The sequence below is a fragment of the Schistosoma haematobium genome, chromosome ZW (assembly GCF_000699445.3).
Source record: "Schistosoma haematobium chromosome ZW, whole genome shotgun sequence".
Classification (NCBI taxonomy): Eukaryota; Metazoa; Platyhelminthes; class Trematoda; order Strigeidida; family Schistosomatidae; genus Schistosoma; species Schistosoma haematobium.
In genome coordinates, this window is record NC_067195.1 from 55,393,329 (window position 1) to 55,465,417 (window position 72,089).

Here is a 72,089-nt window from a genome sequence, read left to right on the forward strand (position 1 = left end):
GTATGGTTTTTTTATTTTATCGAGTAACTCTGTAGTTGTGTGCTAAATACATTCGATTGTCCCCACCGATGTTCTGTTCATTACATGACGAACAGTTTTAAATAGGAGCCTCTTCTCAGTTATTTTCTTTCTTCTTCAAAAAGACTTAAATATATTGAAAAGAATATGTGAAACAAAGAAACAAAATAAACAAACAATTTGCGTAAATCACAACTCTTTATTTAAAATATTGAATCAATTACACAATAATGTTACAAAAAATCCATCCGTGTTTTTTTCAGCAATGACATTAATTGTGTCAATATTCTATCTCTAATGTTTTTCTTTTTCTTTTTTTTTTTTAAAAAAGTCAAAAAATGATTCATTTTTCAAATTATTCAATGATTACACATGACCTTGTTCAATTGTTTATTTTTTACTGATTTAAACAAAAAAAAATTTAATGAAATTATTCAATAAACTATAATTGTATATTGATTTATACAAATAACATTGAAATAATTAAAATGGATTAAATTTACCAGCTTCAGATAATATAACAATTGAACGAAATACTTGTAATAAAATTAATAAAGTATTTTTACAAGTGAAAAATACATTTGAATAACTTTTTACATTATAATATACTATTAAAGTTATTCTTAATATAAGAAATGGTAAATCTTGTAACATTAATGATATACCAATAGCCCATAATTCAGTTTCACAACATAAACATGGTCGTTCACGACATAATAAAAGACAACCACCAATTAATGGACAATTGACATTGTTAGAATTATCTATAAAATCATTTTGTGATACTGATTTTGGTATACCATCAATTTTTGATGATGATGGTGATGATGATAATGTTAAAGGTGGAACAAGTAATTGAGCTGACTGTTGTTGTTGTTGTCGCTGTACGTCTGATTCGGGGATTTTTAATGTGGAACCACATTCAACATTGGTAATAATGCAATTGTCATGATCTGGATTTTCTGGTTCTCGTTTTTGATTTTTACGCGTTAAATACCATTGTTTTAAATAAGCTAATGTATTCCTTCTTAGAGATTTATTTTTTAAATTTGATGCAACGTTATCACTATCATTACTATTGGTATTATTATTACTATTGTTAGCAGTAAATCGACTTTCACCATCACTTAATGATTTTTCATCCATTGAACTTTGAAATGAAGATAATTCATTTGATTTAGACAATAATAAATTTCTATTATTGTAATTCTTTTGTGTTTTAAGTGCTGTTTTATTGAAACAAAATTGTAATAAACTAGCTTGCCATAATGATAAAATTACAGTGCGTAGAAAATCATTTCTACGAACTTCTTGTTCATTAAATGCTTCAAATAATTCCAATATATCTGCTGCTGTACCAATGTTAATTAATAATAATTGAGATAGTTGATCACGTGTTAATCCTTCTCTAGGCATTAACCAACGTCCAACAATTACAGATAGTAATAATAATTGTTCCAAAATACGTATCCGTTCTTTTAATGAAAAATTATGTAATTGTAATGACTGTAAACATTTGAGAAAAGTAAATTGAAGAAAAACAAAAGGAGACGTGAATAAAGTTGTCAACATTTTACAGGGATATTTGTTTTAATTTATAATAACAAAATAATAGTACTATTCAAGTAAGTATAAAACTTAATATTTGATGTTTCACCTCGTTCGCCACTTCAAGAAGAAAAGAGTAATTTTATCCAAATAAACACAACCATATGACATTTAAGCCTAATCGTGTTGGTAAGAAGATTTTTGAAACATTAGGAATAACAACATTTGTAGCCATTTCAGGATTACTGTCGATCCCAAGCTCGGATAAAGAAGAATCGGGTATGGAGTCAGAGACCCCATCCGAAAAAAAACTTTTTAAAAAAAGCTAACTATAATAAACAATTTAAACCATTTAGACTCTGCCCTCCGAGTTGAAAGGTCTTCATTCAGAAGAATCACGACACCCCGTGATGAAAGCCGAGAATCTGTAGAAGTCACTCGTTCGATGCCTCTTCTAACAACCAGAGGAACAATTAACATAGGTACATGGAATGTACGGACAATGTGAGAGACCGGGAAGATTAATCAAATTGATGTGGAAATGAGGAGATACAAGTTGGCTGAACTCGGAATAAGTAAACTCAGTGAAAACGAGCTAGATAGATAAGATGGATGGTGACTAGCGATGAAACCCATGAGGCGCTTCTCGTCTCGTTAGGGACTCGTCAGTTAGATGCACTTGCATTGCAGAGTTGATGAGAAGATACAATCAAACAATAATAAATGAATTTAAATTCCACCCTGTTTTACAAGCTAGTGGCTATCAGCACTCGGTAGCTAAGTATATAACCTGATAGTATTTGAAGCGAGTGGCACCTGGTTCGGTTCCCGGAGTGAACACCAACACTGGGATGCAGGTTCATCCAACTGACGGGTCTCAGACAGGACGAAACGTGCATCCTCGATTCCAGTGCTAGCCACCATCCATCTTTGCTTATAGTGCTTGTAACTTAGGGCACTATCGAGGCAATCAGCACAAGATACACATGTGCCAATAAGAGACTGATCTATTGCAGTCGTCAACACCAGTGGGAACTTTCAAACAAACAATTAAAAGTGAATCCAGACTGAAAAGCTCAGATTTGAGAGAAATGCTATTGCATTCTGATCACGAAGAAGAAAATGCTTCGCACATACATGCAATTTCACTGATGCTGTCCAAACTAGCACTAAAAGCACTTACAAGATGGGAATCTAGTGGATCCAGAATAGTCAAAGCATCCTTCAAAACAAAGACGGAGAGATTACGATTAATTTTATCCAGTGCTATGCACCAACTTATGATAGAGATGAAGATGATAAAGTTCAGCTTCATGAAAGGCTGCAATCGATCTTAGCAAAGTGCTTGGGAAATGACCTGACCATCTTAATGGGAAACCCAAACGCCAAAGTCGGAATGGACAACACCGAATATGAAGATATCATGGAACGGCATGGACTGTGAGAAAGGAACGAGAATGGCGAGAGATTTGCAGATTTATGCGCGTTCAACAAAATGGTTGTAGGTCCTCCTATTTTTCATCGATAACCTAAGTAGGATTCAAGAAAGGAAGAACGAGAGGACAACAATCAACAACAATCGAACAAGAGCAGACAAAGCCAAGATATAGACAGAATACACAAAAGCAAGCAAGAAAGTGGAGAGGAACATTGGATCTGACAAGAGGAAATACGTCAAAGACCTAGCAGTAACGGCGGAAAAAGCTGCAAGAGAGGGAATTATGTGATACAACAACGAAACTAGCAGGGAAATATAGTAAGCTGGAGAAACCGGTCAAGTACAAAGAAGGCAATCTAATCACTGGAACTCAAGAACATAGGAGAAGATAGGTAGAACATTTTGAGAAACTCTGGAATAGGCCAGCTTTTTTGAATCCACTGGATATTAAATCAGGACCTACAGACTTTCCTATAGATGTCACTTCACCAACGATACGAGAAATCAGAATGGCCATCATATAAATCAAGAGTGGGAAAGCAGTAGAACTTGACAATATACCAGCTGGAAAGGATCTAACTGCGAGGACTGTCCACGTCCTATTCTGAAACGTTTGGGAGGAAGAACAAGTCCCGACGGACTGGAAAGAAGGACACCTCATCAAGATACGAAAGAAAGGAGATCTGAACAAATGTGAGAACTAAAGAGGGATTAAATTACTGTCAGTACAAGGAGAGGTTTTTAACAGAGTTTTGCTGAACTGGATGGAAGACTCAGTAGACGTCTTACTTCGAGACCAATAGTTTGGATTCCGTTAGGATCGGTCGTGAACAGATCAAATTGCGACGCTCTGTAATGAAATTCATTTCTATACATCAACTCCATTGACTATGAGAAAGCATTCGACAGTGTGGATAGGAGAATTTTATAGAAACTTCTTCGACACTATGGTTTACCCGAGAAGATCGTCAATATCATACGGAATTCATACGACGAACTACGCTACAAATGTGTGCATGGAGGACACCTCTCCTTCCTCTTTCTTCTTGTGGTTTATGAAGACCCTGACATCTGAGGGTAAACACGGGATACAATCAACAGCTTGGAATCAATAATAAGATTTGGACTTCGTAGATGACCTGACTCTTCTAACTAGTGTAGTAGCAGCCTATGCATCAGTAGGCTTCGACATACATATGGGAAAAAGCAAGATCCCCAAATGTTACACATAGAACATCTGCACAACCACGTTTGATGGACAAACTCTGGAAGAGGTGGAAACTTTCACGTATCAGGACAGCATCGTTGATGAACAAAATGGATCAGATGCAGACGTAAATAAAATGACTGGAAAAGCAAGGGCCGCATTCCTACAATTGTAGAACATATTGAACTCAAAACAACTGTCAACCAACACCAAAGTCAGAATCTTCAATACGAACATCAAGACAGTCCTACTGTACAGAAACGGAACTTAGAGAACTACCACAACCGTGATTGAAAAGTTACAAGCATTTATAAACAATTGTCTACACAAGATACTGAATATCCTTTGACCGGATACCATCAAAAATAGCCTACTGTGGGAGAGGGTAAACCAGTTTCCATGTGAGGAAAAAATTAGTAAAAGACGTTGTAAGTGAATAGGACAAACATTGAAGAAATCGTCAAACTACATCACGAGGCAAGCGGTAATTTAGAATCCTAAGAGGAAAAGAAAAGCGCAAGACCAGGGAACAAATTGCATTGAGAATTGGAAGCAGACATGAAAAGGATGAATAGCAACTAGAAAGAAATGGGAGGGATTGCCTAGGACGGAGTTCAGTGGAGAATGCTTTAATCTGTCACCACTTCTAAAGTAATCTGTTGTTAAATTATACAATTATATATAGTCTAGTGAATCTGTTACCTCAGTATTTATTTCAATTCAACAGGATGTAACTTTAGTTTTTTTCAAATGAATATCGTTAAGAAATATACCCTGAATTTGTGCTACCATTTAAATGGTGAAATTTTTAAAATTCCTACTTAAGTTGGATAATGTTGCCGACGCCGACTTTAAACAAAATAATTATATTATTGTCTTATGAATACAGAGCATATCTTTCCAAATGATTTATAAATAATTTCTGAACTAATAATTATTTTCTGAATGGGTTTTGTGGAGATTGTAGTAATTTCGATAGTTGATATCATGAATCCATTGAAGTTAGATCACCATAGAAAACCTGGAAGCATTGGACGGCTGTTTTTATTATTTTTTATTATTATTTTAATTATTTTTCAAAATAAACATCATACTGACTGAGAAGAGTACGACATCAAACAATCAAGAAGTGCATTTCACCTATCTATACATGAATATAAGTGTGTAGTTAGAAGATATACAGTGTTATCACTCATTCCATTTCATACAGAAAATCGTCAATATGACGTTGATTAGTGAAAATAAAGTCTAAATGAGGAAGGCTTAAAGAGTATTAATCCACAACATAGTATGATTACAACTACCTACTCTTAATAGTTAGACAATTTTGAAAATGTTTTGTCCGATTGTAAAATAAATTTAACCATTAGATATAACCATAGTATCTTGATACCATATTATTCTTCAAAATTTACTTCTTCTTTTTGTAGATTGATATTTGTAAACGTTTTGGATGTCTCGTATGAAATCAAAAATAGCTGATATCAGTTCATCATGAAAGTCAACTTTGAAATATACACATTTACCAATAGATGGTAAGAGATTATTTTGTTTTAATGGTGGTCTAAAAATAATTTCAAACTAAGAAGGAGTAAATCGTAGTCATTAATGTTAATACAAAAATATGAACCTCTTTTTTCATTTTTACTTACTTGTAATACATCCATTGAAACTTGTAAACCAATAGTTTCATTTGATAGGACCTATGAAAAAGAAATCCAAAAAATGCAAGTAGTACAAATTCAAAATTAATTTAGTTGTATATTTAATTCGAATAGCCAGCCTGTGGGAGAGAACGAACCAGTTTCCAGCTGACGAAGAAATTAGGAAAAGACGATGGAAATGGATAGGACATACATTATGCAAATCATCAAACTGCATCACAAGGCAAGACCTAACTTGTTATCCTGAAGGGAAGCGGAAAAGAGGAAGGCCAAAGAACGCATTATGTCGGGAAATAGAAACAGGTATGAAAATGATGAATAACAACTGGAAAGTGCTGGAAAGTATTGCCCAGGAGAGGGTTGGATGATGAGTGTTGGTGGACAGCCTGTGCTCCTCGACGAGGATTAACAGGCGTAAGTAGGTTAATTAAATTAGTAGAATTAGTGGCATGTGACCACAACGATGGTAATGTATTGGTATTGTGCTTGCAATAATATTGTATTTTTCCCAATATTTTTTTAGTAGTTTACATCTCGTTCTTCTTTACTTTTTACGATATTTACTGTGACTTTTGTTTTTAAATGTATCTTTCATCCATAGTTTGATTCTAAGACAATATTAGTGTTGCAAAGATTATTAAAAATTGATTAAAAACGTTTGAATAATAAATACTAAAGAAATTGGGAAGTAACAACAGACATGTGAAACCACAAGTTTCTCAGCTAAAAACAATGCACTGATCCTTACTGCTATAGAGGATTTGTGGAGATTGTTGAATTTCATTGTTTTCACCGCGGATTGATCCTGGTTAGGACTCACTAGTGATTAACCTAGATAGGTAGTGCTCAGAGTTCTAGTCAGAAGCTATTACCGGTTGAAGTCAACCATTTCGAGTATGAGTCAGGTTAAGGATTAAATGTCGAGTGGAGTCATGAACACATACTGCTGTGGAACCCCGAAGTAGGATGAACCAGCTATCTAGTTCTTTCTGATTTCCAATGATTGTCTAGATTAAGCCAAGTCATAAGTTAAGCTATGACATTTACATACTTTTCACAATAATAATTTTAGAAATAAAGAAGAAATTTAGGGTTTCTGAAAACTAGAAACAACTCACTATTCGGTTAAGGACCGAAACCAAGACCTTAAGGTTTCACAGTGACAATCTAATCACTGAACAACTATGTGGAATTTACTGACTCCTATTTTCAACTTCAGTTAATTCGTAACAATAACTAAATCAAAGTCTTTCAACATTTATTGTTTGAAAGAATATTTTATTGTTCAGTTATACAAAATGGTGTTTTTAAACTTGTTAAATATTGGCAGGTAGAATAAACGAATTCAGAATGTTACTTTATATCCAGTTACAGTGACGATTAATAAAATTTATATAATTTGAGAAATTGATGTTATGAAAGAGAAGAAGCTGATTCTAGAAATTGATTTAATTTCTTGTTTCTTTCTTGTCTGATTTTGGTTATCAAGACCTTCGTCTTTACAAAATATATTGATCATAATAATAGTTTTTCATGGTATTTAAGGATTATTAAAATGTCTTTTTTTCTGTACAAAAATGTTAAAGATCATGTTAGTGATAATATTATGTAAATATACATACGTAGAGACCATATGGCTTACTCTGACTGTTTTACCGGATAAAGCAGACAGAAATAGCACAACTCAGTTGATTAGATAACATAAAGCTATACATTGTAACTAAATATATTTGAAAGGGGTTTCTATCTAAATAAATACAAATTAAGATAAGTTAGTCTAACTTATTTTTTACACTGAACTTAATAGGCTTTATTTTATCGGTTTGCAGGATGGTGGTATGTAATTCTGATTTAGATATTTTACTTGGTGTGACCAAGATATTAGTAAGATGTTGGTTTAGATTAAATACATTTATGGGATATATCAAGGGTCGGTCATCAATAAATAAATTGGGATGATAATCTGTAGAGGTCTAGTGAGTAGCTATTACCAGTTGAGTCTAACCAAGTTGGGTGTAATCCAGTTACCCACAGGAGGGATTGGAAGATGGTCAGATAATATCACGAATTAATTAAACCTTCGTTCTTAAACCACAGGATGCTGAGACTGTGATATGAAAATTAGGCACTCGCTGTTAGGTGTGAAAGTCCAGTATTCTATCGCAGGTGGCCTTGCGGACGAGCACTGTTGAGAAGTCCAATAATGAAACAAGCTGGCCGTCCAGTTTCCTTGATTTTCAGTAGTTTTTCAACGAAGATTAGTTTGTGAATTAAACCATGAAAGTCTAGCAATCTCCACAAACATTTGGAACAACAGATATATTTAATCATTTAAATCATATTCTGGCAAAAATCAAGTATATAATAATATCATAGAAGGTATAGGCCACAGTAAAGGATGGTGAATGTTACCCATTTTTCTGTAGAAATCAAATGCTTTAAACCACTTCTGCAACAACTAACTAAGGTCGTACGAGGATACTGATAGCTGTTTGACAGCCGATTACTTAGTGAACAAGCTTTTCGTAACATTTGGAAGTTATACTTTACCCTTCAGCACAATATAATGAAACGAACGATTTTTTTATAAATATAAGAGATAACCAGAGGCTTATAATTACTCGACCAAATTCAATATCTAAATGTATTTTCAAAGTTCAGGATTTTCCTAGAATACACGCAAAATTAAACTACCAATCTATCTTAAGGCTGCTGAACAAATAGATTCTAGTTAATGTATAATCGTCAGTTCAGTTGTAAATATGTATTAATAAGTGACAATACAGAGTTAGAAAAAATAGAGCAACTAAGATAATTTAGTTAAATGTAGTATGTTATTAGTTGTACAACACTAACATCATAAGGGAATTGACCAAAATCACTTCTGTTTGTCATTCAGAATGAAAATTTCTCCATATATTAAAAAATAAGGACAATTGGTTAAAAAAATTGATTTATCACTGAGTAGCAACCAATATCGCTATTGATCAGGTTACAATGTGGTCAATATTGTAAGTGATTCAACTACTATATGCACCATGTTAAAGTGTGAGATAGTTAGAACTAACCTTCTCCGAGTAAGAATTGGCTTAATGTTAGTTTAAATTCACTGTGGAGCATCAACTCCATCAAGATTACAGGTATGCTTTGTGGATCAATTTCAAAATGATGAAACTTAGGTCTAGAGTTTTCTGTCGACTAACTTTAATTACCCAACATTTATAGGAGGGATGCTTACTTTTGTTATAAAAGACATCTGATAAGAGTAACTCATACTATTAAAGAAGTAATTAATATAAAACCTACAGTTAGTAACAATGAATTTTAACTATAAATTTCATGAATTCAGCCACATCAACTAATTAATCAACTAAAGAATTAACAAAAAATAAATGAATTCATTATATCTAATGGGTTTACGATAGAAATTAGATAAACACTTACTATTTATTAACATTTTAATTATTGTATTTTGACTAAATTTCAATTCCCATTATATTAAAACACAATTGCATGAACGGAGAATATTCTTTTCAATAATTTCTCATCAGGTTCTACAATTATCTCATATTCAAATTAATAATCCATAAAATTGGCCAAATTTAAGGCAGAGTACATCATTTGGAAATTGTAATATGTGAATCAAGAACTGTTGTTTGTTATATAAAATCAAATCAGATTGTTAATGTTGGGGCTAACTAATATCAAATGTTAACTTGAATCAGTTTATAAGTGAAACGAAATTTATTCAGTACCCCCCTTATCTACTATATCGGATCTAATTCATGTTATTCTACATATTACCTAATTTCTGATTTGTAATCACAATATTCTCTCTCTCTCTCTTACCCCATGTTGATCATATTTATTCTGATCATTTATCTCATTTATAAACTGATTCAAGTTAGCACTTGATGTTAGTCAGCCCCAACATTAACGATTCGATTATATGACAAGCAACAATTCTTGATTCACATATTACAATTTCCAACTGATGTACACTGCCTTAAATTTGGCCAATTTTTTATGGATTATTAATTTGGATATGAGATAATTCTAGAACCTAATGAGAAATTATTGAAAAGAATATTCTACGTTCATATAGCTGTTTTAAATTTCAACTCAATTTACATTGTGAATAACCAATATTACTAGATTAGAATATGCAATGTAATGACCTCTTAACTAACATCAGCCAATTACATTCGAAATATAACTTGAAATTTAAAAACTCATGGCGTTTTAATTATTCACATATGTTTTAGCTCATTCTATCAGTAACGGGCAGTGAGGTAAGGATAAGAAGAAACAATATAGTTTCATTTATTTTATCTTCGACGTTTCTTTTCTGTAATCATATTGATGTTTGAAACCATTTGTTTAGATGTATTTATTCCTTTTAATAATTAAGTGATATATTGATTTTGATGGAGTTTTGTTCTCTGAGCTCAGAGAACAAAACTCCATCAAAACCATCCATCTGAGCTACAAATCTTCTCCACCATCTCGATATGTTGGTTTAAATATGTTGGTATCATTAGTATTTTGTGTACTAAATAATCGGATCACATTGGTAAGGAGAAATAATTTGTCATGAGAGACAAAATTCATCAATATAATGATTTTAAACTTTCGATATAAACGAATTCATATTTTAAAAAAGATTCACAATAATTTATAAAATGTTGTTCGAGTAGCAATTGAGAGCAGAACAAGTGTGTGTGCTACGGATGTCTATTGATATAAGTAGTATATATCGCCAGTCAAAAGTGTTAAGAAGATCAAAGAAAAGAGAATGAGAACAGTGAATGATTGGTGTGAAAACGAAAGAACACTCAAGTTTGAGACAATTGACTGACATTTTACAACTGAAGTATTTACTGTATGATTCTTAGATTTTACAAAGATATTCTGTAATTTTGCGCTTAAATACATTCAATTGTTCTCGTTCACTGAACAACTAGTAAATAGTATTCTTATATTATTTAAAATAGCCGGAACAATACAAAAAGGATTTCATATTTTATTAACAATTTCTGTTCAGTTTTTGATGTATAATTCATATATATCAATGGGTTATTTTGAATAAATCACGATTGAATACATATGTAATCATAATCGATCTGTAATGTCGATTAGTTACTTAGAGTACCGTAATAAATGGTAAAGCTGATTTTAACGTATTCCTTTCATTTTGAGATAATTTAGCTAGATAGACGTCAGAAATCAAAGAGCACAAGAAGACTATTTAACCTTTGCTTAGAAATCCTAAGTATTCAGCAATCAAGATGACTCTCGAAATTGTTGATTTTGTGTCTTGAAATAAATCTAAGGTAAAATGAACCAATTTTTCAAAATGACCTCCTTACTTACTCAATGTTAAATAAGTGATTTACAAGATTCTACACAAATGATTCCTGTATTGTGCTCTTTTTCGAAATAGATCATATCAAATGAATTATATAACATAAGCAGAGATGGATGGTGTCTAGCAGTGAAATTTGGGGTGAATGTTACGTCTTACACTGGAGCCGTCAGCCAGAGATAGCTGGATTTCAGAGTTGATGTTTACTCTCGGACTAAAGCCCAGTAACGTTTGCTTCAAATATCATCAGTTTATCCGCTTAGCGATTGAGTTCAGGTAACTGCTGACTTGTGCATTATACAATTGTTCCATTATTAGGCGAAAAAATCTCTAATCAAGTTATCCCGTTTTCGAATTTTCAAAATTAAGAGACATATGGTGATATTATCGAAAATTAACGTTTGTATTCAATTATATGAGCATTGGAATAATCGATGTTAATGTAACTTTTAACTAATCTAGTTCGTTTTTCAAAAGTATTTATAGAATTGTATAACTAGAACTGTTTATCAATCTTCTATAGGCTTTATAGGTAATTGATTAAATTTAACATTCCATCACATTTTTTTTAGCAAAGTGTAAACTATCATCCATCTGTTGTGATGGGATAATTCATGAATAAATGATTCGTAAAAATTATTATCCATCTAGTAAAGTATAACGGTTGTTACAAAGAAATGTCGCTTCAAACAAACGGCTGAAAGGTAATCTACAAGAAAATATTGTATTGTATTCTTTGCATCCGTGTTAATTTTCATTTCATGACCCGTTTTATTCTTCTGAAGAGAGTACAGTGTTTATTTTCAAGTCCGATTACTTTTATATGTACTTCCAAAATTTTAACTGTTCCTAAAAATGTGGTAAGACAAAGAGAACCAGATGGTAGACTCAACAATAGTTTCATTAACATTATTCAACTTGTTAAGGTAAAGATGCAACTAATTCGCTTAAGAGGCTATACTAATCAAACGTGTACGATTAGGTTTCAACAATAAAACTAATTTATTCTTTCATTTTCATATTATAGCATATACTTGTTATTATGCTAAAACAATAATTATCTTCTCATTTCTGATCAATGTAAAAATACACTCTTCAATATACACCATCATTTTTTAAAATCACACTATTGTTAATGTCAATATGAAATTTAGTTTCAGATTTCTTCAATTACTCATGAGAATGATAATTTCATTCATGATTCATTTATACAAGATTGGTTTCGTACTTCATTCATAAATAAAAATTCCTAACAGACTAAGCATATCTTTGATTTTCTCATAAGTATTACCACTATTATCATCCATTAATTTATATATATTTAGTCTACTTATATTAATAGCAAAGGTTTGAATGATCTACATCAAGTATTTATACTCGTAATAATTCAGTTTGATAATCAGTAATTAAAAACTATGCATTCACTTTATCTGTATTTTCTAATGTAGTTGAAGTGTCAATTATGATTATTGTCAATGTTATTTGTGTTCTATGAATAGAATGGATTCAATGCTTGTCATAAAATGATGATTATTTCCCCCCACCGCCCCCTTCAAAAAAAACATTCACGTTATGGGCATTGCATTTACTAATACAAAAATATATGAGCATTCTATAAAAACATTATTTTTTTGGTATTTTTCATGTTATATACTAATGATATTAGAACCAATTTTCTAATGATTAATTTTTTTCATCATGACTTATTTACCCCAATAAGCTAAAATGTAGACAAGTTTTGATCAGTTTTTTTTTCTTTATACAGGAAGTAATCTATCAAATCATCCATTTTATGATAGAAAATATTTAATGTATTCAGACAGATTATTTGTAGATCTATTATTATCCATTATTAATGGTTATATAAATGAATAAGCAATAATTTGTGAAGTACTTATTACATACTATGCTAATAATATTATCAGGAGTTTAAATATTAATATCAGATGAGTTTTGTGGATATTATAGTAATTTCAATGGTTAAGATCATGAGTCAGTTGAAGCTAGACCACCATGGGACTCCTCAATAGTGCGCATCCACGACCTCGTCCCCTGCGAGATTCGAACCCAGGACCTACTGGTTTCGCGCGCGAGCACTTAACCACTAGACCACTGAACCGGCCGGCATCCAACGGTGTTAATGTTTAACTTCAACTAATCCACGAAATTGAGCGATACATTCACCATTGTCTTCAGTGAGTTACTAATTCACATCAGACCTGGTTGAACTCCACTGGTCACTACTTCTCACTAGAACTCCAAGATATACCTCTTGAAGCCAGTCACTAGTGAGCATATGTTGAATCATATCAGATGGGTTTTGTGGATATTATAGTAATTTCAATGGTTAAGATCATGAGTCAGTTGAAGCTATTGTTTGTAAATTCATAATATGAGTTTATATAAGCTAAATGTATCTTACACATTAGTTGAAGATAGTTTATTAATAAGCTATGTAAATTTATTAGAATTTGGAGATAAACATTTGATTTCCATTAACTAGTGTAATAAAGATTTCTATCAATTAACAGTTTAGCACTAATATTTAGCATTGCTAATCTTATTTTTATTTATTTATTTTAACACATAGATATTGGTACAAGGAGGCACCAAAAACATATGCGCCAAACAAATCTCATTTGATTTGTGTGAGGGCTGTGATACTGCATTGCTAATCGAATGAAGAAGATTAAAAAAAAAACACTGGAAAACATCTTTAAATGAGTCTTTTTGTATTAATCGTAGGTACTATATAAACTATCAGTGTCATATCATTTAGTTATTGAAATAAAATGTTTATTTCCTCATGTAAGACATTGTAGTTTTAGAAAAATGATAGATTCATAAAAGAAAGTCATATAACAAGTTGCGATGCTTGCAAATCCCTGAAGAATTTAAAAGATAGCTGAGTATTATGGTATAATTTGATGACATCTTGTACATGATCAGTGTTTTTGGAAGTTAACACAAGTAGGATAATAATACCCATTAGACTTCTGTGATTCATTTTATTTTTAGAAAATATACTAGTTAACTATAAAACATTAAGTGTTGATTAGAAGTGAACATGCAACAACAGTAGTTAAAGTCATTGACTACAGTTTTACCAAAATACCTACTTTTATCTTTTTTTCTTGTGATAATTCTCAAAAGACAATAATTAGTTACAAAAGTGATGGTTAAATCTAAAGCTTTACATTATCAGTGAATAACAAATACTTAATGCTTGAATACATACTGATAAATTGAGATCAAATATTTCAAGAGTAATTCACATTTATATAGTCTAACAATTAACTGAAGTTATCTATGATAAATATAGCTTTCCACTTTTCTAATTATAAGTAATTCCCTCCTTAATTGTACTACGAACTGAAATAAATATAACTGCGCAGCTCTTATTTTCTTTTTGGACAACAACATCAATGCTTACTTTACGTGAACCTCAGAGATTAAACTAGTAAACGCAGAGGATAGAACACTGTTATAAGTTACTATCTAAGCAACAAATCTTCTTCATTATTTCTATACTTTTATGGAGCTTATTCCAAATGAATAAAATGAATTGTATAATTAGAAAAAAGGAAGCTCAAAAAACTGAAATCTGCCGCCTTGAACTAAAAATGTACCTAAGCCTGAAATTTTTATATTGTTTTGTGAATGCCCGTAATTTTAACCGATAAGCGATAATTTTTTTTTCTAAATCACTACTATATTTTCGTTATAATAGTTAATTTGTGACTGAATATATCAGGCATTTTTTTGTCTGAAGAATAGTTTCATTCAAACAAAAGCTTTAAAAAAAAGTTATAGGCTGTACATTTAATTATTTACTGTATTTGGTTCGATGAAAAATAAAGAAAAAGACTAAATCCGTTTATTAGTCTCAATTCTTTACTATGTAGAAAAGAAGGGAAATGAAGTAACAATGCTTTTTAAGACAAACTATTCTTTAGGTCTAACTAATCCATATTTAAGCATAAAGTATTTTCATTGTCATTCGGATTTGACTTTTTCTGTTTCTATAGAATCATTTGAAAAGAAAGAGAATTAATATATATAGGAAATTATTATTAAAATGGGTTTTGTGGAGACTTTTAGAAACTTCACTTGTTGAAATCATAAGTCAATTGAAGCTAGACCACAATGGAAAACCTGGAAGCATTGGACGGCCGTTTCGTCCTAGTATGGGACTCCTCAGCAGTGCACATCCACGATCCTGCACCCCGCGAGATTCGAACCCAGGACCTACCAGGCGCTTACGGTGACGCAACTTCGTGGATTGGTTGAAGTTAGACATTAACACCGTTGGATGCCGGCTCAGTGGTGTTGTTGGTTAAGCGCCCGGTGCGAGACTGACAGGTCCTGAGTTCGAACCTCGCAGGGGGCGGATCGCGGATGCGCACTGCTGAGGAGTCCCATACCGGGACGAAACGGCTGTCCAATGCTTTCAGGTTTCCATGGTGGTCTAGCTTCAATCGACTCATGATTTCAACAAGTGAAATTTATGGGAAATGGTTGAAAGTAAAAAAGGCACTTCAATTTTATATTACTGAAATCCTATTAGTAAGTCATTATTTCTTTACTTTTGATTAGAAGAATACATTTTATGTATGAGAATATTTAACAGTTATTTCACATCAAGAATTTTTTTGTTTTCGGTTGTACTTATGAAAAGAGTATACTGTTTAGATTCTATGTCTTCAAAATTGATTGTCCTAATTGATGTGAAATGGCTAAATGGTGATTGTTCAATTAAACCAAATTATTGATATAAATTTCCTTTAGTGAACACATCTAAAGACATGATGACACACCAGCAAAAAGAACGGTATTTTCATCCAATAAATTAAAGCGAGGCATAAAGGAAAACTCAATTGCCCCAGCTTTCAAGTAACGAGCCTCAAAAATGACGACATGAGCATACTGGATTCTTAAGCTTGCCTTAATGCATTTATTCCATAAAATGTGTAAAAAATGTTCAACATTGAGGCATTGGTCATTGAGTACAAACACACTAATAAAGAGTGATTATACTTCAGTCCTGGATATCAACAGCAAAATATTTCAAACATTGACAAATGATTGAATAGTCCAGGCATGACATTTAAAGACTGTTATTGTTTAATCATTATGAGTTCAACCTTACCATTAATAAATTAATCGATTCAGAACAAACAAATGGAATAAAAATTTGTTCATTTGTTTCCTACAAAATATGCCATAAACTACTTACCTCATGAATAAATGTATTACGAGTCATTCTTTTTGTTCTCTGAGGCTCTTTTGTTGTCAAATAAGCTGAATTCATGAATTCTTCAATTTCTGTACCCATAATCATCATACTTTCCTAAGTTAAAAAACACACAGGAGAAATACAAACTTTACACATTTATAGTAATACTTACAATATAATGAGGTCCTTAATATTATCATTATTTACGTTAAATGACAAAACAATTGTGAATTTGAACTTATTTTAATCCAACACAAAATTGCAATGGTAAATTTCCATAACTTATGATTTATGGAGAAAATCAAGTTTATGATGTAACAGTTGTATAATAAATGTAATCAATTGTCTGATTTGAATTATCTTTTTTCTAGATCAGACTTGCATACATTATTTCCACTTTTCTTGTTGTACACTACTAAGGAGGTCGAATCTACATTGAATCCACTACAAATCTCTTCTAACCTCATCATTTGTTCATGAACTAATTTGGTCACTTAACTTATGCAGTCCAGATATGTCAGATATGTCTGTATGAATAGAATGTGACCCTGTCAATCATGTGACATCAAAATGATTGATGTTAGGTTTATCTGTTCATTGAGACGCTCACGGACCACCATTTTGAAGTATATATGTATATATACTTCATTTTATTATATAGTTTCCCTACTGTTTTCAAATTAATCTTCAGACAAAATTATATTAGTAATCATGCAAGTGTATGCATGCTAATTACACATAATAAAAAGCCCAGTTCATATATTCTTCATGTATTATGTATTCTGCTCTGACTTTTGGTTATTGCATTCATAAATTTATCATTAATTTTATAATATAACAATCAAATTTGTTCACAATCTATACAAATTACGTGTATTTTTATTCAATTCAGTAAATAACGTATGTTATTAGTAAATATTTTAATTATATTTAGATCATGTAATGGAATTCATTATTTGTTCAAAAATATAAAAGAAAAACTCTGAACAACTTTGTATTGTGATATGGGCTACTTATGCATACAGACATAAGTAGTATAGGAAAGGAATCAAAAGTGAAATGCTTACCGACAGAAGATTGAAATAAAGAGAATACAAATGAAAATGGAGAATGATTGGAATACTAACAGGATTTAAAGAATAATGTATTATATAGAGGAAAACTCAAAGATGTGCAAATGATATATCAATGTATGATTTTTATTTTTAACAAAATCACTGTTCGATTTTGTATAAGACAATAAGTTGACTTGCCGTATTTCAGTTTCCGTTCATCACATATCAAATCTCTTCTATAGTGATTAGCTTTCTCAAGTGAACGCTACTTTGTTATATCTGGTCGTCGCTGATTATTATGACGGAATCACTCATCACTTATATTCGAAAACGAGGAACCACTGTAACTCCCACAATTTGAGGTAAGAACACTAATACTGGAATATGTAAAGATTTCTTAATCCCAAAACACGATGACCCTTGTCGAACATACACATATATTGATTGTACACTCACTTTGATTATTAATGAGAATAAAATCGCATATATAAAAATGCCCAGAATTATAACAAACCATATGCTACTTATCATGCTGAGCATAGTTCAGGTTAATTGAATAGCGTGTTATACAGTATAAAATATCATACAGGAAAACATAACAAATACTACACTCAGTAATTATCACACCGAATCAAAACGTAAGTAATATTGAGCGAAAATCATAGTAAATCAATCTAATTCTGACTTTTCTTCTCTTCATATCACCTCCCCCTATTTTTTGAAAACTCGAAGTTTAGATCCAAACATTGGAATTTTCTGACTTTATCCACCCTCACGAAATAATGTTAGATCCTCATATTCTCAAGATACAATTAATGTGACTTTATTTAAAACATATTTCTTGAGGATGAACGACACTTGATTTGAGGTCATCATGGGTCTGATTCTTCTGAAATATTTTCATCAAATTTATTAGAAATATCATTAGAGGATAATGGATCACTTGGATAATCAGCATCCAACAAAATTGAATTAGATTTTTGATTATCATTTGATGCATCCGACATATTTTTCTCATTTTTGTGAGAAATTTAATCAAAAATATGTGAATCATTAGAAGAACTCGTATCTAGAAAAAACAACTAGAGAATCCCGACAAGTAGATTCATGGGAAACTTTTGTCGCAGATTGATGAATTCCATTTGGCACAACTGTATTCATTATGCTGCTCGATTTATTGACGACACCGACTAAATAATTATATTGGTTTCATCCAATTACTGGCTGACCTTGGTCCTTTTTTTTACACCGTCGCCAATGATTTGGCTTCTAGTTTAACGCTAATTGTTATGACTGGTTGTCGACTGTTCTAACTGCGTCACCACTGATATGCCTTCTTTTTGAACACCAGATTCGGCTCCTAAGCTCTGCTAGTAACTCCGAAACACGGCGACGACCATAGTCGAAAATACGCTCATTTATGTATACCCATTTTTATTAATAATTAGGATGAAATCACATACACGAAAAAAATACTTTCAGTTATAACAAATCACATGCTACATGTTATGCTCAGTATAGTTTATGTTAACTTATACACAAGAATATGGTATGTTATACAGAATAAAATATCATACGGGAAAACAAAACAAATACTATATTGTGCAATCACCACAATGAATTAAAACGGAAGTAATGTTGAACAAAAATCATAATGGGTAGAAAGAATCTAATTTTGACTTTTCTTCCCGTCATATCATATAGATGTTTGTTGTTTTATTACATCGATATCTAGAATGTTCCTCCAATGAAATACAAGTTGATAAACCTTTCTATTGGTATTGGTATATAGATATGTCACTAAGATATAATATTATGCAAATGTGGGTTCGAGCGTCGCGAGGCGGGATCGTAGATGCGCACTTCTGAGAAGTCTCACAGTGGAACGAAACGGCCATTCAGTGCTTCCAGGTTTTCCACGGTGGTCTAGCTTCAATTGATTCATGATCTCAACGATTAATATCCACAAAATTCCCTTCTGATATTAAGCATGGATATCACGTGTACGGAAAACTATGTGTTTTAAGCAACCTAACTTTACTATTCAACTGTGGTTATACAGTGTAATTCAATTGATATCAGTTGGTTAGTAAAAGCAAAACATTCACATAAAATATAGAATTGAGCTGTTGATAACCTCTTGTCATGTTAATGGTTCTTAGTACATGTGTATGATATGATGTTCAAATAAATGGGTCTGATTGTAAGGCGTCAAATATATTGATTCCTAAATTACCCATAAAATCTTAATACAGTAATAAATTAAATTACAAATGAATTTCAATCCAATTTATTCTCTATTAAATATGCTGTATTTAACCATGTCATTTTGTTGTACAAAACGAATCATTTTTTCGCTAACTAGGCATTTTATCTTCTGATTTCCACTAACTAAGGGTTTTGAGTCAGTTATTCGTATTTGTGTGTAACTATGATTAGACCATATGAATTATATAACATGAGATAATCTAGTTACACATACACTATATTATATACAGCAGCATTTATATATTGCCGTTTTTTAGCTCGTTATTAGTATATTTCTAATTGAATTAAAACATATTGATGTTGACGTGATCATTTCAACCAAATCCAGTTTTTTACATGATATTTATAGACTGTATTTTTCTAATTCAAACAAGCTGATTAGTGAAATTTCCTCATAATATATTTGGTCATCTCTGGTTTTTATTACAACTTCGCTAGTTAAATCTAGATTATGTGGTGGATACATAAAATTTCGGCACATGTTGAAATAAACTAAAAGATTCATCTTCTATCCTCAATGAAAAAATGACCCTCGAATGCTGACTCGCGAGACTGATAGGTCCTGATTTCGAATCTCTCAGGGGGCGGGATCATGGATACGCACTGCTGAGGAGTCTCATACTGGGACGAAACAGCCTTTCAGTGCTTCCAGGTTTTTTTATGATGGTCTAGCTCTAATTAACTCAGGATTTCAACTATTGAAATTTCTAAAAAAAAATCTCCACAAAACCCTTTCTGATAATATATTTATTCAATATAAGTAAATTATAAAACTCTTACAACTAACCATGAAATATCTGATTAATTCCTTGTCTATTAGTTACAGCTCTCTCTCTTATATATATATATATATATATATATATATATATATATATATATATATATATATATAAATAAATTAACTCTGACCTGATTTTCTTTGTTCTTTCAAATGTAATTATTCAACACTACCTTAATGTACTTTTAACCTTTACCATTAATACATGATAAATTGTTTTTCTATATTTATGCATGTCAACAAATGTATTTTTATTTATTTATTTATTTTTCATTTTCAAAATATCCTGCAGTTTATGATAAGTTCAACAAAATAATCTGTGATGAAATAATATCTATATTTAAATAGAAGTTAATTAGTTAACTTATTTCTTATAAACAGTAGTATGTTTAGTATAGTTTAATTTCAAAATAAATAATTGTTACTTATAGCAATCAATCTTTTTATTAAGATCTTTGTGTTGGGAAAAAAAGAAACATAAATCTGAATGAATTGCTTAAGGCAACTGTTTACAGTTTTTCCGCGTCTCCTAAATGAATTTATAACATAAGTTTTTTGCTTATTTTTGTCTCAATTCCCAATTCATAAACATGATTATTCGAAACACAGCGGTTAACTGAACTTGTTTATAAATTCATCAACGGAACAACTGATAAAATCAGGTTTCAATGAGAAATATATTAAAATTTAACTCCGTGTGAACTTATTTATATGGGCTATTGAAGTGTTTAAAGGCTTTCCGAAATAGTTGTTCAAAATAAACGTCGAATTGAACAATTTCTATAAATCACTATTCTAATATTATCATTTATATAAACACATGTATATCATGACTAAGTGAATTTCTGAGATGAAACATTAATGAAATACTACTATCTCAAATACTTACTTTCTGTTAAAGTAATATCAAGTGAAAGAGTTTGTTCGCATGATTAGGTTAACAAATAATCTAATATATCTAGATTGATCCTTGTTATTTTAATTGACTAAGAATTGATTTATTGTCTGAAACATTCATTATATGTTCTAACACTTACCATCTACCTCAGTTTAACAAGCCATTCAGTATCAGCACACGAAATGTGTTGTATAAAATTGTGTAAACTTATCTATGCTAATTTACTGAGTTTCATTGTCGATTTAAACAACTTATGATTCTTAAAAGATTTGTGTATATCTCATCACTATCAGTAAACAAAAATAAAAGAAGATTTAATATTGATACATACATTTTCACGTGATATTACTGATGGTGCTTTATTTATCCATGCTGGAACTGTAATAATTGGAGTATGATTTTTGGTTGTCATTAGCTCAAATAGAGCAGATGCATTATTCACTTGATCCATATGATGTAATTCAATAATCCATATAGGTGGACAAGCACAAATGAGATAAGTGAAATTACACAGGGAAAACCTAATATAGAGAAAAAAAATGGGAAGAATATGTTAGTTCACAGAAAGATTAATAGACAGATATATGTATGTATAATCCCAAACAATGTACTGAGTTTAACACGATAGTATTCAGTATCTCGTATATAATGAAAAATGATGGCTTGTTGATTTACGTACTTAACATGCGATCACTTGAAATTCAGTTTGAATTTCAATAACCTCGTTTAGTTTGGTCAGTAACAGAAGTCCCCAGAAAAAATTGTTAATCTAAGCAGAGCTACCTGATTCATACTTAACTAATAATGCAGTGATTTGTGAACATGTTACAAATAAAATAGTGAGCAATCGGCCGGACATCAGTTTATAACAAAATGGCTTGTTGAAAGCACTCTAAAATTGTTTATAAAGTGCAGAAGCACGATAAAAATTATGTTTTACGTTCTAATTGCTTCTATGTCCTCCAACCTTTAAACTAGAGATAAACAAGACACTTATTTAAATTTCTTCCTAGTGCACAATAATAGAGTTATCCTAGAGACCTTTATCCCTATCTATCAATATTATTTGTGACGGGGGCAAGGATCAATAAACACATATCAAGACAAGGTGAAAGATTATCAATTCTGTCAAAACGTGTAGGGTTTATGCAAATCCGTCTTAGAATTAAGAAAGGTCATACAACAGAGCAATTTATTTGACTAAATGTGACTTCTTTTATGCAACAGCCTTCTCTGGGAGAGAACATACCAGCTTCCAGCTGAAGAGGAAATTAGGAAAAGACGATGGAAATGGATAAGACATATATTATGGAAATCATCAAACTGCATCACGAGGCAAGCCTTAACTTGGAATCTTGAAGAGAAGTGGAAAAGCGGAAGGTCAAAGAAGACATTACTTCGGGAAATAGAGGCAGATATGAAAAAGAAGAATAACATCTGGAAAGGATCGCCCAGGACAGGGTTGGATGGAGAATGCTGGTGAGCGGCCTATGCTCCTTCACGAGGAGTAACAGGCGTAAGTAAGTAAGTAATTTTAATCAAAGAAAATAATAAACTCTAGTTAACACATATTTGGTTGCTCAAACGTCCTTAGTTCGCTACATGAGCTGAAAGTTTTACGCCCAAATTCATGTGTGATAAAACATGTAAACTGTTGATGAGCTCTAACTCATTGCGAAACTGTTGTTTTGTGAGATTTTCGATTTTCCATGATACTTTAACTAACTTCAGTTCGTGAAAAACATAAATCATAACAAAATCTTTAAAGAATTTCTTTGTTAAATTACAAATGGGTATTAGTCTTAATTATTGTGACTTTAACTTCTCTTTTGTATACTTACCTAACTTACTTATGCCTACCAATGAAATCAAGTTTGTAAACTGACGTTATTTATAAAAACAATTAAACAAAAGAAGATTATTATAATAAAATCTCTTGTTAAATACTAGACGAAACTAAATCCCTAAATTATTGGTTAGTTATTAACTCTGCGTAATAATGGTGCATTAGTATTCAAATTGTTAATTATAATATTGTTATGCTTCGTTTAGTAAACGCTGCAAGGAAAATTTCAATAAACTTCTTACTTGTATACACAAAATGCTCCTAACTATTAGTACTAATATTAGTTCTTTCTTGGTACCTTTATCTGTTATTGGGATAAATATTTCATACATCATTTAAAGATGATTTCGATTATAAAGTAACATCAGTTGAAAACTTAATAAAAACTTAAGGAAGTACTGATCAACAATTTTGTCAATCAATAAGTCTTCTGTGAAGGATCGTATTATTTACTTTCAGGTCAAATCAAAGGATCAATGGAATTTAAAACAGTAGGCAACAACGTTCAACTGTCGATACTTCTTCAGTTTCAATTGTAATGGTTTTTTAGTCATTGTCTGTGAGAGATGAACTGTATTTACTGAATAAACTAGCTTCTAAAAACCAACAAATAGAAGAATATTTTTTATATACTACTGAATATCAGAATGATTTTTTGAAGCACTATGACTTCTTTTATACTGACTCGTTAAATAACACACAATTTATACAAGCTAGTATATGTTTTAAGAGTAGAACTGACCCATTCAATCAAATACTAAATAAATACGAACAACTCTGAATAATAAAGATGTCATGCATATCAAAGTTGATAATACATAATCCACACTTGATATTACACTTATTTTATACCTAAGGATTATCAAAAAAAGTGATTCTCAAAATTAACATTTACATCCGTATCCAAACATTTGATAGTTTTTGCATGGAAACTATTAATAGGAAATTTACCATATTTTATGAACTGTATTTCAATTTTTACTCAGATAATTTACTTTGGTCATTTGAAAAAAAATCTATAATGTTTTTACCTCCATCGAAACTATTTAAAAAAACAACTTTAAGTGAATACAAATCTAGAAGAAAATAAAATAACGATATTACATAATTTAATTGTTTCCTAATAGATTTCTATGATTTAATTACATTCTATACATTGCATACAACTATTCCTATTTCATTTTAACCTTTAGTAACTGAATGTTATAACAAATCACTAGTTAAAATTGACAATTTAAACAAAAGAAACGATAAATCAACAGATTAGTTTCTATAATATAACTGAACCAAAAAAATACCGTTGAATTATCATTGGATATGTTAATTTTAGAAACTACAATTAGTATCCTATCCATATATATACATAGAGAGAGAAAGAGGGAGAGAGAGAGTTGGAATGTGTAAATGTCCAATTAAATAGACGAATCTATAGAAAACAGAACAACCAAAACAAAGATTATTATTTAGTATTTAGATAAAACATAAATAACTTGAAGAATTGACAGAATGTTGATTATAATCTTACAATATAAGTATAGATTATACCTAATCATAATACTTGTTTGTAGTTAAATGTTAACTAAAAATCATATAAAGTACTAAGTAAATAGAAATGCTTTTAGTGTTTAAAAACACACAATTAAAATGAACCTTTTAACGAATGGAAGATGTAATCTAAACTAAAGTTCAAGGTTAATATATATGGTTACATACAGTTTCTTTAAACATCATGTTATGTAGTAGCAAAAATGTATTTTCTTTTTCTCATGTAAGTAAAAGAAAATATTTAGTCTTTCTTAATGACAAATGTGAATGTAAATTATACTAAATGTATTAGATTTGATAAAATTTAGTTTTATAAATGTATAGTTATTCTTTAACACCGTTGGATGCCGGCCGGTTCAGTGGTCTAGTGGTTAAGTGCTGGCGCGCGAAACCAGTATGTCCTAGGTTCGAATCTCGCAGGGGGCGAGGTCGTGGATGCGCACTGCTGTGGAGCCCCACAATAGGATGAAACGGCCGTCCAGTGCTTCCAGGTTTTCCATGGTGGTCTAACTTCAACTGACTCATGATCTTAACGACTGAAATTACTATGATATCCACAAAACCCATCTGATATTCTTTATTCATCTATGTCATAGTGATATATATTTATGAAGAAAATATCTATAAAAATACTACTTATATAAACTATTTAAGTAATAAACTTTATCATTAAATATTATTGAAAGATTAGATCGAGTTGTTTATGTATATTCATATTCATAACAATGAGACATTTACATGATTATTCATTTGCATGGAGGTTTCAAATATTATTTAGCAAAAAGGTTGTTATGTAAATGTCCCAGAAGAAAAAAAGATTTATTATAATGGAAAATGAGAACTCAATTAAATTGAACATTAAGAGATAGTGATAACTGAATAATATTGATTGATACAATATTTATTTATAAGATAAAAATATTAGAAATCTTATTTTCTTTCCGACTTATTTAATCGAATCTTCTTTTTAATTATACACCATCTACTTTAGATAACTTGGTTGTTAACACATATCGCGATGATTCATTACCAACCAATTTACTTCGATAATCTTATTAATAATTGATCTTAGGTTCGAATTTTGCGAGGCGGGATCATAGATGCGTTTTGTTGAGGAGTTCAATAATAAAATGAAACGGATGTCAAATGCTACCAGGTTTTCCATGATGGTCTTTAAGTGTGGCGTCAAGTTGCGGTTAACTGTGATCACCACTACAAGAATGTTGCGTACCAGATATCAAAAGGCGATTGAAGGTTGTAGCTAGATATATTTGTTGGCGATCTCGTGGTATCGAAAGAATACCAAGATCGTGCCAAAGGAGTACAGTTGCGGTTACTGAGCGTAACCGAATCCGTGCAAGGTCACAATCAACGGAAGAATATATGTCTTTCGTAAAGTTAAATAAACAAATACAGTAAAACAATCACTGGTACAATTGGTTATAATAATAATAATTGTTTCCATTAAACCAATCGCGTTCTCTTGATAAAAGTAGATCACTACAGTCTCACTTTAGTTGATTCATGATGTCAACTATTAAAATATTTTGTAAAAATATTTCTTATATTAATGAAATAAGACTTGCCAAGAATAGATATAGTTTCATAGAGTATTATTAAAATATTTTTAAAAAAAATTGAAATTTATATGAATTTCGATTAGTTATTGAATATGAACCTTACTACTTAAAAGTATTATTGTGGTGTATGCTACTTATGTGAACAGATATAATCAGTATTGTGGTGTGTGCTACTGATATCGATAGATATAAGAGGTATGTTTCATCAATCGAAGGTGAAATACGTGGTGGTTAACGGTTGAGAAGATCAAAGAAAAGAGAACGGAAACAGAGAATGATTGGTGTGAAAACGAAGAAACAATGAAGTCTGAGAGGATTGACGGATATTTTGCAAATGAATTATTTACTGTATGGTTCTCAGATTTTACTAAGATATTCTTTAATTTTGTATTCAAATATATTTGATTGTTCCCATTTGTGTTCTCGTTCACTACAGTATGTAACACTATTCAGAAGTGGAAAACCTGGAACCTGACACCTGTGTTCTCGTTCAAACGATTATGATTATAGTTAAATATAATTGTCAAACTGGTTATCTTCTAGTTTCAAGATTTTCTAAACTGACAGTAAAGATTTGGAAACCAGTTGACATAATTTTTATTCTTTTTGTCACCCATCTATTAGTTTTTTTTGTATTGAATTTTCTATGAAATCGTCTAGTATTCTTTTTTCAAAGTTCGTTTCCATGTTTTTTAAATACAGTGATATTTTTATGACATATTCACACCAAACTAAATATGCATCACTAAAGTGTATTATCTATTTTCAATAATATTGTATGTTATTTTATAGAGTAATTTTGATTGTGTTGTCATGTAGAAGTAAAAGAAAATTTAAGGCTAAATTATCAACGGTTTCTTAAACAAACTTGATTGTAATTGAAGTTTAGAAATCACAAGTTAAGGAATACACTGAGAAAAACATCAAACCTAAATAGTCAATGATAATTTTGTGGTACAAACACCATCTGCCGAAATCAATTCTTAAAGTCATCACAGATTTTGCTGCCCTTCGAAGAAATACTTACAATTGATCTATGATCACAAGCATCCCTCATCACTCGTAATGTTTGTTTAGAATGACAATATTATCAAGATGTTCCTCCCATTTATGCATAATTGACTTTGAACATCAAACTGATGTAGAGATTGTCGATGTATTTGTGCAATTCCATTAAATTTCATGCTTCGACAGAAAGCAAAAATCACAAGAATTCACAGATTTATAATCCCGGGAACGTTTGTTTTTCTTTACTCTGGTTACCTAATAAATAAACAATCTTAAAATTACCTTTCTTTCATTAGCAATTCTGTCCTACATAATTCAACATGCATTTGCTATTTATTCTGTAAAGAATTTGTTTTCATTTATTTCCTAGATAAATCTGTAAACTTTATCACTATTCTACTCGTTATCTGATTTACTGAATAACTTCTCCATAATGTTTTTACAAGCTAAAAATATCTTTCACCCTGATAAATCTTAAATCTGGATATTCAATTCATTCTAAATGCAAGTATATTTTTACCGCTGTGTAAACATCATATGAAAAACAATTATCGCCATAGCGAATAGAAATAATAAAAAAGATCAACCTTCAAAGCAGCCAGCTTATACAAATATTTATTACTCTATACTTTCAAGATTTCAGACTTATTTTGAAGGTGAATTAAAAATACAACACAGATGGGAAGTTTAGAGATAAAGTCTATGATGTCATTAGATAACGGAGTTAAAAATGGGAGAGATTTTATGTTTGTAGATAAACGATGTAATCTATGTACTCTATGGTTTATTCATTGTCTACAATTAAATCATGTTTTGAAACTATCTGTCGGTTGTAGCATACCTTTCCTCATTATTTTAATAAAGCTTTGGAAATGTTATAAGTAAAGAATAATTTTTGTTATTTTAATAAGACTTAAATTATTGAGTCTAACTTAACCCAGAAAGTGACCATAAAAAGCTTTAAGCAGTCTTAAATGTTCTATATATGTTAACAAGGCGATATTCTACTACAAATGTTTGGTTTACGAACAATTATTAATAGAAAAGTCGTTTCATCATTAGTATGGAATATCACAGCAATCTAAACAGATAAACGTTTAAAGAATCAAACTCAGGATTATATGATCTCACGGCAAGCTCATTGTTCTGTGAGCAGTGAGTTGAAATCCATTGATTCACATTTTAAATCTTAGTCGAACAGAAATGTAGAATTATATTATTCAGTGTCTTTTGTAGGTGAGTAAGTTACCCTAGACATTGATGATAACTATTTCATGGTTACACAAAACAAATTTCTTTTTAAAAATGAAAATTTATTAATGTTGAAAGAAATATTTCATTACAAAGTTTAATGTATTCATGTCATGGAAATATACAAAAAAAGTTCTCTAATCAACCTAAATCTGAATAATCAGTATATGGGTTGTGGAGATTATTAAGTTTTTGATTGAGATCATGAACCTATTGATGTTAGACCACCATTGAAAACCTGGAAGCACTAACACCTGGAAGACACTAACACTATTGGCTGTCGGCTGAGTGGTCCAGTAGGTTAAGCGTTCACGCACGAGACTGAAGACCCTGGGTTCGAATTCCGCGAGCGGGATCGTGGATGTGCACTACTTAGGAGTCCTACAATAGGACGAAACGGCCGTCTGATGCCTCTAGGTTTCCAAAGGTGGTCTATCATCAATCGGTTCATGTTCTCAATCAAAGATAAATCCGAATAAGTCTGACAATACAAAAGATACAACTCATTGAAAATGATCATTTTCATGTAAAGAAAAATAAAGAAATCTAATTATAATAACAAAGTAAATCAAATATTCATGGTTTTGTAACTTACAGCACATGCAAATGTTTTATTTTACTGTATTTATTTCATTTTTTTCCTGTGTAAATAAACAAGTTAGCAAAAACGCTTATTTTCAGTCTACAATAAGTTTGAACTTTTTAATAATGGTAATGATAATAAATGATATTAATAAATATTAGAAAATAATCAGTTTGTGAGACCGATGTAACCTGTCCCACACATCGATGTTGCTAAAAGCCAAAGTTTACCTTTAACACATCCATGAATGATAGTCCAGCTTGAGAAAACAATACGGGGTTTAGATGAATAGGAGGTTTTATCCAGGGATTTTGAAATGTGTTTATTTAGAAGTTTAGCAGTATTATCTCCTTTAAATTCAATGTTCATAAAGTATTTTCTTTCAAACTGATGGTGCTTTTTCAGGATGTTTTCTTAGTGTTAAGTTCCTATAGAAGAATCTAGGTGGATGAGCATTTTTGATGAATATTTGTCAATGTTGAATTAGTTCGTAATCTATTGTGTCATTAGAACATACTTGTCTACTGAGTGGAAATTTGTATACTTATCATTCTAGGTCAGTTTCTTATACATAGACTTCTGCAAAGAGCTGTCTGATCTTATTTTCAACCAGACATCAAGAAAGTGCCATTCTTCGTTCACTTCTATTTCTACTCAGCTATGCTGTGTATTGTCTTTTCAATCCGGCTAACCATTCCCCGATGTGTTAATATTAAAAATGATTAATCCTACAAATTACAAATGATCTAAACAATTTTAAAATACTTAACTATGACTAAATACATTTTACAAACCATATTCAAAGTATATGAACAGTTTTTGCTAAAATATCTTTATCCAATTGTGAGAAAACTATTTATCATGCGTTTTTCTAAAGCACAACATACAAATAATTAAGCTACACATAATAATTTCTCTCTTTATACAGTTAAGCAACAATCACCGGTAAATCAAACAGTATAATTGATTCTATTTATCAAATGCAATAAAAACCGTCAAACTAATCAATTTTACAAAGTAAGTTTTTATATATTCCATAGAAATCAAAACATGATACGAAACGAAAAGAAACAGTCAAACAGTCAATTATCATCTAAACAAAAAATATGAGAATTAGTACAGGGGCTGTGGACCACTGAGCCAGTGGTCCAGTTGGTTAAGCGTTCGCAGTCTAGACCGAAGGCCCTGGGTTCGAATCCTGCGAGCGGGATCGTGGATGCGTACTACTGAGGAGTCCCACAATAGGACGAAACGGCCGTCCAGTGCTTCCAGGTTTTCAGTTGTGGTGGTCTAACATCAATCGGTTCATGATCTCAATCAAAAATATGGGAATGTTCTTCCAATAAACAATTTTGCGCTCACAAATATAGACAAAAGTAATTTTGGTCAACATACAACTTAGTTATAAAAACATATCTTAATGAAAACATATAGTGTAGTTAAAACAATTATTTAATACTCAAAAAGAAAACAAAAACCCGGTATCAATTCAGTTTAGTGACAAGAAAACAACCAACTAAATAAACAATTCTGTCAATTAATATATATGATTACTTGATTAAATTATGATTTAAAAAGTAGTCTTCTACAAGTCTATTAATTGGATAAATATGAAAATAGAGTGTATATGTTCAATGTATACAAATCATATGCTAAATATTGGCAAAAACAACAAAAAAATGAAATAAAACTCATGATGTTGTTGATATAATACGTAACATCAGTTGTGGCTTATAATTTCTAACCAGAATATGTTATAACTTGTGACCTCCGATTTGAGAGCAGTGAATTATCCACCGGACCAAGGATGAGCAAAACACGTGCGAGCAGCCTAGAGTTCTGATTAGTCCTGCTTCCCTGTCTAGCCCAGCCAATTAAGTCCAGAACACCAGTCTCACCCTCTGTAATATGAATCATTATATTTCAAACATACTGAGTTTATATACCAATCAAACAGACCACAACGTACCAATAAAATAAGAAACAACATTTGTACAAGAATTAGCCAGATGTGGCTGTGAATGAGGGAGGTAGTAATTAATATACTGGGTATAATTCAAGAATGGTAAAACGTATAATAATAGTATATGTATCAAAATAAGGCTTATAATAAAGGGAATATGAATATGCATAGTTTAGGTACTGATTAATTATACAATAGAAATATACGTTTAGTATTGGTCCATCAATAGATCCCAAAGTTACCATTCATTATGCTTATCGGGACATAACAATTATTATTAGTAACTAACCAATTTCATATATTTTAATTCATTTATTGAGATCATGAACCAATTGATGTCTAACATCAATCAAAAACGTATTAATCTCCACAACCCCTATACTGTTAATTCATTTAAATTTACAATTATTAAATGATTAACAGATAGAAACAGATTACCTAACACCTATTAATATATTTAATGAAGGAGAAATTTCAGGCGTAAAATAATTTAACAGTTTAAAAAAAATCACAACAGAAATAGTTGCTTATGGTAACATTCAATATCATTTGACATTTCTTCGCAATAAATTTTAATCTACAATCAACATAACACAAATTACATAAATGAAAAATCAAATAATAACTGATTAATTAGGTAAATTTGGAAGACTATTTATATTGAAAAAAAAAAAAAGAAAAAACAACTTTATTGACTAAATGATTTTAGAGTTCAACAATGTTCAAATAGGACGAAACGCACGTCCTGGATTCCACTGCTAGCCAATATCCATCATTGCTTACAAAAAGCTTGTGAATTAAGGCAATATCGAGGCATATACACAGTATGCACATGTGCCGATAACAGACTAATCAATTGCAGTTTTAAGTAACATAGGAAGATACAAGCCAAATAATACCAAGTGAATTTAAATTCACCCCATTGCACAAGCAAGTGGTTGTCAGGACTCAGTAGCTAATTGAACAACGCGATGGCGTTTGAAGAGAATGGTACTGGGTTCGAGTCCCAGAGTGAACATCAACTCTGAGATTCAGGTACATCCAGCTGACGAGTCCCAAATAGGACGAAACGCACGTCCTGGATTCCACTGCTAGCCACTATCCATCATCGCTTACAAAAATGTTCATATTCGTTTCAGAAAAGTAGCATATCTCAAAAAATCTTCATAACTTTATTAATGATTGTATAAACGTAATAAATCATTTAGACATGTATATAGTTCCTTTATGAATAGGAAATATATATATATATATATTCATATCCTAATTATTAGGGTCAAATGTTTCCCAAAATAATGCTCAATTCTTATTTTTCTTCAGAAACTACTATTATTTAGAAAGTGATGGAAGCTGAATGAAAACTAGTTAACAATTTTATCGTAGATTTGAAGTTTTCAGTTTTGTACATAGTTAGAATTTATCTATTCTATCAGTGAGAAGAATTTCACCGAGAGTGAGAGATGAAGAGTGCATTATATTTCAATTCAAAAGTCCACATGTTTCTTGTTACGTGTAAGACATAAAATTCTGAATTCTATCTCATTTGAAGATTTCAAACACTATTCTGTTATAAAGTCATTTTTCATAGGTTAGAAAAAGCATGTTCAACATTTTTTTACGAGTAAATTGAGACCTAACTACAATACTAATTTATTTTTCCAGGAACTTTAAATTAAAAATGATAGCAGTTAGTTAATAAGGTCCTTTTACAGTCACTATTTTTTTAAAGTATTCGATCAATCATCTTAGAGATGTAATAGGTGAATAAAAGCTTGTCGAAATTGCAATAAAATGATATCTGAAGAACCTTATTCATAACGGATTAAGAATGTATATTTCAACGATAATGAATCAATGAAGCATTGTACGTTTAGAAACTAGCCAACTCAAAAACATTTGCAATTATCACTGAATGGAAATCACCAAAATATGTATGCTACCTTTATTGTATGTCATAAATACACAATTTTAATAGACTATCAATCAAGTCCATGAAATGTTTATTCCAAACTATGAGAATCCAAGCTATAAAGATATTCATTTTTCTTTGATAACCATAAAAGCAAACTTACATGTCAGAAATAACACAAATCAATCATTACAGCCAATTTTAAATTTGTTTTTCTAATTTTATGGTAAATGAGAAATTTATTCCCATATCTAACGTGTAAGATCGTATTGATGTACTACTGTCAAATAGTGAGTATACACTTGGAAACAGTATAAATCCTTTTCAAATAAAAACAGCTTTACTTTCAATGAATTGTTGTAGCAAGCTATGACTCTGAATGCGTTAGTGACTACTGAGAAAAAAAATATTTCATTTATGAAATACAGAGGGAAAACTCTACAAAAAATCACTTATTACATGATTTTTATTTAATACAGTGTACTATGTTAACAATAAAAAAAGATATGACACTTGATTTGTAATTATGAAATTGACTACTTTATAAACTGTTAAAATCTATTTATTAGAAAGTTATTTGATGTTGAACATTTTTTTAGTCTATGTTGTAGTCTACATTTCGACTCATTAGTTTTTTCAATAGTTGAGATCATGAGTCAATTGAAGCTAGACCACCATGAAAAACCTGGAAGCATTGGACAGCCGTTTCGTTCTACTGTGGGACTCCTAAGCAGTGCACATCCACGATCCCGCCTTGCGGGATTCAAACCCAGGATCTATCAATTTTTGTTAAAAACTTTACTAATCAAAGCATTACAGTTAATTATGGATAGTTGTGTGCTGTATCTATTTCGGTTATCTAACTAAATGATATTTTCACACTTTTTATTTCACGGTCTTATACTTTAATTGTTTTATCAAATACATAAGTAAAAAATCATAGTTGTAGACATTGATTATGCATTTAATTGTTCTTATTACATGGCAGTTTCCAAATGCCCTGGTACGTTCGAGGGTGGGGAAGTCCAGGGAAGTTCTGCTCACCGCCTTAACGTGGCGGAGCTGTTGTTTACGAAATTGAGAGAAAGAAGAGTGAATGTTCGGCGCTTTAACCGAGTTTGTGGACACGGGGGGTTCGCCTAGGGGAGTTGGAAAACCCTGGTTCCAAGCTAATAGTGAACATGGGCTTCAGGATTCTAAGGTAATAAATGGCGTGTGAACCAATTATTAGTCACCGGCTACCAAAGGACCGCATTTCCTGACGTTTCTCTACCGCCTTGTGGATCAGACCTTTAGGTCTAAGGCTCCGGGTGTAGCTGCGTGAGAAAACCACCTACTTCAGTCTGGGCATCCGGGCAGTATCACAACCCACACATAAACCAAGTGACTTCTGTGGTGCATGTGTATTCTGTTCCCCTTTGTATCAATATATGTGTTCAAATAAATAAATAAATTATAAGGTTAAAGTAAACGACATTTATTCGACACATTTTGTACATGAAACTAAACAAACTATGTGGAATGATAATTATTTATTGGACCAAAGAAAACAAGAAAACGACAAACTGAACCCAAAGTTTATCATTGATGGTGACTTGCAATGGAATCTAGGACACGCTTTTCATCCTAAACACTAATGGGAAGATTTAAACAAACAATACAAAATGAATTACAGTTTATCATGTTAGGTTTTCGAACATACTTATCTGTTTAAATCAATTATGCATATAGAAAATAAACATTTCTTGATGTATAGTCAAGTAACTCAAATGCATAATAATTCTAAATTGAGCTTTAAACCGAGAAAAAATGAAGAATTTAGTAACAATCACAAATTTCATTAAAGTTAGTCTAATTTAAGCAAAGTATATATTCCATATCAACACGGAACTCCTGACTTAGCGAATACTTAATTGAGTACATTCACTTGGTATTGTTTGGCTTGTATCTTCCCATTGAGGTTTAAGACTGCAATTGATTAGTCTGTTATCGGCATATCTGCATACTGTGTGTATGCCTTGATGTTGCCTTAATTCACAAGCTTTTTGTAATCAATGATGGATAGTGGCTAGCAGTGGAATCCAGGACGTGCATCTCGTCCTATTTGGGACTCGTCAGCTGGATGTACCTGAATCTCAGAGTTGATGTTCACTCTGGGACTCGAACCCAGTACCATTCTCTTCAAACGCCATCGCGTTATCCACTTAGCTACTGAGTGGATGAGCCCCAAATAAGGCGAAACGCGCATCCTGGATTCCACTGCTAGCTAGTATCCATCATTGCTTAATTGATTACAGCTTATCTATACAAATTCACTTGATGTTGTTTACTTGTATGTTCCCATTGTTATTAAAGACTACAATTGATCAGTTTCTTGTTAGCATATATGCATCCTTTGTGTGAACTGTCACGATATTGCCTAAAGTCACAAGCTTTATAAGCAATGATGGATAGCTGCTAGTGGTAAAATGTTCACCACAGGAATACTTCAGCATGTTTTATTCAGTCAAACAAGATTTTTATTCTGAAATGATATCTTTCTTACTAGTAAAATGTATACGAAGACTATAGTGAATACTAATTATTATTATTATTATTATTATTATTATTATTTATAATTTATAATATCAAATCACTTCTTTCTTTTAAATTATCTAATTCTAGATACAGTTATTGATATAAAAGACAAAAAATAATACGGAAACTATTACTAACATATATGTCTCTATAGATAACAGATGTAATAGACAATATCTAAGCAGGCAACAATCATCTTTTGATCTTAAACATGTTACTGTATTGAACATATGTTAGAAAATTGTTGATTTATAGTTATAGTTTGGACGAATCATCTTTTTTACGTAGATAATTAAATAATATAAAAATATGTAGTTTATTGGGGGAAAAAATTGATTGGTTAATTGACAAAAGAAAAAATAAAATTTGTACTTGTAACTAACTGGTTGTATGTGAATTAGATTAATCGGCGAAACTATAATTTATGGACGAACCTTACTTACTTACGCCTGTTACTTCTCGTGAAGGAGCATAGGCCGCTCACTAGCATTCTCCAACCAACCCTGTCCTAGGCAATACTTTTAGCTCCTCCCAGTTGTTATTCATCCTTTTCATATCTGCTTCTATTTCCCGAAGTGATGTGTTCTTTGGCCTTCAAATTTTCCGCTTCCCTTCAGGATAACAAGTTAGGGCTTGCCTCGTGATACAGTTTGATGATTTTCGTAATGTATGCCTTATCCATTTCCATCGTCTTTTCCTAATTTCTTCGTTACCTGGAAGCTGGTTCGTTCTCTCCCAGAGAAGGCTGTTACTGATGGTATCCTGTCAATGGATGTTGAGTATCTTGCGTAGACAGCTATTTATAAATACTCGTACCTTCTTCATGGTGGTTGTTGTAGTTCTCTAAGTTTCAGCTCTGTACAGTAGAACTGCCTTGACGTTCGTATAAAAAATAACAGGTCTCAGATTTTGGCGCGAAATTCACTCATACGTTCGGATAAATGGAGTTTTGGCATTTTAGTTGATGTTAGTTCGTGATGAAAACCCTAAATCTAATTTCTAACCTTAACCATCAACTGTAAATCATAATTCTAATTCCTCGCACTGGTTTATAACCTTCATTTGATCCTAGTTATGAGGTGAACACTCTCAAGGTCACTTTAATATCACTCAAAGACCGTTCATAAATCATAGTCTCATAGTTTAATCATTAAACTATCATAACTAATTATTTAATGAATTGAGATTTCTCATGAAGGTGAATAGCACAATTTGAACTACATTGTACATGTTTAAGCTTAATTAGTATAAGAATGCCATCTGAAGTTTAAATGTATATACATTTATTAGATAAAATTATTTTCCCTACTGAATTAAGAGTTCGGTCAAAAAATCGAATTGTACATTGAGTAAGTTATATAGCAACTGTTTTATAACCAGTTTCAGTTATGGTTAATTTTGGTTAAGCCCTTTTATCAACTTACTTAACAGACTATGTTATTTGAACAGTAACAATTCTCATATTCCTTTGTACATGTGTGATCACTAGATCGCATGACAGACTAGCTAAAATGCTGATTGCTTAAATATCACTCGATGATTCATCCTTCTCCCCATGTATATATGTACTCAAATTATATTATTAGCCTTTGCTTTGCCTTGCTGCGCCCTTATGCTCTTTGACTATAAATGTACCTATGTATTTGCTCGCATATACTTATTCGCTTCTCCGCTTCAAATACGCTCGATGTGTTTATACCTTTGTGATCTGCGCTATCTGCAAATAAACTGTAGTTGCCGCTTCCCTTTGCCTTCTGATTTCAAACACCGTTGAAGATGATATAATAACAGTTACAAGGGTGATTGATTAACGAAGCAAAGCCACTCCAGTCAGATTGTGTGCATATATCATAATTTGGTTTTCTAAAAGTTACACGATAAGAAATCATTATACTTTGTTAGGTATTTCTTTTATGGTATGTGCAGTTTTAGAAAAAAAAACAAGGAAATCAAATAATTGACATGACGTTTTTCGCTACTTATAGTCAACATGTTTTATAAAACATTGAAAAAAGGTATTTTGCAGAATTCTTTCATGTAACATTAGAAATATCAATTCAGTAAATACATTTCTATTATGTCATCAATTTATTTTAAATATTATATCAATGTTTACTATCAAAAATAATTTGGAATCATCATTTATAAATTTTCTAGATTGTTTTCATTTAAAGAAATGATGGATGGTGGCTAGCAGTGGAATTTAGGATGCACGTTTTATCCTATTTAGGACTCGACAGATGAATGTAACTGCATCATAGAGTTGATGTTCACTCCGGGACTTAAACCAAGTATCGTTCGCTTCAAAATCCTTTGTGTTATCCACTAAGCTATTGAATCCTGATAGCCATTAACTTGTTCAGTGGGGTGAAGTTTAATTTCTCTTGATATTGTTTGCTTGAATCTTCCCATTGTTGTTAAGGTCTGGAATTGGTCAGTTTCTTGTTGTCATATGTGCATCCTGTGCTGATTGCCTCGATATTGCCTAAAGTGACGAGTATTATAAGCGAAGATGAATGGTGGCTAGAAGTGGAATCAAGTATGCGTGTCCTATATGTCAGAAAGAGACTGAACAATTTTAGTCCTAGACAACAATGGGAAGATACAAGCAAACAATACAAAGTGGATTTGTTTTCATTTAAAAATGATGATTTTCAAAATTGCTTACATTTTTGTAGTTGAATATAGTTTCTTTTTTATTTTTAACATTGATATATTGATTGTTGAATATCGCATGTTTTACTATTGTCAATTTTATTATTGAATTGCACAGTTATACAGGATATTTTAAGATACATTTGTATATAGTTTATGTGTACTTCTGAGTTTGTTCCACTTTCACAAGAACATTTATCAACATTAACAAAGTCCCATTATAAACAATGTATTCTGTAGATTCAACTCTGTGTATATGCAGAAATAGGGCTTTTTTCTTTATTCAAGTTAAAGCGTCTACAAGAGTTCTTATTTGTCCCATAGGGTGCTTTATCTTTATTTTGGCTTTCAGAAAATTCGTTGTTGTCCTTCTGTAGTACCATAGAATGAAAGTGAAACTACAGTACCAAACATAATCTTTTATTCAATTTTTCTCATCAATACCAAATCTTTATGTTTACTTAATTTTTTCTAATATTCATAGGAGATTTATTAAACTTCAAAATATCTAAATTCACTTGATGTTGTTTGCTTGTGTATTTAGGACTCAGTTGCTAAATGGACAACGAGATGGCATTTGAAGCGAACGGTACAGGGTTCGAGTCCTGGAGTGAACATTAACTCTGTGATGCAGATACATTCAGCTGACAAGTTCTAAATAGGACAAAATGCGCATCCTGGATTCCACTCCTCGACGATATCCATTTTTACTTCAAAATATCTGTTATATTCTTGTCTTCCTTTTATTAAAATTTTGATGTGACGCGTTTAGCTGCTCTTTTGAATCAATATAGTACAAGTGAAATTTCAGGGTTGAATAAATGTGAGGAATTATAACCTATTTATGGGTTCCAATGTGTCAGGTTTACAGTAGGTAGACGGATTAAGAGTTCTATTCAGAAAAACGTTCTTAACTAAGCCGTTTAAAAGTAATATTTCATCATGTTCAGCTTTATTTTCGAAAGAGAATTTCATATTATTCGGTTATGTACTTATTAGTTTTCGAGAAAGTACCTAAGGATATATTTTTTTTAAGTACATGAAATCACTTAAGTCGTAGGTCATGCAAATACCATGGATTACAAAACATCTTATAATTCAAATATTTCTATATATCACAGAGTGAATTTAATTTGTTCTCCAGAATTAGAATGTAACCCATTAGCAACCCATTCTAACCAGTACTGACTTTATAAATGAGTACGGAAATCTTTGAACAAGCAAATACAGTTTACAAAATCTGAGAATAGAAAGTGATAGAATACATATATGATCTCATTTTAAGAAACATCGAAACATCTCCTAGAATATGTATTGAAAGCATACTTCAAGAACGCATTAATTAGAATCGAGGATGCAGTTGTTAAATTTTCACTTATAATTAAAGTACCACGTATAACGACAAGTAGAAATACCTTTGTATACTGCTTAAAACGTTTTAAAAAAATTGGCGAAAATTATTTTTACAACCAAAAAGTAAAAATGGTAGGGTTAGGCCTACCAAATGATCAATTTTTGTCTAATTTAATTATATACAACTGGCAAATCTACTCTATCCTTAATTCGTAACCCTAAATCCTTGGTTATAAAACATTCGTTAGTCTGGTGAACCAACGAGGTAAAGCGTCTTGTATTTTTTGAGTGAAATCCAGTCATCCATATGACACAGCAAGATTACATTAAAACTGATATCCATTCAGGAAGAAAAACCTTAACCCTAAATCCCTAACCATGTCACGAAATATTTAACATCAACGAGGAACAATGTGGGAACTCCTAAAAATCTCTTCAAGTCGTTGTACAAGTTCAAGAATATGAACAAACTGTATTCATCAGGATGAGGTTGTATGTCATAGTTTTTTGAACTGATAGGCAGTAACCTGACAAAGCCGTGGTTATACATTTTATATATGCGAAATCTCTTCATACTACAATGCTAATATTTCCTTTCTTATAAAATATGATTAAGCTTATAGATATATTTTCTATAAGGTTGATTATTCTTGGTACTTACAAATATTCAATGAATACATAACATTTTCTAATTAATAATCATTTCATTATTCAGTATTATATGGAAACTGTATGGAAAACGTTACATTCCAATGTTCATAAGTAGGTAAATACATTTCAAAACTAAAAGTATTGAAAAATACTTTCCAACTGTAAATATACGAAAAGATTATGTTTATTGTCTTATACTATTTTGTCAGTTTTCCTTTCCAAGTATCTTTACATTTTATTACGTATATTTATGTACTACAAATTTTACATTTTTATAAACAGTCATCTGGAATTCAGTATTACAGATTCTTGACTTGGAAATTATCAACTTTACTCATTATTAACTAATTTATGGAGAATTCGAGGTTTATTCTTTTTTAGTAAAGACTATACTTTAAAGATCTTTTTAATAGTTGAATTCATGAGTCGATTGAAGCTAGATCACCATGGAAAACTTGGAAGCACTGGACGGTTTTTCCATCCTTGTATGAAACTCCTTAGCAGTGTTCATCCACGATCCTGCATCGCGAGATTCGAACCTAGGATCTATCAGTCTCATGCACGAATACTTAACCTCTAGATTACTGATCTAACCGGCGTTCAACGGTGTCTAACTTCAACTAATACACAAAATTAAGCGACACGTCCACTATTGTCTTCATTGAGTTACTATCTCACAACAGACCCGGTTGAACTCCACTGGTTACGCTTCTCACTAGAGCTCCAGGAAATACCTCTTGAAGCTAGTCACTAGTGGGCATAGGCTGATTAATATCATAAAGGGGTTTTTGTGAATATTATAGTAATTTAATAATTGAGATCATGAAGCTAGACCACTATGGAAATCAATTGATTAGGTTACAAACAATTGCAATTAAGAGGTACATCGATTTTGAAATGAATTATTTTCAGTAAAATTTGACTTGAATCAACTCAAGAATGGATTATTTGATAATTTTCATTCTAAATTTTGTTTAACGGTATGTGAATTGTTAAAGTAGTGTGTTAAAAAACTCACATTTTCAATGGTTAATTCTCAAATTCATAAGTATCCACAGTTTTATTATTGTGTATGTTGTAACGGGAAGTAAATCGGTTACTTGTCATTAGTTGAAGACTAGACCCTCACATTTCACAAAGTGCGTTTAACCACTCGACCACTACGTCTACGCATGATAGTTAAACTTTTCATGTTTGATCTACATACAACAAGGTTAGATGATCATTCAATCAAATTAGTAACTGTCATTTCAATCTCAACATGGTTAAACTTTATATATATGTAAAAGAAAATAAAGTTATCAACTTACCATTTAGATATTGTTGGTGTTACAGATCTACCAGAAACATATGCATTAATTGCTACAATTAAATCAATTAATAATGGTATAATAGTTAATGCTAAAAACCAAAATCTTCCATCTTGTTTCTCTTTTACAACACTTACAATAGCTGTACATGTAAAACATATAAATCCAATACGTACAATTATTGCTCTAAATGCAATCACTAAATGTACAAATGTAATCCAACTTTTCCAACAATATTTACCATATTTATGTGTTCTCCATGATGGTATATGTGTATTGGATTTAGTTAATATAATATTTGAATGAATATTTTTACTATATTTTCTTATATTTGATGATTTGATTGATTGATTAATTGATGAATTAGATGGTTTAATTTCTAAATAATTATGAATTGATTCAATCGATAAATTATCATTATTATTATTATTATTAGATTGATTATTATTGATTATAGAATTTTGTGAATAATCTATAATAGGATCTGTTTTATGAAAATTTTTTGAGTGATTTTTAGTTACTGGGGTAGCTGGTTGAATTTCTATGATACATGATGGTTGCATGATTTACAAATTTATTGATTAAATTGATTATTTAAATAAGATCCTGTATTTTTTTTAAAAAAAAGAAGGAAAAAAAAGAATGTCACTTAATTCTAGTGAATAAATCATATAATTTTACTGATTGAAATCATGAGTCAATTGAAGCTAGACCATCATGAAAAACCTGGAAGCACTGGACGACCGTTTCGTCCCAGCACGTGACTCCTCAATAGTGCGCATCCACGATCTCGCACCCCGTGAGATTCGGACCCAGGACCTATCGATCTCGCTCGTGAGCGCTTAACCAACTAGACCACTGAGCCGGCATCCAACTGTGTTAATGTCTGACTTCAACCAATCCACGAAATTGCGCCAACGTATATCATTGTCTTTAGTGAGTTGACATCTCTCAACAGACCTGTTTGAACTTCACTGGTAACGGCATCTCACTAGAACTCCAGGAGTATCTCTTGAAGTCAGTCAGATGCTTATTATCAAAAGGGGTTCTGTGGAGATTTTAGAATACTGGGACGAAACGGCCGTCCGGTGCTTCCAGGTTTTCCATGATGGTCTAGCTTCAATTGACTCATGATTTCAATCACTGAAAATTTATAATTTCAGATAAACTTTATAGACAACTGTCTATTATCTTAAAACTTAGATGCACAAATTTTTACAAAGTTGTTCATGTTGATTATTCGTTAAGTATTGCTCTTTAGTTACAACTACAGATAAGACATTGATAAAATACTATGTATTACCATGTACATTATTTAATATGCAAGATATCTGATGTAAAGTTAGTCCGTAAGTATTACTATTCTGTAGTTTCTACAAACGTCCAATTTAGATATCGAACATATGGTGTTAGATTACGAAAAGACTATCTAATTTTAACTAATATTTGAAATCTTTTTGTGCAAGTTATTCAAACAAACATTTATTCGATTATATTGAGTAGATAATGAATTTTGATTTCATAGTTTATTTCGATCATGTGATTAGAAGTATCTCGATTAGTCTGAAAGTGGTATTCATGTCCTGATAAAACATGGAACCTTTATGTTACCTCAAGTAATATGGAATCGATTCTTAGTAGGATAATATAGCTGTATGTAACCAATAGTTCTCAAACTAGGTTGTAATACCTATATGGTTATAATTGATTTTTAATTGCTGATCCATTGAAAAATATTTCTACACTAATGTCAACTTACAAAAACCATTAAATATTGTAGGAGACATATGATTTAATTTTAAACTTCTATAATAATTAACAATGATATTTATTTGACATAGAGTCTCGTTAATTACATCAAATAACTGTATTCTGTATTTGAATGAAACGTATAAAAGTAGGTATATGAAGAGTTCAAGCAGGCTTATATTTTACAATAACTGAATTTTCCACCAATCTATATAACAATACCGTGATAAATAATTGAAATTCATTTTAAGCTCATTCCTGTGAATGGATTGCTTAAGAAAAGCATATTCATCTGTCATTTGCATTGATAATCCTTAATACATTTTTAATTCCAATACTAATAACAAAATGTTTTTTTCTAGTAATTTCTGTTTCATATTTCCAAGCATATATATATTTATGTATTTATTTGATGTCACCTCATCTTCACCAACTGAGATGGTTGGGTCAGGTATTACTCATGCCTGAATACCGTTTACCACGACGCGCAATGCTGACTAGTGTTGGAGATTGGTAAAAGAAAGTTAGGGGTGGCCAAACAAAAACGTGGTATTAGTGCTTGAAAACACTGACTTCTAGTCTGGGCCATGTTAGCAGATGCAAACTACTTGGTTGGGTTCCGCGTGACCATCGTAACTAATAGTTGGATACTCTGGGTGACATGGCTCAGAATCGATCACAATGGCGTAGGTGTACACACACTTTGTCTGCCCTTAAACCGTGAGATTAAAATCTCTCCATATCTTTCTTTCTGCGAACCCGATTCAATCAACAAATTATGTATGCGCTCTAATTTCTTGTTAATTGTATCGACTGAGCATATCGTCCTAGCTCTATTTGCTAGACATTGATTAGGTTCCTCTTATAATGAAGGGGTACAAAGCTTAAGAAATGTGTATACTGGCTTGATGAAGAACTTTTCCTATACACACTTCTACTGATAGAACAATTTCCTTTTCTGTTTAACAAAACGTCAAGGAAATGTAGTTTATTGTCTAATTCTTCTTCACGTGTAAATTTAATTGCTGAATGTTTGTTGTTAAATAGTTCTAAGTATTCCTCTTTTCCAATGTTATGATCGACAATAATGAAAGTATCATCAACGTAACGACAATAGAAGTTAAGCTTATCGATAACATCTTTGATGGGTCCGTTTTTTAGTTTCGCAAGGAAAGAAACAACAAGGATAATACCTAGAGCTGAACCCATCCTTATGCCAACAATTTGTCTATAATATATGTTATTAAAGACAAAATGGACATTCATTGTACATTTCAGAAGTAATTCTTTGAGACTAACCTCAAGAATTCCAATGTTGATCTGTTTTTCAAGTAGTTGTTGGCACATTATTCCTATGGTTTCAGCTATATGTAGGAGGCGGGAACGAACTCCGTTGGGAAATGATGGAGGTATACGATAGATCACTTGAAATGACTTCGATTTATCTACAGGATGATTGCTATCACTAAGATTTGCCAAGATAGAACTGTGAATTGTTTTTATCTGACCCCTATTGCCTTGATTGGTTTAACATTTTCGTATAAATATTCATGTATATTAGAGTAAAGCCTGATGACGATCTAATTGGAAACAATTGTTCGCTTATATGTGTTGTGCTATTCTTATTATGTTTACTAATGCATGTTAATGATCATTATATATTGATATACTTGTTTAAATAGTTACTGGGTCGATTTCACATTTTTAAAACTGTTTCTGGGGTAATAGTGAATTTGGTTGTTTTATGTATTTTTTTTCTTTCCTATTCACACTACGATTTACAATTGAACCAATAAATACGAATCTTTTTTTTAGTAATAAACAACAACAACAACAAAAAAAAAGAAAAAACAATGATCCATAAAATCATTTCGTAAATGATGATACAACTAATTCAAATACCTTTTGCATTTTAGTTAATTTTATAAATTATGTTTAATTTGTAAAGAAATAAGTACAAAACAATAATAAACTGTTATGTTTATGACATAATTAAAGAAATTTTTACAATATAAAGCGGTTACTGTTTTAGATCAAAGAAAATTGATTCTTATTTGTTTTATATTAGATTGTTGAAATTTAGTTCGTTCAACTTTTTTTCTAACGGAGGTAAAAAAAACATGGTGAAATCATAAGTCAATTGAAGCTAGACCACCAGATAGGGTTTGTTGTGAGATATCAACTCACTAAAGACAATGGTGTACGGTGGCGCAATTTCGTGGATTGACTGAAGTTAGATATTAACACAGCTGGATGCCAGCTCAGGGGTCGTTTGGTTAAGCGCTCGCGCGCGAGGCTGATAGGTCATGAGTTTTAATCTCACGGGGTGCAGGATCGTAGATACGCACTGCTGAGGAGTCCCATACTAGGACGAAACGGCCGTCCAGTGCTTCCAGGTTTTTCATGATGGTCTAGCTTCAATTGACTCATGATTTCAACTATTAAAATTTTTAAAAAAGATGTCCACAAAACCCCTTCTGATAAAAAAAATATGTAACCGATTTATCCGATGTGTAATTAATCTATTCATGAAATTGGTACAATATTACCAATTTCTATATACTAGTTAAGTAATATTGATTCAAGTTTTTGAAGAAGAGTGAATTTCCTATACGTTTTAATGTATCTGATTTATTCATGATTGTCAATAAGAATGAAGCTCATAATTAAGGTTTTTTATTGATTAGATTAATTGTTTATTATGTTGAATGCATTATATTTTTTCATAAATCCTTAGTTTTCATTGGCTCTCTATCTAGCACCAGTCTTTGATAAAAAGTATACAAAATAGTCATGAAATCACATGAATGGATCATAATCTCATATTTTCTATTGACTAGCGATGAGATAAATTTCTTCAAGTTCTAACGCGATGCTTCAATAAGTGAAATCAATCATTGTGGGACCGAGACAGTGACTCATCCGTAAAAAGGGTATGATTATGAGATTGAAGTCATGAAAGTATATTGCTAAGTGTTTATCAGAGAGCTGTAATGTATCATATAAATCATTCTGCTTTTGATTCCGTGTAAAGTTTCAAACTAGAAGAAAATAGCTTCATTATTCCTAATAGTTTACAAGACAAGAATTCCAAATATACAACGCACTTATTTCATAATCATTACCTTGTGCATTTCTTCGCCTGTATGACTTATTAATTCTTTAGACGATTTTCAAATTAAAATGCCTGGTTTTTAAGGATTGTTCCTAATGTATTAATTTCTATGTCCCAACAGACTATAAATGTACTGGTTTTGAACTATGAGAATGTACTGTAAAGCATTGGAAAATAGTACAAAGATCATAACATGACTTTAGTCACTTCATAGTAAATGTTTTACCGAATTTCTTGTTTTTAAGCTGATTGCTCAATCTGGTGTTAGTATATTTTTAAATTAAAAATGTAAGGTTTCAATAGCTTTTTTAAAATAAAAGTAGTTTACGTCGCAGGTTCATGTTAACTAAGTAACAAACCAAAATGGAGGAGCGCCAAATAGCTTATTTGCTACAGTATCGGCATCTTCAGTACTAAGATGAAACTACTGTTTAATGTTTTCTTATTTTCAAAGATTATCAAGCTAACGGAAAAATGATGTGAACTATTTTTAGTTTGAACAGTCTCCATAAAATTTCTACACAACCATTAATTGAAGCTCGATAAACTGACAGCCATTTTTGAATGTTTGGGAAATATTTGTTGACTAAAAAGATTGCATTATTTCTAAAGTGAGAAAGAACTGATAATTTTTTCCCAGAAAACTTGGCGAAAAGTAGACAACGCTACATTTCTACGTTGATAGCAATGGTTTTTTATTTAGGTTAGATTTATTTTCTATTCATTTTAGTGTTGGTAATACTCTAGTGTCAGTCTAAACGATATCTTCAGTAAATCTATTAATAGAAATAATGAAAATAAAAGCTTCTAAAGTATTATACACTGTTATGTACACCATAACACGATGAGTGAAATACAAAACACTAAAAAGGAAAAGTTTGAAGTAACCGATTTCCTTGGTTTTTCTGTTTGCATCTTCAAGTTATATTATTCTATACTGTATTGACTTTTATTTTCTGTCTTCATAAAATGTTTCTTACATGATTGGGCAAAGATACAAATAAGATTACAAACAGTTTAATCTTAGTCAGCTCAGTTCAAACGAATTATAAGGTAAGTGTAAATTACCAACACTAAGTAATCTATCTTGTAAAAGCAGTAAGATTGCAATCTTTTAAATTATTGAAACAACAGTAGATTGCATGAAACAACCAGAGTGACATATCCAACAGAAATAGGTTCAGAATCACTTAACTCACTGATTGGCTTCAGCTTCAAGATGCTGGTAATCATTCATTTAATCAGGTGAAACAACGTGCTTAACGCATAAACATACTTCTTCTGTAAACTTTATCTCAATTGAATTTTTTTTTTAATCGTACATAAGACCAATCAATTTAGCAAGTAGTTCATTTTCATTCTTGCTTACCCAATTTGTATAATATAATACATTGATTATTATGTTACATATCAATTTATGTAGTTTTAGATAAGATAATTATTGCTCATATAATATGTGATTTATATTTGTTTTGACTAAGTATCCGAAACTTTTATCTAAAAACCAGTAACATACAATCGATCCTTAAAAAACATTTAACTTTCTTAACTGTAGAACGTGGTGAAGTAATCAATTTCACAGTTCAAAGCACAAACGTGTCTTAGCTGGACCCCTGCTAAAAATCTGGAAGCGCTGGACGGTCATTTCATCTCAGTATGTGATCCTTCAGCAGTGTGTGTCCAATACAATGAATCCGGAAATCGAACCCAGGGCCTTCGGTTACGCGCGCGAGTTTTTATCCTCTCGAACACTTAGCCGGCGTCCAATGGTTTAGAATTTTAGCTCTAATTAGTCCGATATTTGTTTATGCCATCTTCTATCGCTTAAGGTGGGTAGGTGTTTTAGACCCGACCTGGTCGAACTCCAATAGTTATGACTTCTTGTTAGAATTCTATGTGTTGCATCTTGAAGCTTATCACTAGTGAGCACGTGATTACGACTGGTATAGGAGGGTTTTTAGACAATGTAAAATTTTCATAGTTTGAATCGCAAACTTACCTTATCAAGACCCAATGTCTTGGATCCAACCCTTGGAATACTACGTGATGAATACGCACCACTGAGAAGTCCTATAATAGAACAAAATGGCCGCCGAGTTTCTCATCAATTTCAACGATGATTCAGCTTAGATCAGTTCGTGATTTGAACGAAGAAAATTCTACAATTTTCACATACCCTTACGTACCAATATTTTATTCAATTCATTTTATAGGAGTTTAAAAGACTTATTATTTATTAAACCATGGTTTTTCTTGCTATGAAACTTATACAATAAACCATACTATTGGAATTTTTATGAGGCAGCATCGATAAATTTAAGTGTGATTAATCCTGAATTAGAACAACACATATAAGCGAACAATTGTTTTCAATTAGATCGTCATCAGGCTTTACTCTAATATACATGGATATTTATACGAAAATTTTAAACCAATCAAGGCAATATGAGTCAATAATCACAATGAAATAGAATAAGTCACTACACTTAATAGGTAAAAGTACAAGTTGATAGTACGAAGACAGGTGAACAGATAGTGGTAAGAATAATAAACTACAATAACAAAACTCTTATCAATAGTTAATCGTTGGAAATAGAAGGTCAAATAAACATGGGTAAATAGACTAGGAATAGTAACCACAAAACATTAAAAATCATTACGTAATAAGATGTGTGTAAATAATTAGATAGTGAAGAATACAAAGAGGCGGATAATGACAAACAAATAATGGATGTGGAAATAAGGTTAATGATAACAAAATAGAATAAAATAAATAATGATAATATTAAAAATTTTAAAAAAACATATCGTTAGTTAAGTTATAACTGGCCATGGAAGGGATAGGGGAGTCACGTATTCCTTCTGTACACATAAATTGGGGTTATATGTACGAATTCCAATGGCTTCAGCTATATGTACGAGGCGGGAAAGAACTCCGTCGGGAAATGATGGAGGTATACGATAAATAACTCGAAATGATTTCGATTTATCTACAGCATGACCACTATCAATGAGATGTGCCAAGATAGAACTGCGAATAGATTTTATCTGGCCCTTTATGTACCAAGTTGGTAGATGTTCACTCATTCGTTGGTTAAGTTGCCTGGTAGTACGCCCTATATAGCTATCTCCACAGGAGCAGCTGAATTTGTAAATGCACATAGAAGAGGTCAACTCAGGTAACTTATCCTTCGTTTGAGTAGACATCGCTAGTCGACAAGAGAAGGTCAACGCAAGATTGGCTGCGTAGAATGTCCTGGTGATTACTTTAGTTAACCTATATTTCAGAGTGTCACTTGCCACATCCCCGTTGAATTGCACTTTCATGTATAAAGGTTTCTTACGAACAGTCGAGACCTCCGACTTCTTTATTATATCCTGCATGTATTTCTTGATGAACGCGCTGGGGTAGCCGATCTCGGTCAGTGAGTTGTTGAGAAATTCAAGCTCCTGACTTAGAGTGTCTACTGTACAGATCTGTTTTGCTCTGCTCGTGAGACATCTCACCAAATTTCTCTTGTACCGGATGGGTGCGAAACTGCGGAAGTGAGTTTATTTGACCTTCTATTTCCAACGATTAACTATTGATAAGAGTTTTGTTATTGTAGTTTATTATTCTTACCACTATCTGTTCACCTGTCTTCGTACTATCAACTTGTACTTTTACCTATTAAGTGTAGTGACTTATTCTATTTCATTGTGATTATTGACTCATATTGCCTTGATTGGTTTAAAATTTTCGTATAAATATCCATGTATATTAGAGTAAAGCCTGATGACGATCTAATTGAAAACAATTGTTCGCTTATATGTGTTGTTCTAATTTTCACAATGGGAATCTTTAATATTCTAATCCTGAATTGTCTTGTTCTTAACTTTGCAGAATTATGTCTGAAAACTCGGTAAGATAGTAAAAAAAGCAAATAAGAAATGTTCTGCATATACAAAAGCTAGGTCATATAACCTATTCAGAAGACATTCTACCAATATAGCTGAAAATAAAGATAGACCATCTAAAGTTCTCTTATAAATGTGGATTTGTTGGTTTCATCATTCCTATGGTCTTAGTTGTAACGTATCAATATAAGACAAGTTTGTTATTAAATGTTTGTACGATATTTTCCATACATTAGAGTTACATATTTATGGTTGATTAAGAGCTTCATAATTGATCACTGGTCGACGCAGAGAATCAAATGAATTTTATTAAAGTTAAGTTGTAGTGTCGGTTACTATGTTTAGCCCATATACCTTATTCTAGGTTTCGGACAGCCCATTCTATTCATTCTACTTGAGTCACATTCTGACCTTGTTATTTATTCGCTTATCAATCTTGTCTGTTTTTATATGAGCACGTAGGTGTGTGTACATTTCTTCACCCATTACTCATCACATGTCTGTAACCTTACTTTTGTGTAACTATAATTATTGATTAAGGCTTGGTTAAAGGGGAGTTGGCTTACCAGCCATCTTCACTCTGAGTCATTTCTCTTCTCTTACATTCGCTTCAATTGACTCATGATTTCAATCTGTGAAATTTCTAAAATCCCCACAAACCCCTTCTGACATTAGTCATAGTATAGCTAGGGTGTAAACAAATTCACTAGACTAAATATTGCAGATTTATACCTTATGTAAAAGAAAACTCGATAACATTGTTTGTGACAGCAGTTCAGACGGCTAGAAGCAAGTGATTACATAATGAGGAAATGGTGATAGGAATACAATGAATAAAGCTCAGTTAATAAAATAATATTACTAATCTGGAAGATAATTGAAATAAAAACTCAACAATTTTATCCATTTAAGAAATAAACTGACTAGCTAAATAAAATCGGTTCATTGTAAAATCTAAAACTGATCAGTTATAAGGGATATTTCTTCCTTGAATTTATTTTTGAAGGAGACTATATTAATGAAATGCTAGTAACAAAAGTAGGAAGGATTACTAACAAAACATTGATTTAATAGTTGAATTCACGAGTCAATTGAAGCTAAACCACCATGGAAGACCTGGAAACACTGGATGACCGATTTGTCTTATTGTGGGACCCCTCAGTAGTGCGCATCCACGTTCCCGTCTCGCAAGATTCGAACCCACGACTCATCGGTCTTGCGCAGGGACTCTTAGCCACTAGACCATTGAACAGGCATCCAACGGAATTCTAGTGAGAAGTCGTGACAAGTAGAGTTCAACCGGGTCAGTTGTGAGATATCAACTCACTGATGACAATGGTGGACAGTGGAGCAATTTCTCGGATTGGTTGAAGTTAGTCATTAACACATTTGGATGTCGGCCCAATGGTCTAGTGGTTAAGCGCTCACGCGCGAGATCAATAGGTCCTAGGTTCGAGTCTCGCGGTGCAGGATCATGGAGGCGCACTATTGAGGAGTTCCACAGTAGGACGAAACGGTCGTCCAGTGCTTCCGTGTTTTCCATTGTGGTCTAGCTTCAATTGACACATGATTTCAACTATTAAATTACTATAATATCCACATACCCCTTCTCTGTTTAAAAAAAAACAATAATTGTTTACAAATTATGTTTAACCTATGCTGATTCAAACAACCAGTGTAGACTTCTTATTCCGATCACTTTCATGCGTATGGGTAGATTTAACTGCTCATGTGAAGTAGATGTATGATTAAAATGGTCTAGCTGACTATCTTTATGGTTGTCGAGGATTATTTAGTATAACTAGATAAGCGAATAATTACATTAGTTAATAGATTATAAGTGTTCTGTTTGGATAATATACAAAGAAAAATTGATAATACTTAGTAATCAATAACGCACACAAAGTTTCAATGAAAAATTCTGAGTTCTGATTGTCACCATGACCTTCAATCAATTATCTTCCTGTTGATATTACATTAAAGTATTAAGCAAAAATTTTACTGTAATGTGAACCAGTACTGTTATTGTAACCACTTACAGCTTCACTAGAACATCTAATTATTTGATCATGGGGTTTTGTGACGATCAGATTAATTTCTGACACCAACTGGATAAGCATTCAGAATTTAAGACTTTAATTTGTACGACCATAATGACTCGAATGTTATAAATATATTTGTGAAGCTTGTTTACAAACTCCTTAAAATTATATGACCAAACAATCTCAAAAAACCTGTATTTAAATAATCGAAAAGACTGTTTCATCATTCATGCTCATAAAAGTGGAGAATAACAAAAGGTTATAACACAACTAATCTAGAAAATTGTTTAAAAATTAAAATCTAAATTTCTTGAAACATGGAATGCATTCTGTAATATACATTCTCTTCCGCTTTGTTCCTTCAAGATTAAAGATACTGTATACTGACAACGTTTATTATTTAAATCACATAAAGATTACTTTCCAGGATTACTGTCGATTATTTTCAATCATTTAACAATCAAATTTAATTCAAGAGATATTGAATTGCTCAGACTAGTGTCTATATTTAAACTTGATTCATAGAATTCAATAAGAACTGAATGAATAGGGGAACATGACCTTTATCAAAACTCACAGATCAATCAATGTATAATACTCAATATTATTTTCTTCTATTTAACAAATTGAATACAATGATATAAGAATGATAAATAACTAAGTAATACTACATATGCTCAATATGTTTTTTTTGTTCTGTATTTTATGTAATTAATTAAACATTATGAATCATTCAAGCGAATCAACTATTTATAATTTGTAAGGAAATAGAAATAATCATGTTCACCATTTTGTGATATGAATCCTTTCATATTTACATAATTCAATTATTTTCTAACATTAACTGTCAAACTAAAACTATATTAAACAATCTATCATTTCCGATACAATACAAAAGTATATATATATATATATATATATATATATATATATATATATATATATATATATATATATATATATATATATAATAGATAGATAGATAGATAGATAGATAGATAGATAGATAGATAGATAGATAGATAGATAGATAGATAGATAGATAGATAGATAGATAGATAGATAGATAGATAGATAGATAGATAGATAGATAGATAGATAGATAGATAGATAGATAGATAGATAGATAGATAGATAGATAGATGATAGATAGATAGATAGATAGATAGATAGATAGATAGATAGATAGATAGATAGATAGATAGATAGATAGATAGATAGATAGATAGATAGATAGATAGATAGATAGATAGATAGATAGATAGATAGATAGATAGATAGATAGATAGATAGATAGATAGATAGATAGATAGATAGATAGATAGATAGATAGATAGATAGATAGATAGATAGATAGATAGATAGATAGATAGATAGATAGATAGATAGATAGATAGATAGATAGATAGATAGATAGATAGATAGATAGATAGATAGATAGATAGATAGATAGATAGATAGATAGATAGATAGATAGATAGATAGATAGATAGATAGATAGATAGATAGATAGATAGATAGATAGATAGATAGATAGATAGATAGATAGATAGATAGATAGATAGATAGATAGATAGATAGATAGATAGATAGATAGATAGATAGATAGATAGATAGATAGATAGATAGATAGATAGATAGATAGATAGATAGATAGATAGATAGATAGATAGATAGATAGATAGATAGATAGATAGATAGATAGATAGATAGATAGATAGATAGATAGATAGATAGATAGATAGATAGATAGATAGATAGATAGATAGATAGATAGATAGATAGATAGATAGATAGATAGATAGATAGATAGATAGATAGATAGATAGATAGATAGATAGATAGATAGATAGATAGATAGATAGATAGATAGATAGATAGATAGATAGATAGATAGATAGATAGATAGATAGATAGATAGATAGATAGATAGATAGATAGATAGATAGATAGATAGATAGATAGATAGATAGATAGATAGATAGATAGATAGATAGATAGATAGATAGATAGATAGATAGATAGATAGATAGATAGATAGATAGATAGATAGATAGATAGATAGATAGATAGATAGATAGATAGATAGATAGATAGATAGATAGATAGATAGATAGATAGATAGATAGATAGATAGATAGATAGATAGATAGATAGATAGATAGATAGATAGATAGATAGATAGATAGATAGATAGATAGATAGATAGATAGATAGATAGATAGATAGATAGATAGATAGATAGATAGATAGATAGATAGATAGATAGATAGATAGATAGATAGATAGATAGATAGATAGATAGATAGATAGATAGATAGATAGATAGATAGATAGATAGATAGATAGATAGATAGATAGATAGATAGATAGATAGATAGATAGATAGATAGATAGATAGATAGATAGATAGATAGATAGATAGATAGATAGATAGATAGATAGATAGATAGATAGATAGATAGATAGATAGATAGATAGATAGATAGATAGATAGATAGATAGATAGATAGATAGATAGATAGATAGATAGATAGATAGATAGATAGATAGATAGATAGATAGATAGATAGATAGATAGATAGATAGATAGATAGATAGATAGATAGATAGATAGATAGATAGATACAGATATAGATATAGATATACAATAAAGATAACAGAATAAATGGGAAATATTCACAATAAAGAGTAGATATAATTCGATATCATTTTGATATTATGTGAATAAAATATACAATTTATTCATGCTTAATTACTTTATTATAGAGATCATTTGATCTGAACATAAATGTCAATCTTTAAAACAAGCATAAGCATTTTACTTTTTTTTAAAGGTAATGAACAAGATTATAATGAATTATATTCAATGAATCTAGGATACATGTTAATAGACCTAAAAAGACTATAATTACTAAATTTATCTAAAATTTTTTGACTTTAAATATTGAGAAAAGATGAAATTCTACTTCTCATATCATTTCTAATAAAACGTTTACAAATATGTTTATTAAATGCACTTTATAATGATCATTTAACTTACTTAATTACTTACGCCTGTTACTCCCGATGGAGAATAGACCGCTGAACAGCATTCTCCAATCCACTCTGTCATGGGCCTTCCTTTACACTTCTGTCCAATTTTTGTTCATTCTTCACATGGCTGTCTCCATTTCCCGGCGTAATGTGTTATTTGGTCTTCCTCTCCTCCTTTAGCATTCAGGATTCCATGTGGGGCCATGTCATGTCACTCAGCTGCCTGCTTTCCTCAGTATGTATCCTATACACTACGAGCGCTTCTTCCAGATTTCTTCCTCCGCTGGAATCTGGTTTGTTCTCTCTCACAGTAGGTTGTTGCTGATAATGTCTGGCCAACGGATCCGAGGTATTTTGAGTAGACAACTGTTAATAAACACTTGTATATTCTGGATGATGGCTTTCGTAGTTCTCCAAGTTTCCACCTCATACAGTTGAACTATCTTGACGTTCGTATTGAAAATCCTGACCTTGGTGTTGATTAAAATTTGCCTTGAGTTTCATATGTTCTTCAGTTGTAAATATGCTGTCCTTACTTTCTAAACCACGCCTTCATATCTGCATCAGATCCACTGTGTTCGTCAATGATGTAAAGGTTTTCACATCATCCAAATCTTCGCCGTCAAGTGTGATTGGGTTGGTGCATGCTGTGTTGTATCGAAGAATCTTGCTTTTCCCTTTGTGTATGTTGAGACCTTCTGCTGTTCTGGCTGCTGCTACACTGGTCGTCTTCTCCTGCATTTGTTGTTGTGTGTGTGATAGAAGAGCCAGATCATCTGTGAATTGTAGATCGTCCAGATGCATGCTAGCTGTCCACTGTATCCCATACTTCCTCCCAAATATTTGTTGTCTTCATGATCCAGTCAATCACCAGGAGAAAGAAAAAGAGTGAGAGTAAGCAGCCTTGCCTGACACCGGTCTTTATTTCGAACGACTTTATCAACTGTCCTCTATGCACGATTTTGCAGTTTATTCCATCCTAGTAATTCCGTATGATATTGACTATCTTTTGAGGCACGCAGTAGTATCGAAGACGCTCCCATAGTGTTGTCCTGTCCACGCTGTCAAATGCTTTTTCGTAGTCAATGAAGTTGATGTATAGTGATGCATTTCATTCGACTGATTGCTCCACAATGATTCGTAGTGTTGCAAGTTGGTCTGTACACAATCGTTCCTTACGGAATCCTGTATGTTGGTCTCGAAGTTGGGCATCTACGGAGTCCTTCATTCTGTTTGACAATGACCCGTTGAAAACTTTTCCTGGTATTGAGAGAAGAGTGATTCAACTGTAGTTATCACACTTGTTGTGATAGCCTTTCTTTGGTATCTTGATCAGACGTCCTTCGTTCCAGTCTGTTGTTACTTGTTCTTCATCCCAAATCGTGCTGAAGAAAATGTGGAGTATGTTTGCCGTTACTGCTACGTCTGCTTTCAGTGCCTCTGCTGGAATGTTGTCTGGTCCCACTGTTTCAGCGCTCTTGATTTATCTAGTGGCCATGCTGATCTCTTCAATTGTTGGTGGGCCAACATCGATTGGGAGGTCCATGGGTGTTGCTTCGATGTTGGATGCGTTCAGTGGGGCTGGTCGATTCGAGAGTTCTTTGAAGTGCTCTACCCACCTGTTTCGCTGTTCTTCAATGTTCTTGATTACTTTGCCTTCCTCACTTTTCACTGGTCGTTCTGGTTTACGGTGATTACCAGCTAGCTTCTTTATTGTATCATACAATGATACAACTTATTAATTTCAAAACAATGATTTTTTTCAAGCAAAGAATTCAAATAAGAATGAAACGTCTTGTATATAATTACTTTCATAAGGTCTACTTTAACAGTGTTATAACTGAAAATTAGTATAAATATGAAAATTGTACTTGAAAAAACCTGAAGCTAAGATTATACTCTAACTTCAGTAATAAAATTCCATGTACAATTATTTATGATAAACAGAATACACCCACTGAGATATTAAATAAGAAAGTTTAGTTCAGAAAAGAGTTCTCTTTTTGGCGAATTCATTTTCAAAGCTGTACAATCGCAAATATATTTACTTATTTTTTCGTCAGGATGATAATAATATTGATAATAAACTTCTGTTAGAAATGGTGACAATAAGATAAAATAAACAAAGATATTTTAAAAATTTTTTTGAATTTTAAACAAGGAAAATCTAATAATCGTTTGATTGTTAATGACTTAAGTATTAGATAGATGGGGAAATTATCATTGGGAAAAAATGGATCAGCATAATAAGATAAAATGTAATCAGGAGGATCGTAGAAACAGGAATAAATCAGTTTAGGGGTAGAAGATTATTATTAGAGTTATCAGAGTTAAAATACCAGAATAAATAAAAAAAGGATAAGTTAGTAACTACGACATTATTTACTCTGTAAGGAACTATTGGAGATTGTCTACCAACAGGTTAAGTTAAATGAACTGATTTTGAATTTCGATAATGTAATAAGAAGACGATGATTATCAAGACTATGTGATATATTAGCGCAATACATTTTGAACAATTTGATCACACATATACTTGTTAAAAACATTTATATCTTAAAATAAAAGGTCAACTTGACTACAAATGGAGGGAAGGAGGAGACAAAGATAATAAAGAAAATAATATGAAAAAACAGTTTGAAACCTCGTCACTATGGATAAAAAGCTAATGTTACCAGGGTATGTTTAACGTGAGAACAAACTGTTTTTAAATACACGAGGGGGGTTTGAATTTTTGTATGGCTAAGGCTTCAATAAACTTTAAAATACGCTCTTTTACACTTTTGTACAACATTACAAAAGCCAAATTAAGATCAATCTTATGACTTGTTTTAATTATGTGTTTGGCAATAGAGGATATTAGATGTTTATCCTCTCTACTCTTATTGGGTCATTTGATTTTATTTGTTTCTGCAATCATTTAGTTGCATGTTCACACACTATAATTTTGAGATCACGATTACTCCTCCTTATGTATGTATGACCACACACACATACATGAACCTAGTTCCTTCTTTGTTAATGACTTTTGCTGAATAATATGAGATTATATTTTCCATTTACATTTATTGGCATTTTACTAAATATTTTGTTTTATTCTACATTGTTTTTCAAGAATCTATTTAATTTCAATGGACCATATAGGATTTTCGTATTTATCAGATAAAAGCATAATTCGATTGAGAGTGAGACATTTACATAGATAACATGTAATAGATTCTTCTTAAATTAACTACCATTGTAGTGAAGGAGAAAACAGGTGAGGACAACCGAATTATATCTAACGCAAGATTACAGAGTTACTTGATAAAATAGAAAAACCATACTATGATACTTAATTAGCAAAATATTCAATAATTGTATCGGACTTCATTGTTCTTGCATTTCTATACTAATTGCTATCTATTCCCGTTATTCCTTTCTTGATCTTCCCAGTCTTCTGCTGCCACACGTTACATTCCTGACTCACGTTATATACTACTTATGTCAATATAAGTAGCACGCACCAAACTATATTCCTAGAAACTTTAGTTTCTTAGTTCATTTTTATCATCATATGATATCTGATTAAGATTATCACAAATTATTGTTTATAATGAATGAATTAAATTTTTTTATTACCATAGTAACATTCATCAAAAATAATTCACTTGAATTCAATCAATTCATACATATTTATACATAGTTCTTATTTAATAAATTAAAAATTAAAATGAGTAACGTTTCATTTTGTTATGGTAAGATTCATAAATTGAATTGTTTATCTAAATTAAATTATTTACTTGATTTATGATTAGAGATTATTGTTGAAGAAAACAATTGGTGCATTTTATTCAAAGAAGTATCCATTTTTTCTAAAAGGATATCATTAATAGTTGATAACTATTTTGATGAGACTATTATTACCAATGGCTGGAGTTAGACAATAACATCGTTGGATGTTGGACCAGTAGTCTGAAGGTTAAGCGTTCGAGTGCGAAACCGAAGATACTGGTTTCGAATCTTGAGTCGAAGATCGTGAATGTGCACTACTGAGACATTCCCTACTGAGACAAAACGGCCTTCTAGTGCTTCCAGGTGGTCTAACATTGATCCATTCATGATATTGATTAAAAGCTGAATGATAATGTTCTGTTTTGTCGTAAAAGGTTTTATTTAAAACTATTATTTTAGTCGGTAAATAAATCCCCATAATCAATAGCTCTGTAAGTCTTCGACATTGGATGCTCACCACATTAGTTTTAATGGATTTATCTTCCTGAAAGCGTTTGGTCATGCATTCACACCAGATCACGAGTGGGAACACCGTGTACAACTTCTCCTGCAATTGTTAGTCACTTTAGATCAGTCGCTTCTCGATAATATTGGTAGCCTATCAAATATATCTTCAAACTGCCTCACTTCTTACTTTTGATTTCACTAGTAGAAAGTGTTACTGGTTAAACCATTGTCAGACTTCAAATACCTGTGGCACCTTCGTTGGTGAGCCCGATATGATCTCGTACACCAATTTTTAAACTGTGAGTCTGTTCCTTTTTGGAATTTCATATATCATTGCTTTATTTTAATTTTTATATATTGTGATATTTTTCTCCTCGTTCTTTCTTGTTTTTCATATTTGCCATGACGGAACAGACACTTAAGATACTTAAGTTAAAGATTATGAGACTACGTTCATTTCAGCTAATACCCTTTTGGCCAGACATTATCGAAGCCTGATTCTGCTACGCAGAGGCCGATTTCTATGAGCACGGCATTCCCACCTGTGATCTGGTGTTAATGTATGACCAAGCGCCTTCAGCTAGGTGAATCCATTAAAACTAATGTGATCAGCATCCAATATCAAAGACTTACAGAGCTATGGATTTTGGGGATTTATTTACCGCTACACTATGTCTCTAAAGTTCATATTCACTTTACCATAAATCCGGACTTGTTAGTTTTTACTCTAATAACATTCAACATATCTAAACATTGAACTATAACACTAATAATCAATGGGTACTTTTAATGTTACTAAATCAAAATAAGAGTCATTGATAGTGTTATTTCTCTTACTACCCTACTTTTCAATACTGTAACAATTAGAAAATTGAAATCACCGTAAAATGATTTACACTTATGTAAAATGGTGTATTCAATTAACTCTTTAAAGACAATTTTGCAATCAACTTTATCACCAGTAATTATTGTTCGATACATATGTAAATTTTATTCTTAGTTACATTCATGTGAATTACCAGAATTCGTTTTTTAAGACATGAAACATTTATGTATTCCTTAAAGTAACTACTTTGTCATATATTAAATGTATATACTACTATTTACCAAGATTAATTAACATTCTTTGATAGACAATAATGAAATAGATTCTTTATTGAATTGATTATTAATATAGTAAAACAAGATTGTCATAGATTATTGAAAGCTAATTTACCAAAACAACAACAACAACAAAAACAAAAAAAACAATAACCAAAATATTGAATATAAAATGTATTGAATTTTTAATAAATAAATATTATATGAAAAGTAATCATATTCATATTATTAGCCTTTTAATGTGTATACCTATATACATTACAGTTTAGTTCAATTATATGATCAATGTTTAGTAAGATTGTCCATAGTAATAAAATTCGGCGCCTATTATAGTAAAAAAACAAACAAAATCATATGTATATACTTTATCGGGAAAACATTTAAGCGGTCTTTTTGAATACTATTTCTATATGGATGTAATGAGAAGAAAAAACAACCCAATGAAATTTCGAATGATCAAAAAACATTATTTATTTATGTGAACTGATTTTTACCTGATTATTATTATTTCTTTCGAAATGGATAAATGAAATCAAATATTTATACCATAACATTGTTCTATTCATTGTACATCATTGTAAAACTGATTGAATCATTGAATTCATTATCCTAAAACTAATATATTCTAGTTATGAATCAATATAATGTCATTATCAAATTATATTCATCATAAAAAAGTAATTTTAAACTTGAATTCAACATTTATTCAATATTCATTAGCTTTAAATAGTCTTATAATTATAATAAAATTAATTTATGAATGAATAAGACTATCTATCTTATTGAATGATTGGTTGAAGTTAGACATTAACACCGTTGGATCCCAGTTGGTTCAGTGGTCTAGCGATTAAGCGTTCACGCACGAGACTGATAAGTCATGGTTTCGAATCTTGCCGGAGGAAGGGCGGGATCGTGGATGCGCACTGTTGAGGAGTTCCATACTAGGACGAGACAGCTAACCAGTGATTCCAGGTTTTCAATGTTGATTTAGCTTTAATTGACTCATGAATTTAACTATTACATTATTGTTATTAGCATAAACATGAAACAGTTAAGTTATAAGAGAAGAAAAAAGACCAGTAGAAATCAGTAATATTTTATTGACATAAGTTTTCTTGATTATTCTACACTTTTATGATATTTATTTAACAAAACTTATAAAATCAGTATCAACCAATGGAGTGGTGTGTTAAATAAATTTATTGCAAATTCAAAGGGATTTATAAAAAATAATGAAGATTAGATGATGAGGTATTTGTATGGTGAAGTTGAATGGAACAGTTTATAATATTGAAAGATAATTCATTATAAAACTAAAGAATTAGAATATGTAGTGATGTACTGAATGAGAAATCAAGGGGTCGTCAATTAATTTATTATTATTTAATACAAAATTACAGAGTTCTATCGTAAAATTTATATATGTATCTTCATTCAAAAGTGAAATGCTTGGAGGTAGAAGGTTAAGATCAAATAAAAGAGAACGAGAACAAAGAATGAATGGTTGGAAACGAAAGAACAATCAAGTCTGAGATGATTGATTGATATTTGCAGAAGGAACAGTCAAGTTTGATATAATGGATTGACATTTTGCAAATGAAGTATTTACTATATGGTTCTCAGATTTTACTAAGACGTTCTGTCTCTTGGTAATTCAATACATTCGATTTTCCTCATTTGTGTTCTCATTCACTACAACCATATATTGAATACTTCATTTTTAAGTCCTCCATCAATTATCCATTATATCCTTCATGATTCTTTTAATTTTCAATTTCTTCATGTTTCCCTTTTTGTTTTCTTCAGTTCAGTCTTCTGAACCTTCTACTGCTAGGAATTCCATTTCTAACTGATGTAACATACCACTTATGTCGATCGACATAAGTAGCACACACCACAGTCATAGAAATGATAAAATACAAAATATGTAAGAGATTATATTACTTTAATGAACAATCAAATCTTTATAGCTCATTTAAAAAGGGAGAGTAATAAATCATTTGTAAACTACTCTTATGTTAAGTATTTTGATGGCCAAGTGAGGTAAACTTTTATGAATATGGGGGTCAGATTAGTTGAGGTATACTGGAGGTATAGGCAAAAGACTTATGCGTAAACCACACGGTAGATTTAATGTAATTCACTTAACCACTTGAATGGCTTTGTTTAAATCTTTTTGATGTCACACATCAGTTAGATGAACATTTGAGATTACTCTTTGGTTGAAAACCATTAACTATTCAAAACATTTCTTTATGATATTTCACAGAATCTTCATCGAATTCATTAGTACTAAATCATTTTTTTGAATAATACGTCAGTAATCTAACTATTCAACAGTTATTCATCTAAAATATTCAGTGGATACTTTATAACATTGGTTAGGGATTATTTGGCATATGTTTCAATCATAGAGATAGAAAAGAGAGAGTTTAGTTTCTTACTTTGAGATAGATTTCCTTCAACACACTAAAAGCATTACAGTAGATCATGCAACGTGAAATTATTACTTGTTTTGAAGTTATTTATGGCTCTTTTTTCCCCCATACAAATGACATCTAGAATGATGAGTTTACTTTATTGTTGCAAATTTTGTCGTTAGTTAAATATAATACTTGATACCAGAAATAACATTTTTGTAATGTTCTAAATTAAACAAAGCTACATGGATCTCACCGGACCACACTACAGAGAACCAGATAGATCATATTTGCACCAATAAAAAGTTCCGAAGGACAATGGAAGATGTGAGATGCAGGAGAGGACCTGACAAAGCTTTAGATCACCACCTAGTTGTGGCCAATTTAAGACTCATACGACGGACTACAGTGCGAAGTAGTGCATGGAGGACAGCTGACATACGTATTTCAAATAAGGACCGGAGTCAGACAAGGCTGTTTACTCTCTCTTCCTCTTTCTTCTGGTGATCGACTGGATTATGAAGACCTCGACATCTGAGAAAACACACGGAATAAAATGGACAGCTCAGAATCAATTAGACGATTTGGACTTCGCAGATGACCTAGGCCTCCTATCGCATACACATGAACAAATGAAGATAAAGACAGCCAGTGTAGCAACAGTCTCTGAATCAGTAGGCCTCAACATACACAAAGGGAAAACAGGGACCTCAGATACAACACGGAAAACAACAATCAAATCACACTTGATGGCGAAACACTGGAAGATGTAGAATCCCTCACATACCTGGGAAGCATCATCGATGAACAAGGAGGATCAGATGCAGACGTAAAGGCGAGGATTGGCAAATCAAAGGCCTCATTCCTTCAATTGAAGAACATATGGAACTCAAAACAACCTTCAGCCAATATCAAAATCTGAATCTTCAATACGAACGTCAAGGCAGTTCTACTGTATGGAGCTGAAACTTGGAGAACTACAACAACCACCATCATGAAAGTACATTTATTTATAAATGGTTGTCTAAGCAAGAAACTCAACATCAGTTGGTCGGATACCTCAGCAACAGCCTTTTGTGGTAAAGGACAAACCAACTTCCAGATGAAGAGGAAACTCGGAAAAACGATAGAAATGGATAGGACATACATTACGGAAATCATCAAACGGCATCACGAAGCAAGCCCCAACTTGTTATCCTGATTTGAAGGGGGAAAGAGGAAGATCAAAGAACACATTAGGTCGGGAAATCGAAGCAGATATGAAAAAGATGAATAACAACTGGAAAGAGCCGGAAAGTATTGCCCAGAACAGGGTTGGATGGAGAATGCTGGTGAGTGGCCTATGCTTCTTCACGAAGAGTAACAAGCGTAAGCAAGTAAGTAAGTAATCTTCTAAATGAATTTTTAAAACAAGAAAATGGAATTTCTGATATTTCGTTACTTAGTCTAAATCACTTCTTCAGTGATTAAATAACTTTAACAAGCCAACACAAGTTTAAAAGATGCAACATACCAATCATATTAATTTTTTTTTCTGTTTTAGTACACACGATCATATCGGATTATTCAGATGAAAACTAATTCTATATAAAACTGATTATTATATTGAATAGGTTGGTGTATGTGAAGAATTTTTTGTTATTATAAAAGACTAAATTTTATGGTACACTGTTTTGTTGTTGTGAATTACATAATTTATAAATAAAGATTTACATCTTAGATTCACATAATAAGGAGTTAGTGAAGTAGTTAATAAAAATCAACACAATGAAGAACTTGTTATCACATGACTTTTATACATTGACAAAACCTTTTAACCAATCAATGTATCGGAATATAATTTCTGAAAAATATGTTCAACTAAACTGTAAAGTATGCATTTGAACAAATCAATGTATAACAGATCGTTTTCATTAATCCTTTTTTGTTTCCAATCTAGTGTATTAAAAACATTTTTCACTTGGCAAATATTTTGAATGAGACCAATACTTATTAAAAATGACATAACATTTAGCATATTTTAAATATATAATGTTTTAAAAGTAAATGTATTCATTTTCTTCTCATTAGCTGAATAATACACAAACCATATCAGCAGAGAGATTAACAAGATATTCTTGTGATGATCAAAATGGAATTTGGAGCTAAGTGTGAATGCTTTGATATTAGTTTACTTAAACTAGATCTAGCCCTAAATGGTAGATAGTTATTCAAGTTTCATGCAGTGGTAGACTTATGTGTTTGACAGCTCCTAGAATACTGCACGTTTATTCTTAGAATTATTATCATAAAGGATAAACATAAGGCTGGAATTTTTTCAGAGACGATTTATACTTTGCATTCTCGTAACTGATTGTATCTTAAATTATAAAAGTAGTTGTAATAAACTTGGACTTAATCACTGATGGAAAAAGAGACTTAAATCTAATCTTTTTCTATAAAATAATAAACTATATTTTTATATCTGTGACGACGGACCACGGGTAAGCTCGAGGAAGCTGTAGGAGGCTTAGAAGGAGCCGAAGATATTCTATCCAATCACTTTTCAGAAGAATATTCTAGAATTCTATGTGTAGCCTCCTGATTGGTCAGTGCTAATAATCCCATGTACGTGGATTGGTGGACTGTAATGATGATTTCGTTCTTACTAAAAACTATAAATACCTGACAATTTTGTACTATAATTGACACTGGAATAATATTCCTTTCGTTAGTCTTCTGTCTTCTTACTGCGACTTGGAAGGGTTTCGGTGTTCTAGTGCTCTGTTATACGCGGTATATTAAGAAATCAACCTTTAAGATATAACAATATCCAACCAAGCAATCCAATTTTCGGAAATTCCTTATTATGACATCCATAACTCTTTATCATTAGTAAAACAATCTCATTCTAAATCCTCTCTCTACGTGATGTATTTCACCAGCAAATTTTCAAGAGTGGAATTATTTAACACAATCAATCCATGAAATAAAATCACTCCCATCATTTGTTTGCTTCATCGATGTTTACTTTTCCTCTGAAAAATCCTTTAAATGGGCTTACATCTGTAATTATATCTGATTTCACAAGCGAGGTTATAAAAACTTTAAACATGTCACGTATAAATATTACTACTGACACTAGAGGTTATGAAAAACGCTAAAGAACAGAAATTTAACGTTATGAAAATATAAACAAGCAAGCACTCTTAAGGCAGTATTGAAATTTGAGTCTGATCATTCTATAATAAGGATTATGTACTTTACAGTCTTGTAGATTTTATTAACAAGTCCTGTAATTTTGTATTAAATACATCCAATTGTCTCCACCCGTGTCCTTTTCACTATAGTTGTATTCTAAAATGAATAGTAGCTTTATCAAATATATTTATGTTTTACTTCACACAATAACATTTGACAGATAAGTAAGTAATTTCTAACATTAAAATTGTCCAGAATTTAGACACGCAGGTTAAACGAGATTTTTAGTGTTTGTAGAGATTTCGACAAAAAAAGTCTACAATGAAATTATTGAGAATATTTAGAAAGAATAGTAACTATGAGACACTTAATTACTTGATTATGTAAATTATTAATGTAACATCGTTTTCCATTGATAAATATTAAAAGAATGTTTCGTCTTCTGACTGTTTTTCTTCTGCATTACCAAATACTACAGATTATGCCAGTATGTCTGCTGAATAGAAAGATATCTTTGATTGACTCATAGCAGTATAAATTATTAGCTAATTTACATATTATATGAAAAACTGTTTTAGTCTGTAGTTTAATTAAAATCTACTTATCCATACAAAAAGTAATTCAAATAACACTGCATTAATTGATGTTTATTCAAGTTCTGAAACGTTACCGTTACAATTTTAAGAAATCCAATCTTCCTGCAAAAACATATCAGTATTGAGAAGTTGTATGCATTGAAAAGTATCATTAAACTAGCTAAATGAACGAGATTTAACTCCTAGTCATATTTATATGATACAAATAAAAAGAAATAAACGAACTCTCGGTATGAAAACAGTAAAATGGAGGCTTTGAAATATATATTATACTATTATACCAAACAAATTATTAACATTTAATTAAACAACATTGATTATTAACAGTCATCGTTTTGGTTTAGTTTCAAATTATTTTATTTCAAGAAAAACTGTTTGAAATTTTGGATCTTCTCTTAAGCTTACATTCTGTTCCAGACTTAATCAAGCATATTTTTGACTGTAAAATTATTTGGTATTATTTTCTTCGAACCTTCCAAGTGATGTTTAGGACTTCAATTGATCAGTCTCTCATTGGCATATATGGATCCTGTGTGGATTGACTCGATATTGCATTACAAGCAAATATGGATCGTGGCTAGCGATGGAACCCAGGATGCGCATTTCGTCCTATATGGGACTCGTCAGCTGGGTCCACATGCATAACAGAGTTGATGTCCACTCCGGGACTCAAACCTGACATTGTTTTACTCCAAACGCCATCGCGTTATTCACCATATATATTTGCTTATAATGCTTGTATCTGAAGACAATATCGAGACAATCCACACAAGATGCATATATGTCGACAAGAGACCGACCAATTTCAGTCCTTAACATCAATGGGAAGACTCAAACAAACAATACAAAATGAAATAAAACTTCACCCCACTGCACAAGCTAGTGGCTATCAGGACTCACTGGCTAGGTGGATAATGCGATGGTGTTTGAAGCGAACAGTACAGTATTCGAGTCTCGAGTGAATATCAACTCTGTGATTCAGGTAGACCCAGCTGAAGAGTTCTAAATAAAACGAAACGCAAATTCTGGATTCCAGTGCTTGCCATCATCCATCTATTCTTAACTGTGTTGTAAATATAGGTATATAGTTAATGATCCTGTAAAACAAGTTAATCGATCACTGGACAACATTATTTTAAGCATCACAAAGTAAATAAAAACTGAAACATTTAGTCTCATCTTAAATTTATATTAGTTACGTAATCGAGAAGATTTTCGTTCTGTTTCCCTATAATAACATTTTCTAAAAGACGAATACATCCATCACTAAAGAGTGAAAGTAATTAATATTACTAAATACATTCAAAGTCTTTAATCTACCAGCTTATCAAATAAACAAGATATGGTTTTACGTAAGTAGTTTACAAGTAACATCTATAATAATGTAAATAATGGTAAATTTTTCTAATTGTCGTTTAACTTATATTAAAGCTAACTGTGTGGGAGATTTTATAATTCAAATTGCGTCAGCTATTGTTAATAAAACAAACGGACAAGTAAAGTTTAATTACCAATTATAAATAAATGAGTATTGAAGTCACTAAAAACTGATATAATGGTAATTAAATGCAATACAAAATCTCTAAAAAAAGGGTGAATACTTATATAAGACTGTAAGATGTCGAATTATTGTACTGACAATAATAAGGTTCATAATTATAACGACAATAGAATAAACAAAAATTTAGTTTAATTTAACAATGAGGGTGTCAATGTAAAAATGTACAAAAGCGAATAATGAGTGTTATATACATATCAGGTCGTAATAGTTGCTTAATGTATTTTGAGCTAGATATTATTTTTCAACGTTTACTAGTTACTAATAAACATTACATTCTGAACTATCTTTATAATCATAAAAGTCAAAGAACATACGTCTACAATCGTCTCCGAATTATAATAACAAATAGGCTATACATGTTTAATAATAAGTGTTACTGATTCTTTCTAAATTAGATAATTAAATTGTGTGTCATTCGGTCAGTGAAACGATATTCCATCCTTTCGGTAATGCATTATATCAGTCATATCCTTATCAATATGATTCTGTTATCAAATGAATTTACTTGAATGAAATATTAAACAATGAAAGTACCCAGTTTCATGTTGAAACATTTTCCATTTCTCCAACTTTTTTTAAAAATTCCACTTAAGAATCCATGTTGTTTCTTTTTATGTGTTAATATTTTGTTCAGTATAGTAGTACATTGGTCATAACTAAGACGCTATTTCACTTTCTTTATACCAAGAGTTAATGTATTTTTTATTTTACCCATTCACGTTAATAAAAACACTTAACTAAAAAACTGTAATTCTAAATGTAAGGAACAATTTCATGATAGTACATCAATTATAAGCAAATGTACCCGATTTCTTCATTACTATTTTATGATGTTATATCATAAGGTTTATAACTTTTAACAGATTTTAATGTAATGATAATTTGACAATAAAACCGACGAATCTTCTTGATGTCATTGATTTCTTTTGATGTCTAGTTTTGACTGTCTAACGTCAATGGAAATGATTGCATTTATAACTGTAATATAACTAGTACTGATGAACAAATTCCCGTTTGTACTGAATGATACATGTCAGTGGTTTTGTTAAAAGTAAGTCTATATTGTTGATAGGTTATAAAAACTACACGATGTTTAATTTAAAAATCTTTTCTGGATATTATATAAATTACAGAACAATTTATTTCATATGTCCAGCTTAATAATAAACGGAAATGTTTTGTTATGGCCATACTGTTCACTAATTTATTACATGTGTACAGAAAATGTATACCTGAGAAGATATTCAATATCATACGGAATTACTAGGATGGATTAAACTGCAAAATCGTGCATGAACGTCAGCCGACAGACTCGTTAGAAGTAAAGACCATTGTCAGGCAAGGCTGCTCACTCTCAAACTTCTTCTTTCTCCTGGTGATCGACTGGATCATGAAGACAACAAATATTTGGGAGGAAGTATGGGATACAGTGGACAGCTAGGATGCAGCTGGATGATCTACACTTTGCAGATGATCTGGCTCTTCTATCACACACACAACAACAAATGCAGGAGAAGACGACCAGTGTAGCAGCGACCTGAGCAGTAGTAGGTCTCAACATACACAAAGGGAAAAGCAAGATTCCCCGATACAACACAACATGCACCAACCCAATCACAATTGACGGAGAAGATTTGGAAGATGGAAAAACCTTTACATATCTGGGCAGCATCATTGATGAACAAGGTGGATCTGATGCACATATGAAGGCGCGGATTGGAAAGTAAGGACAGCATATTTACAACTGAAGAACATCTGGAACTCGAGACAAATGTTAACCACCACCAAGGTCAGGATTTTCAATACGAACGTCAAGATAGTTCAACTGTATGAGGTGGAAACTTGGAGAACTACGAAAGCCATCATCCAGAAGATGCAAGTGTTTATTAACAGTTGTCTACTCAAAATACTTCGAACCCGTTGGTCAGACAGTATCAGCAACATTCTTTGGTGGGAGAGAACAAACCAGATCCCGGCGGAGGGAGAAATCAGGAAGAAGCGCTGGAGGTGGGTAGGACACACATTGAGGAAAGCACCCAACTGTGTCACAAGACAAGGCCTCACATGGAATCCTGAAGGCGAAAGGAGGAGAGGAAGATCAAAGAACACATTACGCAGAGAAATGGAGACGAACATGAGAGAAATGAACAAAAATTGGACAGAATTGTAAAGAAAGACCCATGACGGAGTGGATTGGAGAATGCTGTTCAGCAGTCTATTCTCCATTGGGAGTAACAGGTGTAAGTAAGTAAGTATGTAAGTAGAGAATGCTATATATATATATATATAGTATTTCTTAATTACCACATTTTCGCTTAACAACTCTTCCCTTCACTCATTTTTTTAATGAAGTTATTTATCGTTTAGCAAATTTATACTATTATGATTCGTATTGTTTGTTTTAAAAATATATCATGAATTATTAAAAACAACTGGGTATTGTTACATACAGCAAACTTGTATTTATTCAACAATGTAAATCCGTAGTTTGATAAGGTTCTTTTTTGAATATTAGACTAAAGATATTATATCTTATTTTTAAAGCAAGTCATTTATATAAATGCCCTGATACGGTTGAGGGTGGGGAAAGTCAGGTTTCCTTTTCGAAGTGCTCTCACATGGCCACGTGTTTACAGCCACTGCGAGGGAAGTCCTACCTACTGCCTTCTCGCGGTGGGGTACTGTTTACGAAATTGAGAGGACGAAAATCAAGTGTCCGGCACTTTAATCGGGTTAGTGGATATGGGGGATCCACCTAGGGGAGTTGGAAAACTCTGATTTCAAACCAATGGTGCACATATGATTCAGGATTCTATGGGAACAAATGGTGTAGGGATCAATTATTTGTCACCGACTACAATGGGACTACACCTCTTTACGTTGCTCCACTGCCTTGTGGATCAGACCTTTATGTTTATGGTTCCGGGTGTAGCTGCCTAATAAAACCACCTACTTTGGTTTGGGCATTCGGGCAGTATCACACCCCATATGTAAATCAAGTGACTTGGGTGGTGTATATGTATTCTGTGTCCCTTTGTACTAATATTTATGTGTTCAAATAAATAAATAAATAATTATACTAACATTCACAGTAGAATACTTTTCATTTAAACTGATATATGGGTTATAAGCAAGTAAATATTATTTTAATTTAATTCCTTAAATGAAAAAAAATTAAAGACTAGTAACTGATTAAAGTACCTTTAAATCTATTTAAACATGTTTTGAACTAACAGTACATTTCTATACAGACTTCTTCAATATCTCATTTACTTTAAAAGATAATTTTGTTTCTAAGATTGACACTTACGCTGACATCAAATTATCTTACTAATGAAGCAACCAGGCATGAATATATATATATATATATATATATATATATATATATATATATATATATATATATATATATGATACATTTTGCTCTCGTAATTAATGTGTAAGGTCAGATTATATCCGTTTTTT

At 31.5% G+C, this 72,089-nt stretch overlaps 1 protein-coding gene across 1 annotated transcript; it reads right to left on the reverse strand.

The window, feature by feature from the left end:
* Positions 1-200: 200 nt before the first annotated feature.
* MS3_00010427 (uncharacterized protein) lies at positions 201-42,269 on the reverse strand (the record flags this gene model as incomplete). The annotated part of the gene is made up of 6 exons (XM_051218792.1): positions 201-1,524; positions 5,864-5,914; positions 16,477-16,590; positions 21,807-21,996; positions 41,707-41,905; positions 41,948-42,269. 6 exons carry the CDS (start codon positions 42,267-42,269, stop codon positions 502-504), a joined length of 1,899 nt encoding a protein of 632 aa, XP_051071910.1. The 3' UTR covers positions 201-501.
* Between the last annotated feature and the right edge of the window lie 29,820 nt (positions 42,270-72,089).